Source organism: Nelumbo lutea, chromosome 5, assembly GCF_056320005.1.
Source record: "Nelumbo lutea isolate HS-2025 chromosome 5, American lotus-T2T, whole genome shotgun sequence".
NCBI lineage: Eukaryota > Viridiplantae > Streptophyta > Magnoliopsida > Proteales > Nelumbonaceae > Nelumbo > Nelumbo lutea.
This window is the reverse complement of record NC_142688.1, coordinates 72,041,433-72,113,521: the sequence shown is the minus strand read 5'-3', so window position 1 is coordinate 72,113,521 and position 72,089 is coordinate 72,041,433. Positions and strand designations below refer to the sequence as shown.

Below are 72,089 nucleotides of genomic sequence, written 5' to 3'. Positions count from 1 at the left end.
TCTTTGCCCTCCTCTTCTTGCCTGATTTGCTAGATTCAACAAGCATGGCTATCGGCTCATCCTTCCTAATCAGTTCTTCGGCTCATTGCAACATATTGCTGAGCTCTTGAATGCTGACATTCAGCTTGTTCATATTATAGTTCATAATGAACGGATTGAAGGACAGAGGCAAGGAGTTAAGAATGGTGTCTATCTGTCTGACCAGATCTAGCCCAGAGACAAGGGCCTCCAGCTCGTTTATGTACCCCATCATCCGGAGACAATGGTCATGAACTTGCTGCCCCTTGGTCATCTATGCGGTCATGAACTGCTTCAGGACCTTTTGGCGAGTAGAATGGTTCTGCTCTTCGTACATAGTTTTTAGACTATCCAATATGTCTGTGGCGAGTTCAATCTGATCGAACTGCCTCTGTATCGGATTATCTAAAGAGGCTATGATATAGCAGCGGGCTAGGGAGTTTTTCTCCTCCCACTCCTGGTAGTCCCTCCTACGGGTTTTTGAAGCCCAGTCTCCCGGACATTCCGGTGCAAGATTCTTTGCCACTATCTAACTTTTCTGAAATCAGGACCAGCATAAGGTTTCTGTACCAGTCAGCATAGTTTGGGCCCTTAAGCTTATTATCGTCGACAAGCTTTGCAAATTGACCGTTTGCCATTTTTTGGTAAAACAGCAAAACGTTAGTCCACAACCTTAGTTTGATTCATGTTACCTATATAGATATGGCTTTTAATCTATGTTCCATTTCCATTTGTTCATCTCTGAGATTTCCCTCCCACCTCAGTGACGGAGATGGAAAAATGTCTCTGGAAATGTGGGAAATCACATAGGGTGCATGGAGCCAACTGTTTCAGTTGCATAACCCCACCACCTTTTTGTGAAGGATCACATCCACTCATCGTATAAGTTTTCCCTTTGGCCTCTGTCAGACAAGGTTCATAACCATTTTAGGGTAAACCTTTCTGTCCAGTGAGTGCTCACCCATCATATTCAGGTTACGCCAAGGTACTGTGAGAGAGTTCCCATTTTTTGGGGAAGCCCCTCCAACATCGGTCTATGACACCCCTATCATCTTATGAAACGCTCTAACAAATCCAACAGCAAATGGATAGCCCAATTGTATGGTGTGTTTCCTCATTACTGAAGGACCCATCATCGTGCTAATGACGGAAGGCCTTTAGAGAGTTCATCACATGAATCCCCCTATCACATGCACTCATATTAGCTGGAGGGAACAAAATTATGCCCTATTTATTTTAGGTCAAACCAAAGTGGCTCTCACTGACTTTCATAAAGTCAGATTTATGGTGGCCCAAATTGGCTAGGGTTTCCGCACGCGACCCTTTTCAGGGTTGTGGGGCCCACCATGAAGGGAGGGGTCATCCAATGACCGCAAGGGACACCATGGCAATGATGTGCATTCAGCCATGGTGTGCACAAGAGCCACTATCCTATCAACATGGGCCAAGTGCTTATGGCCCATGGTCGCAGCACATCAAACATCTATACATCACATGAAATGGAAGAATTGATCCAATCAATCAATCGCTGTAAAGCCCATTAACAAGCCCACTAAAAGTCCATAATATTAACAATTAACATTATCTAGGTATATGGGCTGAATAGCAGTTAGAAGTTTGGCCCATATAGCTTCCACACAAAATTGGGCTTTTGCAGTTTTAACTCTTTAAAACTGGGCTTCACAGGTTGGGCCGAATTAATTCCTGCAATTAAACATTAGTTTTAGACTTGAAAGTGGGAGAAATCAGGACTGAAAACAGTCTCCTTCGAACCCCAGATTCGGTCCAAACAGTTTTGGTCCAATCTGGTCCGAAATGGTCTAAAACTAATTTTCAATTCAAGAATCAATTCAAGAATGATCTGAAATTAATAATTCTGATTATAGGCAATCACAAATCAGACATGGGGCTGTTCATACCAAATCCACCTGCAAAACAGAGGTTAGAACGTAGGGTTGCAGTTTCATAAACTACAAAATGCATATTGCGATAGCGATATCTGCAAACCTCCAGCACCGCCACCAACTTCAATCAAGAAATAAAAAAAAAATAGAAAACCTAATTTCTACTAAATAATTACAACTTGATTGAATCCTATACATTAAGTCTAGAAAAATAAAAAAAAAATATTTACAGACCGAATGAATAGAAATTGCTAAAAGAATGCACAGACATTCTGCGTTGAATCTGCATCTCGATCTCCAGGTACGAACAACCCAATAAATCAAGAAATAAATAAAGAACAATTCTAAATCAATTTCAGATTAATTGCCCCACATCTAGAAACAATTTTCTAGAAATAAAAACAATCTATGCAAATCCGGGTAGAACACCTTCTGCCCATTTGCGCAGGTTCAGATCTGATTTTATTTGATTCAAGATTCGAACCTATGGCTCTGATACCACTGAAAGGAATGGTAAGATCCATCATATGGATGCCAAAAAGGTTGTGGAATGGGTGGGTAAATTTCAAAAATTCCTTACCTTTCTTCCAACTGGGAATCATATTCCCTAAATTTAGAATACAGTATTCATTGATCTGACTTGAACCAAAACCGAACCAGATCTGAACCAAAAGAGAAGGGAAGGGATATACCTGATCCGGAGAAGCAGTATCTCCCAACGTCGGTGTTCACACCCAAAGAAAATCCCAAGAACTACTCCCACTGAAGACGACACAGTGATGATGGAACAAAACCAGCAGTGTTCGTCCCACGAACCAGGTTCTTCTGGATAACTCGATGGAAGTAGTGAACACCACACACAATCAAGAACTTTTCTTGATCTTCCCTCACAGAGAACTTGAACTGGCAATAGATGGCAGTGGCTGCTAGAGAAGAAGGCTAGAGAAGAAGATGGCAAACTGTTTTTTTTCTTCTCTAGGGTTTCTAAGATCCCATCTCAAGATTGCAGTGTAATCTGCGAAATCCTTAGGGTTCGAATTCTCTTAATTCGAATTAGGGTTTCTCCTCTTTCTTTGTGACTAAGAAACCTCCTAATCTCATTAGGAGTTATCGTAATCCAAATCTGTATTTGGATAAGGAGACTTCTTAATCCTATCTGCAGATTAGATCAGCCCACTCCTGATCTTATTAGGAGGTTACCAAATTCAAATCCTAATTTGAATTTGGTCTCCATGAGTGGATAGGGTTAAGACCCAATCCTTTTGGCTTAACCTAATCTCAGATCAGCCCCTTTAAGTGACTGATCAAATCAGCCCAGTTCGAAATGGACTTTAGGCCCAATATGCATTAAGTGCTCAATAGGCTTCCAAAACTATTGCCCAGTTGGGCTTCTTTGTATGACGTGGGACCCAAGCATTGATCTACACATCAGCCACATGGGTTTGACCCAGCCTTTGTTACAAGGCCTAGCCGAATTCACTAGAAGGCCCAGTGAATCCCTTGAGCCCATCACATGGACTCTATGGGCCCAACACTTACACTAAGTGGTCCCTGGGTCAAGCCATCTTATAAAAACCCAGGGACTGTGGGCAGATGCAAGATTAGGCCATCAGGTATAACCCTAAATGGCCTTACACTTAACCTCTCAGCCCATAATGATCAAACACTGCCCGACAAGAGAGGACCTCTCCCTCGGCTGCAAGGAACAGTGCTGCACTCTCCACTCACATGAATCCCGAGAATTAAAACCATTTGCAAACATTTTGAAACCGTATATATCTATATATCTTATATATAAATTTTGCAAAACAAAATTCCAATAATTGAAATCAACTGTCAGCAGTTTGGTTTCCATCAGAGAGAGTACATCCCCGATCATTACCTTTGTCCGACAAAGGGGCTGATCCTGTCATTGATCACCCACTTAGATGAATTCTCAGACTGTCCCAACATACCCATGTTTTGACCCCTCCTAAGGATCTCATTAATTGACATATCAAAGACAACCCAATCTGACACCTAGTGCAGTATTGATGAACTTAGTGAAATTTGATTATTAACCTTGACAATTAAGGAGCTGATTTATATATGAATTAGGAGTGAAGGCTAGACTATGATGAAATTCATATTCTCCTTTCCTCGGATCTGATACATATCTTAAATGGTAATTTACAAGAATAAGAGTTGAGCACTTACAAAAGTTCCCCGACTACTCAATGCATTTCTATCTTAAAAAGTTCACCAGGTAAATGGTGAGAACAGAAGGGGGGAATGTTAAGTTTATGGCTGATGTCTTTGCTTGAGGACAAGCAAAAGCTTAAGTGTGGGGGTATTTGATGAACTTACAATTTATCTATAATTTTTGAGGACTTTAGCATGGATTTTTATGCCGGTTTTATTAATTTTTGCCTTAATTTAGCTTAATGCTAAGAATAAGTTCAGGGATAATCAATCCAAGAAAAGGAAGGAAAAAGGCAAGAAAAGAAGGTTCAAAAAGACCAATTTCAGTCCAGCCCGGTCGTGGAAGCAAGAGAGAGCACTTCGGCCCAAAAAGAGCAAGTGAATTCCTTGAGAAAACCCAAGAAAATAAAGCCTAGCTATGAGGAGAATTCAGCCCAGCAAGGAAGGCCCATTTTTAGCCCAAATAACAGCCTAGAGTGTAGCCCACATGAGCTCAAAAGCAAGCTAAGTTGTAGCCCAAATAGCAGCCATTCGGCCAACTAACCTTCAAAACTCAGATCTGAATTCTCAGATCTGAGATTGCAAGATCTGAATTGCTTGAAAGAGAATTCAGATCTGCAAATTTCAGATTGGGCGAATTAATCTACAGCTTGGAATTCCTAGAGTGCTTGAGAGAGACTCTAGGAATTCAGATCTGCTATTCAAGAACTGAATTGAGTGCAAGGTTAGAGATAACTTGCACAATTCAGTTGGTGATCAATTCAGATTTGAATTGATGCCTTAGAAGTGTTTGAAGAAATGCATGCATGGGGATTAGATTCTTGCTAGAGATAGAAGAACCGTCACTCATGCATAGGATGAACATGCGCTTGAGAGAGGCTGTTCATGACCTTGGGGTTTCACCAAACCAAGGCTCAATCATGATTCATTCGAATGATCCAAATTGATAGATTGCTGAATTCTGAGATTGACATTTACTGCTTACTCTTCTAACCTGAATTGAAGGCAATTGGACCAATGATTTAGATAGATTTTAATTTAGGATTTCTTAGCTTTCATTAGAGTTTTGATTTATTTGTTGATCAGATAAGAAATGTTCAATTTAGTATTGGTAATTGTTTCCTAAATCCTCGTGGGAACGATACTTCACTCACTACTTTATTACTTGAACGGCTAGTGCACTTGCTAGTGTCACAATGAGCAACACATCAAGTTTTTGGCGCCGTTGCCGGGGACTTAGAGAAACAATATTAGGAAACATTGAGCATTCTTAATCTGATCTCATTCAGCATTGCATTCATAGTTGGGTTAATTTGCTAACTTTTTCATTTCAGCTTGGACTACAACTGCTGTACTACTGTAGTTATGTTTCTTCTTTCTTAAGTAGATTACTTTCTTTTTTCTGGTTTCAGTTTCATTTTAATAAAGGCATATTTGATTTCTATTCAATCTTGATGTTGTTCCCTTCAAAAAGAAAAAAAAAAAAAAAAAAATTTTTACATAAACATGAGTGTTGCAGATCTGAGTTGCATTCGGCACTCAGATCAGCAGATTTCAGATCTGCAGCACTCAACCGAAAAGAGTTGCTTGTGTTTCAGATTTTATTATTCTTTTCTTTCATTACAAAAAGAAAAAAAAAAACAAATGAAAAAAAAAAGGGGGAGATATTTTGAACAACCAGAGGAGCAATTGAGAATTCGGATCAGAACTCAGATCTGAGTTCAGATCTGAATTCTGCTATTGCAGATCTGCAACAGTTCAGATCTAAGTTCCTCTGAACTCAGACCTGAACTGATGCAATTTTGAGGGGAATTGGGTGTCATCACCACCCCAATTCACCCTAGGGCACTTCTGCTATTCCCCCAAAACAATTTGGTAGCAATAACTGAAGGTAAGGCAATTGAGAATTCAGATCCAAACTCAGACTTGAGTTCAGATCTGAATTCTGCTATTACAGATCTGCTCAGTTCAGGTCTGAATTCCTCTGAACCGATGCAAGTTTGAGGTGAATTGGGTGCCATCACTACCCCAATCCACCCTATGATACATCCAACCTGCCTCAAGGGTGAATGGATAGCAAAGAATGAGAGAAATTCAAATCTGAAATGCAGTTGATATGATGTGAGGACTGAACTGATACAGAGCATACTATGAATTCTGGGTGGACTGAATTCTTGGCTTTACCCACTTGTACCCAATCTAAATTTGCTGAGGGTGTGTGTTTGGATTGAATAATTGTGATGCCTCACATATTCAATAAAAGCAGCAGTGCATTCCACTAGCATTCAGAGCTGTAGCAGGGCTGCTACAGTATAGCAATTAGCATAAAACTCCACTGCTGATCTAGTTAGCTCTCTTTCCCATTGTTGACCTACTTCATATTTGATTGTTGATTTAGTGTAGCTAGTAGATGTAGTTCTTCAGCATTGCATTCATAGTTGGTTTAATTTGCTTAATTTTTCATTTTTGCTTTGAATGCAACTGTTGTATTACTGTAGTTATTCTTCTCTTTAGTAGATTACTTTATTTTCCTTGTTTCAGTTTGATTTTAATAAAAGGAGACCTGTTTTGCTTTCTATCTTGAAGTTATTACCCTCTAAAAGAAAAAATCACAAAATCATGAGTGTTGCAGATCTGAGTTGCATTTGGCACTCAGATCTGCTATAGCAGAACTTCAGCACTCAACCGAAAAAAAAAAAAAAATTTTAAATGAGTTCAGATCTGAATTGCATTCATCAATCAGACCTGCACTCATCCAAAAAGATTTTGGTTGCATTGCTGTATTTTGTTTTAGATTTATAAAAAAAAAAAAAGAAAAAAATAGATAAAGAAAATAAAAAGAAAACAATGAAAAAAATAGCATGTGAAATCTGAAACTCAGATTTGAAGTTCAGATCTGAGTTCAGCCGGTTGCAGGACTGCATTCTGCTAGGTTCAGATTTGAGTTCATCTGAACTAAGACCTGAACCCACTCTATTTTGATGTGAATTCGGGTAGTGACAGCACCCAATTCACAATTTGATGCATCAGATTTGCCTCATTGATGAAAATTTAAGCCATGAATGGTAAAATCGGATCTGAAGTGCATGAGAATTTGAGGCAGTATAAGTACATGATCTGAAATTTTTGTGAACTTGATGTTTTGTCATCTTTTAAATCACTTGCACCCGATCTGAATTGGCTGTGGATTGATGTTTGGATTGGATTAGGACTGATGTTTGTGAGGCCTGAAAAGTCCAAAAAGAGCTTCATATTTTTGATGTAATGGTATTCAGATCTAAATCAAGGTTGCTTTCATTATAAAATTGCAGATCTGATTTCAGGTCTCTGCAATCAATTGAGGCATACAAGACATTTAAGTTGGGACTTGAAAGAGAAGTCTTAAGCTCTTGGGATCAAACTTATTCAGACCTAACTGCAACAGATTTTAGACCTACTTATTGATATTAGGTTTGGAGTTTTTTGTAAGTGACTGTTCTCAAAAGTCAAGTTCTAACCAAAAAAAAAAAAAAAAAATCAAATAATTTTGGTAGTGTGCTGATTTCAAGAATTCTTAGACTTCTAGGCTATTTTCAATCTTGTAAATCACTTGTTTATCACTTGCATATCAGATTCCAAGAGATATTTATATTGGCTTTTGATCTTGTTTTTTAAATTTATTTATTTATTTATTTTTTTGTTAGATAGAATTCAAACTTCTTGGCCTTGTAAGTTTCTGTTGTGTATTACAGACTGGTTAAATTATTTACATTGTTTGGAATTGTGTATAGTAGTCTTTTTAATATTTGGTTTAAATTATTTTTAGTTAGAACAAAGCTACTGATCTCCTCTTCTAGTTTGCAAGTGATTTCTAGCAGAAGAAGTTTTCCACCGGCAACATATTGCAGAATTTAAGAATGATCTTCAGGGAAGTCCTCTAAATACCTCCTATTACTTGATGATGCTCTTGCTAGTTTTATTGTTACTGCCTAACACTACGAACATTGAGGACAATGTTCATCTTAAGTGTGGGGGAGTGAGCCCAAGGCTAAGGTATGAGGGCTGAAACCATGCACCCCAACACACATATGCAGGCAATGACATAACCAAAAAAAGACTGGAACCCCTCAAATTCATTACTATTTATTTGATGATTTTTTTTTTAAGAAGGAATTCAATGAGTTGAGGGAGACTGATGTACTTGTTAAGTTTTTATTCTTGTGAATGACCCAATTTGATATATGTATGAGAAAAGGGGAGCTGAATATGCCTTTCAGTATGACTAGCCCTAACTTCCTTCATGTGTATGGAAGCCCTTGATTTCATTGTTAATGGTCAAGAAAGCTAAGTGCACATCTGAAGTGTTGATTCTTGAGGTTCAATAATTGCAAAGAAGGACAAAAGCCCAAATTGACTCTGCTATTTTGAGCTGAATAGTAAAACTAGCAGCTCAGAACATGAGTCCTATTTACCTACCTCAAGTAAGTGACCAGTGTGAGATGGAGCATAAGATGCACTCACACCAAAAAAAAAAAAAAAAAGAAAAGTAAAAGAGAGAGAAAAGTGTGTGAGATGGAGCATAAAATGCACTCACACCGAAAAAAAAAAAAAGAAAAAAAGGGTGAAATGGAGCATAAGATGCACTCACCCTTAGAAATAAGTAATTGTGGTGACAACCGAGGTTCAAAGGGGCACTCTAAAGTTGAACTCTCATTGAGATTTAGTTACAGATGTGAAACTTAGTGAAATTTGATTATTAACCTTGACAATTAAGGAGCTGATTTATATATGAATTAGGAGTGAAGGCTAGACTATGATGAAATTCATATTCTCCTTTCCTCGGATCTGATACATATCTTAAATGGTAATTTACAAGAATAAGAGTTGAGCACTTACAAAAGTTCCCCGACTACTCAATGCATTTCTATCTTAAAAAGTTTACCAGGTAAATGGTGAGAACAGAAGGGGGGAATGTTAAGTTTATGGCTGATGTCTTTGCTTGAGGACAAGCAAAAGCTTAAGTGTGGGGGTATTTGATGAACTTACAATTTATCTATAATTTTTGAGGACTTTAGCATGGATTTTTATGCCGGTTTTATTAATTTTTGCCTTAATTTAGCTTAATGCTAAGAATAAGTTCAGGGATAATCAATCCAAGAAAAGGAAGGAAAAAGGCAAGAAAAGAAGGTTCAAAAAGACCAATTTCAGTCCAGCCCGATCGTAGAAGCAAGAGAGAGCACTTCGGCCCAAAAAGAGCAAGTGAATTCCTTGAGAAAACCCAAGAAAATAAAGCCTAGCTATGAGGAGAATTCGGCCCAGCAAGGAAGGCCCATTTTTAGCCCAAATAACAGCCTAGAGTGTAGCCCACATGAGCTCAAAAGCAAGCTAAGTTGTAGCCCAAATAGCAGCCCAAAGGGAGCTAGGGGCGACAACTTCTAGGAGTTTCTTGAAGAGAAGGAGGGAGCACTCTAGAAGGTTCATGAGGGGTGTAATACACCCCATTCTAGAGGCTTCAAGAAGGGGCAAGAGCCCCTTTGAAAAACTATATAAGGAGGCCTCTAGGAGAGGAGAGAGTTGTTCAATTGTTTGAGAGGAAGGCTCTCCCACTCTTAGAGGTTCGGCCACCTTGAGAGAAGAGAAGAGAAGAAGGCTAGGCGCAAGGAAGAAGAAGAAAAAGGGCTGAAGGAAGTTCAAGACAAGCAAGCTAGAAGAAGAAGGTGAGTTCGAATTGAGGGATTGTGATTCAAAGATCTTCTGTAATAAATCATTTGTAATTTCATTCTCTTTTGATTTGAATTCAGTTTCTTAGTTATATGTTCATTCTTCTTTCTCCTTGTTTCCATTCTTCCTTGATGTATTTCAGCTTGTAAAATTTCAGTTCAGCAATCTAATTCTTTTTTGGTTCATTCAAATGGTCATGCATTGTACTTGAAGTTTCTTGAATAAGGGTGTGATTGCAGATCAATTCGGCCAACTAACCTTCAAAACTCAGATCTGAATTCTCAGATCTGAGATTGCAAGATCTGAATTGCTTGAAAGAGAATTCAGATCTGCAAATTTCAGATTGGGCGAATTAATCTACAGCTTGGAATTCCTAGAGTGCTTGAGAGAGACTCTAGGAATTCAGATCTGCTATTCAAGAACTGAATTGAGTGCAAGGTTAGAGATAATTTGCACAATTCAGATGGTGATCAATTCAGATTTGAATTGATGCCTTAGAAGTGTTTGAAGAAATGCATGCATGGGGATTAGATTCTTGCTAGAGATAGAAGAACCGTCACTCATGCATAGGATGAACATGCGCTTGAGAGAGGCTGTTCATGACCTTGGGGTTTCACCAAACCAAGGCTCAATCATGATTTATTCGAATGATCCAAATTGATAGATTGCTGAATTCTGAGATTGACATTTACTGCTTACTCTTCTAACCTGAATTGAAGGCAATTGGGCCAATGATTTAGATAGATTTTAATTTAGGATTTTTTAGCTTTCATTAGAGTTTTGATTTATTTGTTGATCAGATAAGAAGTGTTCAATTTAGTATTGGTAATTGTTTCCTAAATCCTCGTGGGAACGATACTTCACTCACTACTTTATTACTTGAACGGCTAGTGCACTTGCTAGTGTCACAATGAGCCACACATCAAGTATCATAATCGAGTCTAGGGGTCAGGTGTAACTTTCCAGTTTTACCCATCAATCTCCAAGGTCCAGGGCAATACTGGAAATCTGGTCCATTTCAAAAATTCAAGTAATCCAACACTGCATGTGCCTTGGGTCTCACCCTAGCGGCTGAGACAGGCCACCGCAACATTTGGCAGCACACCACTGTCAGTCTTGGCAAGATAAATCTCCCCAGACTTATCCAATGGCTGTGAACGTTCTAAACTAACACGAGTCTCATTAAGTGCACAGTTTAAGGGTCTTACACAGAAACATACCACACAACATGAATCAAACATGCACTTTATTCATTTACGCTAAATGTCAAAAGTAAATCAAAACTGATTGGAGATAAGGGCATACAAAACTGTCTAATAGTCAGATCAAGCAAGAGAGGAGACTTAGAGCTTGAGTTCCAATGTGTGTGTACCTCAATGTGGGAGTCCCTTTTTATAGTCAGAGTCAAGGTTCAAAGTATCAACACAAGCAGAGGTGTATCGGACTGTATCAGTACTTTTTTATGTTTTATTTATTTATTTTTAAAAAATGGTTCAAAGGGGTCGGTTTAAGCCTTGACTACCCTCTGAACCGTGGTTTGACCCGATACAACCCTTGTAGGGGCGTATCGTGATGCTACCGGCATGATATGTTTCGGCCAATACGTATCAATACTTTGAACCTTGATCGGAGTTACCTGAGAGGAGTAGTTGGGAGTAGGTGGCGGTAGTTGGCAGTGTTTGGTGATGGATGGTCAGGGTGTGTCTGGCCAGCGTCATGTGTTAGGATTTGTGGGATGGCTGGGATGGATCCAGTCGACGTCACATGTCAAGATCTGCAAGTCGGCCAAATACCCTTACATCAAGTAATCAATTCAAACTAATTGCTCCACAAGAGATTTCAGAATTTAATTGTAATCTAAATATTTTGTATAATACCATGGGCATGATCCTTCGGTGTTTTGTTTAATTTAATTTTCCGTTACATTCCCTAGTTGCACTGCTATAATCTTTCAATGAATTCTTCATTGGAACAACATCCTTCAATAAAAAATAGTTTCTTATAGTAGTGCCTGAGGGTGAATTTCTCATCTATAACTATATACTTAAAGCATTGGGAAGATGTATGATTGATATCTGGAAGTCTTCGCATGCTCTTGGCTTGACATACATATTGTAAATTTCCAACATGTGTATTTTCCGCTTCTCCCTCCTCCTCTCTCTCATTTCTCTCTTTTGATTCTCTCCATTCTCTCTTTACCCTCTCTCCCGTTAATCTCTCTCTCTCTTCTCCCACCTTCTCTCTTTACCCACCCCCTTTCACGTCAAATCACTCTTTTCCAATGTCAATTCTCTCTCTCAATTCTCTCCCACCTACGATTCTCTTTATTTCTCTTTACTCTCTTTTTAGTTTTTACATTTACCTTGTTTTTCTTAAAATGAGAGATTAATGAAAGGACCATTTTCTTAGAGACCCCTTGTAATTTCTGAAACACCCTATAACACACATTAATAAAACACCCCGATACTTTGCAAATTGCAATCAGTTTACTTAATCCAATTTTCATTAGAAACCATTGGTATTTCAGGATCTGTAACCTCATGAAAAATGAAAAACCCAAAAGTGCTCCAATGAAAAATCCAAACTATGAGGGGTGTTACACAAATGATAGGGGTTGCTTTAATAATTATATGAAATTAGAGGGGTGTCTAATGGTCCAAGTAAATGACGCTTAATAAAATATATCCAAAAAAACAAGATAAAGAGGAAAATATAAAAGAAAATAATTAATGACTAAATAATTATATTATTTTTCAATTAAGATGTTGATCCTAGGATTGTTCATGCCCACAAAGCATTAGACATGAGACACCTTGACATAAACTTTTATTTATTCATTTATTTATTTTATTCAATTTAATAAAAGATTATTTAAACATTTATTTATTTAATAAAATTAAATATATTATTTATTATTTTATTTTTTAAATTATTTATTTAGTTAGGAATAATTTACTAACAAACTATTATTACTAGGAAAAAGGTAACTAGATTAGGGATATCGATGGGTTGGATCTACCTAATGGAACCAAATCGACCAAACCAATTATAACAGTTCCGGTTCTATGATTTTTTCTTGATTAATGATTGGATTGGTTTCGGTTCTTGCCTATCCAAAACCAATTCAAACCCAAAAATAATAATTTTATGATATATATATATATATATATATATATATATATATATATCTATATAATTTTTATCATATGTTTATGTTTGAAATAGTATTTTTATAGATAATAAATAAGATAATTAATATTAGTTAAAAATGTTTGACTTATTAACATATAAATAATTTAGTATTTTTCTATTATTTTTATTAAGATTATATATTAAAGTTTAAATTTTAAGTTATTATTTGAATAAAAAAACTATTGTTTTCAATATAATCAGGTCTATAATAATTTTGTCTTGATTAACTAATCGGTTCGAGATTAGTAATCCTACCTAGGCCCAACCCATTGACAACCGTAAACCAGCCTAGGACTTCTCCACTATAGTTATTTATTATTCTTAAGTAATATAGTTATAGTTATTTTATTTAACAAGATAATAATAATCTGATTTATTAGAGTAAATTATGGATAGGTACCCTATACTTTGGGGTAGTGATGGATATGTATCCTAAACTTTCAATTGCAACACTTGAGTACACTAAACTCTCAAAACTAGACACTTAGGTCCATCCATTAGTATTTTTTCAGTTAAACATTACACTTGAGTACCCTACTTGTGTAATTTTGAGATCATTATGTAGAGTAAATTCATAACTAAAGAATGCCATTGTCGGAAAAATTGAATCTATTATTTGGTATCCATGTGAGAATGTCATTGTGGAGAGATGATTACCCGAGAATGATCTCAAAAATACATGAGAAATGTATTTTTGGTATTATGTAATGTTTAAATGATGGAATACTAACGAATGGACCTAAGTATCTTGTTTTGAGAGTTCAAAGTACTCAAGTGTTGCAATTGAAAGTTCAGAATACCTATCTGTCACTAGCCAAAGTACAAGGTACCTATATGTAATTTACCCAATTTATTATTGTATCTTACAATGGTATTTTTCTATTTTGCCCCTACTAGTCACAATTAAAGAACAACCCCTTTCTCTCTTCTGTCAAACAAATCTCTGAATAGCTAATACAAAAGTTGAGCCTCACCATCCAGATGTATGCAACCATAGTAACCTTCCCTTCAATCCTGGTCCATTGGAAATTAGAAGGACATTTTGACTGTGCAAATCTAATTGGTCTGGCTGGGTAACTATTTTCAGAGAACCAGGGAAAATCCAACTTCACCAGCTTGGGCATGATGGATCTAATGTTCAACCTCTAATGGGTATTCATGAACCTTGGTTAGGTAACCCTGTGGGGAGGTGTCCAGAGCTTTCACCCAGTTCTTGACCTAAACTAGTCAGTACCTGGCCTAAATGAGCACTCAAGCTAGTGAACATAGCCACCATTCTCTGCCACATTTACTCATTGTCCTGAAGCCAGCTCTACCTGTCCAATGGTCATCCCTTAATGTTCTGGTTCAATTTGCTCCATGCATGTTTCCGACCCCAAATATATCTCTAATATCATTTTTCCATGGGTTTGGGTTTGGGTTTGGGTCATTTCGGGTTCAGATTTGCTTGTGTTATGACCATCTTTGGGCTTTGGTCCCATGATAACAGTGGATTGATTGAAATAAACAGAACGGAAGGAGAATAAAGAGAGAAGACAGATATAGAGCTTTCTCAGTTAAAACTTAAATCCAGATTCTCATTCTACATAAGTATTAACCAAGGAATTAAATAAGAAAATAACAAGTGGGAAGACTCCATAACCGACTGAAAGACTCCTTGACCAGGCTTAACATGGCCCGCTCCTATTTGATGGATCCTAACCTATCAAGAATTGACTTCTACTAACATTCCCCATTCCGGCCCATATATGTGACACTATTGGACTCCATGACTCTTAATTGACTTTAATATGCTTGAACATGTGGCCCCCACGGTCCCATGTTGTAATAGCTAGTAATAGATTCAAGTTGAGAACCAAATAGAGGGCAAAACAAATCAACTAAAAGATGTGGAGCTAGTAATTTAACTCAAACAAGCATCACATATGGACAACACCTCTACAAGAACTTGTCATCTCTTGTATAAGCCCAAATGATCTTATCAGGGACTGACTACCAAGTTAGAGAAATTTTACAAATAACACTTACTTCATCAAGTGCAAACAAATCATGCAGATCCCATTCTCTAGATGAGCTTAATTGGTAAACTTTCACCCTCCTATGAGAAATTAAGCAGCATAGAATAAAGTACTATTGTTATGCATGGCATGATAACATTTATCTACCAAATATTGAAACCAATGGCTTCCATGACATGCTAAAGAAAATGCCTAGGACTTCTGAACCCAGTAAATTTCTTCTTGCTTTCAACCCTTTTCCAAATTCTACTTAAAATCTCATATCTCCTCTCTAAAACGCTTGAAGTTAGGATGAGTATAGATAATCTATAACTTGCACTTGAGGCCTCTACTTCTCCACTTTAGGCTAATTTCCAAAGCTGAACTTGTTTCAATAATGTTAAGTTGGTCCTTACATTTAACACCCAAGCATTAAAATCACTTGCTCACACATTTCATCCTCCATCCACGTTGCCTCAAAGAGAAAATGCCAAGGGCTTCTCACTTCTAATCTGAGAATTGCAATCAAAGGGAGGGAAACCTATACAAGGTTTGTAAAGGTTTCCCTACCTTTTCCTTCCTTCCCCTACTTTTTCTTTCAAACCAAACATAGCCTAAGAGAAAATTGGTTGATAGAGCCTTGAAAATATTGACAAGAGAAGGAGCTTAATGAGTACCTCCCAATTTCTTAGAGCGAGAAAAGATTTCTTTGAAATTTCCACATAAGGCCCATGGGCCCCTGACTGAACCACCAACATGACTGAGTCGAGCCAAAAACTCATTTTAGTTTGATGTTGAAGCTTCTCTATACACAAGCATGGCATGCCAAGACTAAGCAATTCATGGCTCCTAATAGGCCCCTTCCTTGAAAGGTCCTATGGATCACTCTGAATTAGAGTGGGCAGTCATTATTTGAAAAGAAGAAAGTTAGTAGAGTACCATTTTTGGGATCAATGAGAGACTTGGAACTGGATAGGTTCACCTAAAGGGAAACAGTAGAGTTCATTTCTAGTATAAGGTGATGGTAAGAACGGTCTTAGTTCCAAGGTTGAGAAGAAGAAAAAGAAGCAAGATGGGAAAGTGATGCAGCCCAAGGTTCTCAGCTTAGCATTGCGGATCCCCAGCACAATGACGATGAAAACTCACAGCGGCAAAGGGATTTGCGACGCGATGAACTCCCAGGGCAGAAGCAATTTGAAGTCAAATGTCAAGACCCACAGCTTTAGGCACTTGCCTATGTGTTGAGGGAATAAATCCTTCCCTGAATCACAGTTTTAGAGATTGGTGACTGAGATACATCATGTAGTAAATGTCTTATTAGGCCTAAAACCTTGATGGACATATATTGGATTGAACCACTGGACTTGAACTCATAAGGTGGTTGAGGCCCAACTATATAGTAGCATATAGTAACAAGTCGAAATGTTTAGGCCCAAAAACTAGAGATCAAATCAGCCCCCCACGTATTGGAAACATCTCTAGATGATGGTACCAGAAATGATGATGTCATCATCTGGAGATGTTCCCAATATACACGGGGATGTGCTGTGGGACGTTGTGGGGGGCTGATTTGAACTCCAAAAACTAATGGGTGATTCACTACGATTAAGTAAGTGGGCTCTATAATGGTTCGATCTAAATGACATGTGGGTCCCATGCCATACAAGAATGCCCTTCCCTCTTATCCCTTGAGAAATTAGAAACCCATTGGAAGTGGTTCAAATAAGATTGCAAGTCCTCTACCTTGACTAGTCAAACTAGGACTGAATTAAGTACCCATTAGAGGTTGGGACTTTTCAGTCTTAAGACTGAATTAAGCAACTTGTCTTGGGACTTTTTTAAGATTTATTTGAGACTTATTAAAACCTTTTAAATGCCCATTAGAGGTTGGAACAAAGGGTTATACATTCAACTATTGTAGATAGCAAAATTCAGTCTAAAAACCCTAATTGCATACCTGGGATCGAACTTGCATACATGTCCTCAATTCTACATCACCTTGAACCACATTCAAGAGAGGAATTTTTTTTTTTTGTTTTGTTTTCTTATATATTAAAAATCCACCATTAATAGAGGTGATTTGGGTGACCAAGCGTTGCTGTATCCCCGAGGGATCAAGCTATTCAATAACCAAGACTGCGCCATCTTGAATTGCTAGAGAGGGAAGCTTGATTTATTAGGTGTGAATTCCACAAACAATTCTTGCACTTATGAGGACCATTCGATCTAGTAAAGTTCTAACATTTCTTGTAATTTTGGATATTAATATGACCTGGTTCAAATCCCAAAATTGATCTTGATGAGAAAAGCAAATTTTCTCCCATTTATGCTTTTCTTGTTGGATCAATTGAAGGTGTAATTCGATTACACCCTAGAGCAATGTGATATGAAATTAGGATTTAATTATTATGATGATTATCATATATTTCTTCTGTGGATTGGTTTCTTGATTTGAATCGGTTTCCCAAGTTTTTATTTTGTTGTTTAGAATAAATGTTTATTAAGTTTTCCAATTGTAAGCATTAGAAAAGTAGCTTCTTTTTTATTTGGATAAAATATAAAAACCTCCCCTGAAGTTTCTAACAATCATAAAAACCTCCCTATGATTTTGCTTTAGCAAAATCCTCACTTCTATTTTCAAAAAATCGACAAAAACCTCCCTTCCGTCAATTATCAAGACGAAAACGAATAAAATTGCATTTTTACTCTTAGACATCATCTTAGCTATTTGCAAAATACCATTTTTTCCCTTACTCAAGCAACCCATTATACTCCCTGTACTTTTGAGAAAACACTCGAATCCTAACCCAAACTATTGCAAGCGGCCATAGTACTCAGAACATACCACTTCCTGGAATATTCCATACATCTTCTGGCGACGATTCTTCACCGGACGATGATCGTGCTTCATCCTGTTGGTCGATTTCTTCAGTGGAGTTGATTTTTTTCACTAGATGACATCTATGTCTTTATCCCTTTCATTTAGTTTGTAGTGGTTTGTAATTATCTAATTAAAGATCATATTGTTTAAGAGATTGCCATATCTTTTTCCCTAATAAGTAACAGAAATGGATTTCAACCATTCCTTTCAAGCATCTTATTTATTTACATGGATTACTAGCCCAAAGGACATTGACCACAAGCTATGGATTTTGGGCTTCTTTAGTCTCATAGTCATATGGAAGCAAATAAAAGAAAAGAAATCCAAACTTGAAAACACTGAAGAACATGCAATAGCCAAAGGTCAAGATGCACCAGTCACTACTCCCTAGGCAACTTTGGTGGCATATAGTCAAACACCATGGAACAGAGAAGATTCTGCATAACAGGCTCTCACTACAGCAACAAACAATGTGCTCCTGAAGTATCGAGTGTTTCCATCATAAGGCTCACCGTAGTGAGTTAAAGATCTAATGTCAGCCATTGGAGGAGAAGCTGATACATAGCATAAGAATACATTGTTGGTTATCACTGAATTTCTATTTTTGACATTTGTGATAATAAAATTTACAATTTATGGGTATTTAGATCAACATTTAACTTGGCAATATCATTTGATGAGCTTCAAAATAAACCACAAATGTTCGATTACATAACCACTGGACTATTCACTATTTTGAACTGCTTAGAAGCCAAGTCGGAATAAACGACCAGACTTTCCTGTCAGAATTAAAGTTTTGAAATATTGGGCTATTCTAGGTTCGTTGTTCCTCTCTAGTGGGACCGGAATCGTTCTTGGATTCGTCGTTCCTTTGTTCGTTCCTCTCTAGTGGGATCAAAATCGTACTAATGGGTTCATTGTTCCTCTCTAGTTTCCCCTCTTCCTAGTTCTTTCCTCTTCAGTTTCTACTCTTCAGCTGGCAAAAGCGGGCAAAGGTTTCGATTCTTCCTGGCGTCATTCTTCCTCGTTCGTTCCTCACCCATGCTCCTCTTCAGACTGCGCAAAAGATGAAACTAGGATAATAAGTGAGGACAAAGGGTATTTTAGTAAAAATAGGTGCACAATAATTTATAAATGGATAAAATAGGTAGTTTGAAAAAAATCATCATTGGTTTAATGTTTTCCATCTTGGTCATTGACAAATGGGAGTTTTTTGTCCATTTTTTTTTTAAATAGAAGGGAGGTTTTTGTTAAAGTGAAACTATTTATTATTGTCAGAAATTTGAGGGGAGGTTTTTGTATTTTACCCTTTTTTATTTTTGGAGGACTTGAAGTTGAAATAAAGAGAATGATAATGGTGATCAAGGATCAATTTACAAGATGAAGATCTTTGTTCAAATTGTAATATGGGTTCTTTATCGAATTGCTAGAAGAGGATGAACAAGATTTTGACCCCACCATTGCAGTTGTCTTTTGTGTGTTTGATTATGTTTTCTTGCATAATTCAATCACTTTTAGCTCAAATCACATTATTTTAATTTGTTTGGGGTTGCAACACATCAAACCCAAATGCCTATAATTGTCCATCTTGATGAGCGATTTTTAGCTAAGTTTGAAGTTCTAGAATCTTAACTAAATTGACCCATGTTAAAAGGTCACATGATTAGCCAGATGACTTTTGAATTAGGTGGGCTTATAGTTTTTTAATGTTAAATGTGTTGGGCCTTGTTTGTTGCTTTAGTTGTTATTACTATTAGACTATGTTTTGTTTGAAGGAAAAAGTAGGGAAAGGAAGGGAAAGGAAAAGAAACCTTTACAAATCTTGTATAGGTTTCCCTGCATTTCCCTTCCTTTCGCTACTCTTTCCTTCAAAACAAACATACCTTAGATGATTTGTGTGATTGTGATTACATACCACTATGTTGAATCGCACATGGCCATAAGAGCTTGGCCATGTTACCCCTTCGGTGATTCTAGCTTGTTTCATCGGGTCCAATCTACTTAGCCCCATCCCAAGGATTATTGAATAATCTCCTTCCCAAACTAAGTTCATTTCGGGTTCCTCCTAAGAGGACTCTCCAAATTGTTTAATCCACGTGGACATAGAATTAATTCTAGTCTTATGAGACTAGTGGGAGTCGCCATGGTTAACCTAAACCTAGACCCATTGGGATTACAAATTTGAATATTCCCTCATTAGATATATAAATTCTAGAGATAGGGATGAACTTTGGAAGTCAACTCTAAAAGCCTTTCATCATTGGTGAGAAAGTGAGCTGAAATGGCAAGTGGAGATGAACCCTAAACTGGAACTATCAACTTGACTGTTGATACTCCGAGATCACTTAATGAGATGATAGGGCGTCAGAAACTAGTTGGAGAGACTTATCCTAAAACAGAGGAATCGTCAAAGCACCTTTGATGTTTTTATATGATGGGTTCACACTTAGCTATTGGAAAAATTTAACCTAAAGGGCAATAAATCCTAGTATGATAGAAACTAAAAGGAAATTCATTAGATTAATGGATAAAGCACCATTCACAAAAGTGATAGGGTTATGCAACTAAAATAGTTAGCCTTGTGCACCTATGTGACTCCTTACACTCTAAGATGTGTGAAAATGCCAACTCCTCTAGACATGAGGCAATTATCAAAGATTAATAAATGAGAGTGAAACCTAGACAAAATCTTTATCTTAGGTATGACACATGAATTTAGGTTGTTAACTGAGTAAACGTTATTTCTCTTAGAAATGACATTCAATCCCTAATTAAATTACTTGATGACTATAAGGTCAAAGGGCCTAACTATGTAAACTAGAAGCACAACCTACATGACTTAGACAAAGATTGAAGCAATCCTTACTTGTCTTCCCCACTCCTTTAATTAATACATATTAAACCATAATATGAAAAAGATGAAAGTTACCATGAAAGAACTTAGCGACATGCTATAGAGCGTTAAGGGTCTAATCAAAATGGACAAGCCCATAGCCATGTTTTTAGAATTAGGCAAGAAGGATGGTGAGAAAAAGATGAGAGGGAAAAATAAAGCTCAAAAGAAGAAAGGGCACCCCAACAAAAAGTAGAAGAAAGACAAATTGTCTGACAAGTGTCACTTCTGCAAGCACTAGAAGAGAAACTTCCTGCAATACTTGGAATCCATTAAGAAGAAGCCTACTGAAGGTAAGACCAAAATCCATATCATATAGGCCAATTTATTAGTCACTTTCGCTTTTTCCTAGTAGGTGCGACCACATGTGTGTAACATAATGCAAGGATTCAAGGAAACCAAAGGTTGAGTAATAGTGATGTAGTGCTTTACATGGGGGCATTAGAAACTATTGCTCCTACATTTATAGTTGTGTAGACTTAGCCTTTTGGAATGGAATTTTAAATTTGAAAATTGTCTTTATATTCTATATTTAAGAAGAAATTTGATTTCTATTTGAAAATATAGTATTGATGAATATTCTTGTTTTTTTTGTAATAAGATTACTATCAAATTGAATAACAAAAGCATTACTACATGAGAAATAAAGAATGTTCTCCATATACTACATCCTTTCCTAGAATCTAATGTGACTGAACAAGACAAAAACTGCCATTCTCATGAAAAGAATTCATAAAACTATTAACCCTACCTACCTATAACATTTCAAACTTGACCACATAAATAAAGAAATGATCATAACACTGGTTAAGAATGGTCATTTGGATTTTTAAAACTTAAAAAAAAATCTACCAAAATGTGAACCATTTACTGAAAAAGAAAAAAGATCCACAATTACATTAGATTTCATATACACCAATGTATGTGGTCCCACGAACATAAGGGCTCAAGGTAGATATATTTGCTTCATTAACTTTACCAATGATTTTTCTCGGTATGGGTACATATACTTGATGTAACGCAAATCAGAGTCCTTTAAAAAGTTCAATGAATTCAGACAAGAGGTTGAGAAACAATTCGGTAGGGATATTAAAGCCCTTTGATCAAATCAAAGATGTGAGTATCTCTCGGATGAGTTTAGGGACTACATCAAGGAGAACAAAATAATTTCATAGTTAACCCCTATAGCTACACCATAGCCAAATGTTGTATTTGAAAGAAGGAATAAAAAACTATTAGATATGGTTCGATCCTTACTTGTTTACTTAAAGTTACTCATATCCTTCTACAGTTATGCACTAGAAACTATAGACCAATAACAAAAAAACTGTCCTACACATGAAAACTTAAGATTGTCTATCACATGTCAAAAGAATATGTGCTGAAAAGCTGGAATCCGAAACAACCAAAAGCCTACCCCAAAGATTCTATTAGGTATCTATTCTATAATCTAACTAAGAAAAAAGTTACTGTTGGCAAGAATGCACACTTCATGGAATATGAATACATTCTCAGTGATCATCCTCCTCAGGTAATAGTTCTTAAAGAGGATACCACTATTGTAATGGGAAAGTTCCAACCACCTACAAGTATTGTTAATCCCGCACCTTAATTAAGAAGGTCTACCCGAATATCTAGGCCTTTTGTTAGATATGGCTATGATCAATAATTGTTCTTGATGAAAGTCAATGATAATGAGAAGGATCATCAAACTTATTCAAAAGCTATGTTAGACATAATCTCCTAGAAGGATAGATTCCATGAGAGCTAAGATGGACTCAATGAAAACCAACTGAGTTTGGACTCTTCTAGGTTTACCCAAAGGAGTAATAGCAATTAATTGTAAATGGATCTTCAAAAGGATGAAAGGCTCTAACAGAAAGGTTGACTCAAAAGGAAGAAATTGACTATAAGGAAACCTTTCACCTATGGCCATGTTGAAATCTATCAATATCCTATTAGCCATTATATTGTTTCACACTATGACTATGAGATATGGTAGATGGACGTTAAAACTATGTTCCTAATGGAGGATCTTATAGAAGAAATCTACATGCAACAAAAAAAAAGCCTTTATTGCTAAAAAACAAGAATACATTTGGGCCTCAAAGTGCAATTTTTAACATTTTTTTGCAAATACAAAATTTGAAACTTATTTAAAAATATAAATGAAACATAACATAATACGTATATTACATCTAAAAAATAATTATACATTTTTTAATGATAAAATACTTGTTTATATATACCTACACATGTGTGTGTACAAATTTGATGATATGGCAGTCTAACCCATTTGACCTAGATGGTTGAATCAGTGACCTGTGACACAGACAAAAACAGCTTAGCCTTTGGGTCGGTTTTTAAAACTTTGATCATTAATATGGATCCCACCAAGGTCCAAAATATATCTAAAAGCATGGGCATGTGGCACAAGTGGAACGACATGAAGTGTTAATAATCACTTCTAAAGTTTCCTAACTCAATAAAATGCTATTTAACATTCTTCCTAACTTTGGCAATTTTAATAGGTTGTTTGGATAGTTTGGACTACCAATGTATATTCAATTAGATTGGCAGTCCAAACTTGTTAGATCTATGAATTTTCTTCAACCATTAGAAAAATTCCAAAAATTATAAAAATAATTTTTATATGTTTTAAATGACTTTCATTGCAATAAAGAACTATCAAATTCCTTGATCTAACAACAATTTAATGTGTTTTGTGATGAAACTTTAGTAGATTGCAACCTCAAACGCTGAAAGAAAAATGGTTAAAGTCAATGGTTTTTGGTTGGCGGTTCATTATGGACAATAGGATAGAGGTACGTAAAGTGGTAGCTTTTTCTTAACTGCCAACTAATATGCAAAATAAGATACATGTGATGTTTTTTCATTAGTTCGTTGGTTATTATGTTGAACCGGCCTTGAACCAATTTAATTTTATTCATTCAAAGTAAGAAAGAATGAACACTACTTTGAATGAAACCAACATGGGTTGTGACTTGTGAGTAAAACAGAACAATGGAATGATCAAACTAGATTTTCATGAAAAGGGAAGAACAAGTGGATAAAATGAGGGTTTTGACAAAAAGAGAAGAAGGACAAGGAAGGACTGTTAGCTCACCATCGGTCATTCCCTCTCTTCTCCTTATTTCCAACTACTTTTCTTCATTCCTCTTTCCTTATGTTTTCTCTTTTCCTTTTTCCTTTATTTTCCCATTTTCCCTTTATTTCTTATTCATTTTTTTTTTTTGCAATTGAAACAAGGAAGAGAGACGGCTCACCAACATCACCCTCCCTCTTCTTTTCTCCAAATCTCTCCTCTTCCTCCTTTACCCTTTCTTAGGCTACAAAATGTGCATACTCTCTCTCTCTCTCTCTCTCTCTCTCTCTCCAATTGTTGATAGGATTTAACTACCCTCAGTGTGGGATTCAATGCTCTTGATATGTATTTCTACCAAAATTTGCAACAAAGGTGAAATTCGAAATTTGCTGAAGGCCTCAGTTCGATGGCTAAAATGTCATCTTTCTGAGAGGGTGTCACCTTGTCTATGGACCTCGACTACTAGAGGGTTATCTGTAATCATAGAGGTATGTTAGAGGCCCTAGGGTGATATCCCCAGGGCATGGACTTCAATGGTCAAATTAGTAATGTCAAAAATAGAGAAAATGAGTTGATAAGCTCAATGAAACATGATATGAGGTGAGGTGTGCTAAGGTGTTTGGTGTATGTCTTGCATGTAGCATCTGGTGTAGTGTGTTGGAACAAATGAGGGGTTAACCTATTTATAAGAGAGAAACTTCATTCAAGAATAGGGACATCATTCACGCATAGTTGGAGCTTGGACTACTTTCACACCTTGGGTTGGTATGTTATATGCACAAGATAGGTATTGAGCTTGCTTTGAATGCGGTGGCATTGATGCTCTAGTGGATATACACGTGTTGCTCCCTTGATTGGCTATGGGTGTGTGTGTATGTTATGAGTTGGTATCAAGTTGGCTAGATCAGGCCAGGTTTGGCTTGGCCAAGCTAGTCTCTCTTAGGTTGGATCGGCCAGTTGGCTCAACCTTATAAGGTGATGTAAGGTCAATTAACCAATATGCCCCAGCCTACTGGCACTTTGTCACGGGGCTACTCGTTGAGACTCCGTGCGGCACTCGAATGTGACGAGTAAGCTTAAGCGATAAGCAACAACACAAGAAAAGGCAACAAAGATGGCACACGAATTAGATAAAAGGCAAATTGTATTGCATTAATGGATGGCAAGCATAAGCACACAGTTCAGTGTCGAGGGGATCTCATGCTTAACCTTTACATGCTCATGACTCACTCGACTACCTACCTCCCCTCAAAGAGTACGTTAAACTTTTGGGGGAGTGACAATAGGAAACATCAAAAGGATGAAAAATCATATTATGTAATTACAATAATGTCATTGGTGGTCCACCCATGACACACATGTTGACACCATGAAGGCACACGGTTGGCACTTTGATGGCACAAGGTAGGTGCTTGATGGTGCGGCGAAGGAGTCACTTGTGACATTCTCCCCCACTCAATTCGATCTACGTCCTCAGAGGTCGGCTTCGGTTGGTCCCTTAGAGTCACTATTGCAGAAGGAAGGTTCTTCTGCTACTCCCCGAACCGGCTATCGTCCAAGGCCGAGGTGTATATTTTGGTGGCATGGTAGGGTTGGCTCATTCTGTTGGGGTTTCCTATGGCTAATTCCTTTCCTGGCAGCCTTAAGGTATGTTAGTGACTGGTTCAATTTGGCTAAGGGGAAGGTTTGGGCCAGGTAAGGATCAAAATGGTGTTTTGGATTGTTAAGGTGTGAGTTCCCATGCATTTTTCCCCAAGGGTGACTCACAGGGCTACTATGGGAATTAGCCTGAGGGATGATGTGAATGTGGTCCCTAGATGGCTTGGGTGGCACTCGCTCTCCCCGGTGGTTGTGGTAGTAGATGTGGGCAAGGTTTGACATGGCCTTGAGTCTTCTGTTGGGCCCATCAATTGCAGGCAATTGCGGCTTCTACTGCGAAGTCGACTTCCGCTGATGTGGTTGGTGTTGAAGCTGATGTTGATGTTGGTGCTGACTTGGGCGCTAGCATTGGCGTTGGCGCTGGAAATGGAACTGTCTTGGGGGAGACTTCTTCCTAGTGATGACTTCCCAACCAGTTCCAGTGTCGATGTGAGATACTTGATAGGGGTTCTTCCTTGTTGACGCGGCGCTGTCTTCATTGTTGCTGGTTTCTTAGTACAAATGCAAGGCTGAAAGCTACTTCCCAAGTATCTACAAGGCTGATGAGACAAGAACCATGCAAGGGGTCCTTGTTGATGCGCCATGTACTCCTGACGCTTGATCTCACGCTTGAATCCAACCTAGGTGTCGATGATGCGGGTTCCACGTTCAATGTCTTGGCAACACCTACGCCACCATAACATTGCGATATCAGTCAAATACATAGCAGATGTGCATACCTGAGTTTGGTTGTCAATGATGCAAGTGGCAGAGAGATATTGCTCCAATTGCCACAAGAAGTTGTCAAGCTCCCTAGCATCCCGAGCACCCGAGTAAGGTGTTGGCTCACGAATTTTGATGTTCATGGAATCTAGGGTGGAGGGAGTGCTAGGTGCGTTGGCCACCGCCCTCTTTAGGAGAGTCATCTCATCTCTCATCTCGTCCAATTGCACTTGAAATCTATCTAGCAAGCCCTGTAGGCTACTTTGGGAAGGCCCAACTCCCAAATTTTGTATGGTGGTGTGCATCTCTCTGAAGGCGCCATTGAAACGTCCTTCTAGTTCCACTACTGCATTCTCAATAGTCTCTAGGTTGAGGTGAAGTTCATCGACCCGATCTCGGGTTTCTCCCACTGTCGCCTCGCAACATAGGAGGTGCATGTCCATGCTAGCTAGTTGGTCGACTAATTTGTCATGCTTGCTAGCTTTAGTTGTGTGGCCCTTTGGGGCTTGTGTCTTGGTAGGTTCGTCAAGTGGAGCTTCATCAGTGTCGTGGGCTTGGAGCCACCCATGTGGTGTGTCATCAGCAAGGCCATGGTTGCACTTCATTGTGTTGACATAGGGACGAAGACAGGGTTCAGAGTGTGTGATGGAGCTCCTGCTCTGATACCAATTGTCACGGGGCTAGTCGTTGGGACCCTGTGTGGCACTTGAATGCAACGAGTAAGCCTAAGCAACAAGCAACAATACAAGAAAAGGCAACAAAGATGGCACATGAATTAGATAAAAGGAAAATTGTATTGCATTAATGGATGGCAAGCATAAGCACACTGTTCAGTGTCAAGGGGATCTCATGCTTAACCTTTACATGCTCATGACTCACTCAACTACCTACTTCCCCTCAAAGAGTACGTTAAGCTTTTGGGGGAGTGACAATAGGAAACATCAAAATGATGAAAAATCATACTATGTAATTACAATAATGCCATTGGCAGTCCCCCCTTAAAAAATACATGCATAACCCGCCCATGACACACATGTTGACACCATGAAGGCACGCGGTTGGCACTCTGATGGCACACAGTAGGTGCTTGATGGCGCGGCGAAGGAGTCACTTGTGACAACTTGGCAACTTTCTAATTGGTAGTTAGTTTTGTCCATATCAATCACTTGTGTTTCTTTCTTAGTCAATAAAAGACTAGTTTATGTGTAATTGTCTAATTTATTTTTAATACAAAAAATGAACATTTTATCAAATAGAGGAAAATCGATATAAGTAGTGAAGAATGGATCTCAATTATGTCTTAAGCCTTTTAGGTTCTTTGTTTGCATTTATTTCCTCAGTAGTTTTTAATTTGTTTATTTTTACTATAGGCAAAATAATATGTGTTTAGGTTGAATGATTTTCCTTAGATCATGGGCTACCTATCTCTACTTTTCTTTATTGATGTGTATAATTTATATTTATTTTTGCCTTCTCTTTTGCATCGAAAATGAAGTTAGACTTTGTAGGATTGAACATAATTTCTAAATAAGATTGTTTCTCTATACTAGTAATTTTTTATTAAAAAAGAGAAAGAAATAAAGACAAATTCAATAATGTATCTTGAAAGTAAGAAGAGTAGAAGATTGCCGAATGAGGAATAAATTGAACAATGTATGTTAGTGTCTGTTCATTAACATAAACAATTTTCTATTGAATGTAGGTGGGAATTACCCAATGAGGAACATTAAATTTTACTCTCCACGGCAAATGAACTAAGGCATGATAGGTATGCCCATCATGTTAACCTTAAGAAGTTGAAGACTACAGCTAAAGGGTTCTCACAATGTATGTTAGTGTCTGTTCATTAACATAAACAATTTTCTATTGAATGTAGGTGGGAATTACCCAATGAGGAACATTAAATTTTACTCTCCACGGCAAATGAACTAAGGCATGATAGGTATGCCCATCATGTTAACCTTAAGAAGTTGAAGACTACAGCTAAAGGGTTCTCACAATGTATGTTAGTGTCTGTTCATTAACATAAACAATTTTCTATTGAATGTAGGTGGGAATTACCCAATGAGGAACATTAAATTTTACTCTCCACGGCAAATGAACTAAGGCATGATAGGTATGCCCATCATGTTAACCTTAAGAAGTTGAAGACTACAGCTAAAGGGTTCTCACAATGTAGGTCACTTTTTTCTCTTCAAATTATCACCAGTATTTCTTTGATCATGCAATGAGAGCTCTATTAATTTGTACTCCAACTTAATAAAACAATCTATACTATATTATATAGTGACTCAGTCCACATGGCATCTTTCTCTTCTTCAAAATTTGCTCTAAAATTCTCTTTGCTAATTTTCTAAATTTTTTAATTTTTTGAATCCAAGTAATTGGTTTCATTTTGTAGGTATATGTTGATTGCCACAACCACAATAGCATAAAGGGTGCTAAACCAATGCCACGAAGACACTAACAATGAGTTCACAACTTGGCACACATCTGTGATGAGCTAAGAACTCGCATAGACTTGCAATGAGCTTAAAGCCCGAAATGAGCTGCAATGAGTTCAGAAACTGCATAGTTTATGTGTAATTGTCTAATTTATTTTTAATACAAAAAATGAACATTTTATCAAATAGAGGAAAATCGATATAAGTAGTGAAGAATGGATTTCAATTATCTCTTAAGCCTTTTAGGTTCTTTGTTTGCATTTATTTCCTCAGTAGTTTTTAATTTGTTTATTTTTACTATGGGCAAAATAATAAGTGTTTAGGTTGATTGACTTTCCTTATATCATGGGCTACCTATCTCTACTTTTCTTTATTGATGTGTATAATTTATATTTATTTTTGCCTTCTCTTTTGCATCGAAAATGAAGTTAGACTTTGTATGATTGAATATAATTTCTAAATAAGATTGTTTCTCTATACTAATAAATTTTTATTAAAAAAGAGAAAGAAATAAAGACAAATTCAATAATGTATCTTGAAAGTAAGAAGAGTAGAAGATTGCCGAATGAGGAATAAATTGAACAATGTATATTAGTGTCTGTTCATTAACATAAACAATCTTCTATTGAATGTAGGTGGGAATTACCCAATGAGAAACATTAAATTTTACTCTCCACGGCAAATGAACTAAGGCATGATAGGTATGCCCATCATGTTAACCTTAAGAAGTTCAAGGCTACAGCTAAAGGGTTCTCACAATGTAGGTCACTTTTTTCTCTTCAAATTATCACCAGTATTTCTTTGATCATGCAATGAGAGCTCTATTAATTTGTACTCCAACTTAATAAAACAATCTATACTATATTATATAGTGACTCAGTCCACATGGAATCTTTCTCTTCTTCAAAATTTGCACTAAAATTCTCTTTGCTAATTTTCTAAATTTTTTAATTTTTAAATCCAAGTAATTGGTTTCATTTTGTAGGTATATGTTGATTGCCACAACCACAATAGCATAAAGGGTGCTAACCCAATGCCACAAAGACACTAACAATGAGTTCACAACTTGGCACACATCTGTGATGAGCTAAGAACTCACATAGACTTGCAATGAACTTAAAGCCCGAAATGAGTTGTAATGAGTTCAGAAACTACATAGAATTGCGATGAGCTGAAAGCCATCACACACCTGCGGTGAACTTAAGTTCATTGTAGGTCAAGAACGAATAAAGAAACACGTGTTTCACTAATAACATGTGTGACATTGCGTCCAGTAGGATTAAAAAGGACACACGAGATAAGTATTGACATCATTCGCACCACGTCAGTCTAAGATGCTCGCTAAAGGAAGTAGCACATGTGTATTATGAGAATCCTCAGACAAAAGGAAACCTTGTCCTTGAGATATCTCATAAGACACATGGAAAAATCCTAGCGGTGTTCCCTAGCAACTAACATCGAATCCAAGATTCCCTTCCCTAATGGAAATCAAACACTTTTAGCTCTTTTCTTTTGGGACCTCAAGATCCCTTTTTATAAGTAGGGGTCCAACTTATAACGAGATCACCATCCTATCACTTCATTCGCCCTACCCTTTAGCCTACCTCCTACTTTCAGCTTTCCTTTGTCCTTCAAGGAGACCCCCGTATGTAGCCTAACCACCACACTCACATTAGAATCTCAAGTTCTTCCTTGATCACAAAAGGTGGCCTCCTATAGAATTAACCTCTCCCCATCCCTTTGGAGCAAATCAACAAGCAAGAAAACATCAACCTGGAAACTAGAGATTAGGTTAGCCCAGAATCGGCTGAGCAAGTCGACATTGAGATTCTCTCCAACAAAGTATATGATTTTGAGTCATGTTTCGACCATATAGAGCAAATATAAAATGAGATAAGGAGCACCTTGCAGCTACTCCTACAACGGTCATCCAGGGCCGAATGATCCCTTTTCATTTCATCCAACTTCTCCACATCCATCACCACCAATCACCAGTCTGTTAACCCGAACCCCTCCAACCCCTCCAACCTCCTAAGACCAACCCCGTGCCCACACAAGATTTGGCACTGAGAACCCACTTCCTCACCAAAATAGAGCCCTAGCCTCACTTGTCCTCTAGAAACCTTACTCCGACCGAATCCTATACAAATCTTGTCCTATCGGATATGTCCTGCCTCAACAGTGGCCACAGTATGATGGGTAAAAGGGAAGCCCACAAGAACCTATAAACAAGTTTGAGGATGTCCTTGGGTCATTTGCTTTAGACAAAGATTTGAAGGTTAGAGAGTTCTCTAAGTCACTAACCGGATTGACTTTACACATGGTTCATCGATCTGATCACGGGAAGCATAGACTCATGGGCAAAGTTGGCAAAGAGGTTTTTGTCCAAATCGTTCACATTGGAACGAAGATTGATAATGATGGATTTGTGCAACACAAAGCAACGCATAGGTGAGGACCTCTTGGCCTATGTCATGAGGTCCAAAAGTTAAACCATTCAGTCTTCAACGAGTACGTCATTGAGAAAAGTTTTGTTGAGCAGTGCGTGCAAGGCATGCAGCCCACCTATCGGATAAGCATTGAGAATATAGAGGTTGAAATCTTAAGTAAACTACGGAAGTGGGTAGAGAGGAAAGTGTGCATCGTCAAGAGCACTACATCCTAGCCCACCACAGGCTCAGCACAGTATGGGAAGAATGAGGCTTACATCGTCGACAAAAAGCTTCAGAATACCAAGGGGCCTAGCCAGGTGCCCTACTACCACGGTGGCAACCAGAACAGGAGGAACAACACATTGCCACCACCCCCTCCTCCCTTTGCTTGCACCAAAGAAGAGGTAAAAATGATAATGAATAAATTGTTAGAGGACTGTGTCATCAATCTACCGCCACCACTAGTAGGAGTTGATCCGGAGAAGAAGAGGCAAGGAGGGAGGTGGTGCAACTTTCACCAGTCACTAAACCACGATGTGATGGATTGCTTCACGCATTGTGACTATTTGTACAAAAGGTAAAACTCAACAATTTCATTAAGAGAAAACCGGCTCAGGTAGAAACAAACCCCTTCCCACACACACCCAAGGAGGGAGTATCAACATGGTCGGAGTGCCAGGCCAAGACCACCCAGATATGCTAATTCGTGACTATTTCCGGGAGAACAGCGTACCACACTCTGTTAGGGCACCCATTGATACACAGATTGGCCTTAGTTCCACCGACATACCATTAGTGCATTAAGGTGAAATACAAAGGTCATGTGTTAAGGATCCCGGTGAATTGTGTCCCTTTTGACAAGACGGAGACCCATTTGTAGGACACGATTTACTATATTGAGCTGACCGATGAGGGCGACGAACCACCACACCGAAAAAGAAGAAAAGGACAAGGTGCGTACAAGTTACCGACGACGACAAAAAAAGTTACTACACCATCATAAGGGAGTACAAGGACGATGGCACACTAGCCACTAAGAAGGACATCCTTGAGATATGACTTTACAATTACTATTTGTTACATACCATTAAATGATTACTATAGGCTATACTGCCATCACTGAAGTTGAGATGACCACTATACATGCATTTGCTACTATACTGAAATTGAATAACTACTATACATACGTTTACTACAAAAACCAAATGATCATTGTGCATGTAACCAAATGATCTCTATAAACTATATGTCTTCGTAACTAAGGAGGTGTGTACACACATTCTAAATGTTGCCTCAATCAGAACTATTTTGTTGTACCACCATGACATATGGGCATCGTAATGATCTTATCGCAAAAAGACTATGAACAAACAAAATAGAGCCCATCAAAATCAAAGGTACAACATGATAAGTTGATACATACAATTAGCAACATGAAAAAGTACTAAATATCACCCTAAATAACAGGGGCAAAACAAAGAGGTTGTAAACTATTATGATGAGGTCCATGCACCACCCAAGCACATGCAGGATTCCATCGACACGGTAGAAGAACCTTTAGAAGAAATAAACATGGCTGCAGAAGGAACAGAGAAAAGGCCATTGTATATCTCAACCAAGCTAGAATCTTAGGAAAATCAAAAATTAATAAACCTTTTGAAAGGTACAAAAGCCTTTCTTTTCACCATCTTAAATACTAGGACTTTCATTAAAACAAAACAGAACTTTGTTTTCTTTCACAAAGTTCAAAGATGTCTTTTCTTGGTCGTACGACCAGATGCTAGGACTGAACTTGGCCCTTGTCAAACATCCATTGTGCATAGATCCCAAATTCAAACATGTGAAACAACCATAGAGGATCTTCAAACTAGAAATAGCTCTTGAAATGAAAGAGGAGATCAAATGAGTTCTGAAAGTAGGCTTCATCAAGCCCATCACATTGTTAGACAGTGTATGCCCTTAGCTCCAATCAGAATGATGTACCTTATGGCATTTAAATGAATAAAGTACATATTTGATTCATGTTATAATGGTGTGTTTCTGTGTAATACCTTTAAACTGGACACATATGAGACTCGAGTTAGTTTAGAATCTTCCAGTCGTTGGATCGATTTGGGGAGATTTATCCTGCCAAGGCTGACACTAATGTGCCGCTAAGTTGGTTGGGGTGGCTTGTCTCAGCTGCCAGGGTGAGACCTGAGGTAGATGCAGTGAGGATTTTCTTGAAATGCTGAACCGGACCAGAATTCCAATATTGCCCTGGACCTTGAGTTTGATGGGCAAAATTGGAATGTTACACCTGACCCCTAGACTCGATTATGATACTGCACTAGGTGTCGGATTGGGCTATCTTTGATATGCCAATCAGTGAGATCCTTAAAGGGGGTCAAAACCTGGGTATGTTGGGACAGTCCAAGAATTTATCTGAGTGGGTGATCATAGTGACAGAATCAGCCCCTTTGTCGGGCAAAGTGAATGATCGAGGATGCACTCTCTCTGATGGAAATCAAAGCTACCAGTAGCCGATTTCAATCGTTGAAATTTGTTTTTGCAAAATATATTTATATAGAGATATACATATATATTATGGTTTCAAAATATTTGCAAAATGTTTTAATTCCCAGGATCCATGTGAGTAGAGAGTGCAACATTGTTCCTTGCAGCCGAGGGATAGGTCCTCTCTTGTCGAGTAGAGTTTGATCATTATGGGCTGAGAGGTTAAGTGTAAGACCATTGAGGGTAATACCTGATGGGCTAATCTTGCATCTGCCCACAGTCCTTGGGTTTTTATAAGGTGGCTTGACCCAGGGACCATTTAGTGTAAATGTTTGGCCCATTAAGAGCCCATGGTGATGGACTCATGGGTTCACTATTTCCTACAGTGAATTCGGCCAGGCCTTGTAACAAAGGCTGGGCTGAACCCATGTGTCTGATGTGTAGATCAAAGTTTGGGTCCCACACCATACAAGGATATCCAACTGGGCAGCAGTTTGGAGGATAAGTGAGCACATGAACTTAATGGCCCTAAAGCCCAAATCGAACTGGTTTAATATGATTAATTAAAGAGGGGTGGTTCTAGGATTTAGATCAGAATATGGGATAAGGGATTATCCCTATCCACTTAGAGAGTCCAAATCCAAATAGAGATTTGGATCAGGAAACTCCTAATTAGATTAGGAGGGTTGATCTTTATCTGCAGATAAGATAAGGGTTTATCCTTATCTCTTAAAGAGAGTCTAGATCCAAATACAAGATTTGGATTAGGAAACTCGCAATGGGATTAGGAGAATCTCTCTTTAAGGCTATAAATATAGGAGGAGGGCGAAACCTACTTGACACCCCAATCAGATTACTGATTCAAGAGAGAAGATAGCTCCAATTAGACTGACGCCATCTTCTGCTCTTGCCTCCTATTGCTGCCGCCATTGCCAATTTGATCTCCACCTGTAGGAGCGATCAAGAAACGTTCTTGATATTAGTTTTTGGTGAAAAACTGATCTGAAGTCGTGGTCACTCACCCTCCATTGAATTCTTGATGAAGAGTTTAGTTCTTGCTGAAGAACCACCTGCTAATTCTGCTCCACCCTACGTTGTGTCATCTTCAGTGGGAGCAGTCTTTGGCATTTTCCTTGGGCGTGAACACCTTTGTTGGGAGTTACTGTTACTCCGTATCAGTTATATCCCTCTCCTACCTTTTGGTTTCAGATCTGGTCCGGTTTAGGTTCAAGATTGATCCTTGAAAATGCAGTTTTCTAAAACAATGAATGTGATTCCCATATGGGAGAGAGAGAAATTTTTGAAATTTTGCCCTACCTACCTGTAGGGTTCGGCTATCCATATGATGGATCTATCATCCCTTTAGTGGTATCAGAGCCAGGTTCAAATCTTGAACCGAAATTGATCAGATCTAAAACTGCGCAAATGGGCAGAAGGCGTTTTACCCGATTTGCGCAGATAATATATTTTTTGGGAAATCGGTTCCCAGATTAAGGGCGATTGATCTAAAATTAAATATTTTTAAATCTGATATATATTTATAATTGTTCTTTATATTTATCTTGATTTATGGGTTGTTCGTACGGTGGAGATCGCAATCTTGATTGATGTAGGAAAACTACAATTAGCAGTTCTTTTACATTCTGGTCTATAATTAATTTTTTTTTATTTTTAGACTGAATGTATAGGAATTCGATTTGATGTAATATTAATAGAAAATTAGGGTTTTTCTATTTCATTTCAGTCAAGTTCGAAGCTGATCGCACAAAAGGAGGAGATTTCATAGATTAGGGTTTCGCCATCTGTGATTCATAATTTGAGAAACTGCAAACTGTAATCTAACATTTGTTTTGTAGGTAGCAGATCTGCGAACAGCCCTAGTACTGATTCTTGATTGTCTTTAATCGGTAATTTAATTTCAGATCAAATCGTGAATTAAAAATCAAACCCTAGACCCATTTGAACCATATTGGACCGAATCTGTGGTTCGATGGGGGTTTTTCTTAGCCCTAATTTTTCATTCTTGGGTCCAGGGTTTGAATTAAAAATTTCTAGGGTTTGAATTAAAAATCAAACCCTAGACCCATTCGAACCAGATTGGACCAAACTAGTTTGACCGAATATGGCATGCTATATTCTTTAAACCCTAAATGCTAAAATTTCTCAAGTACTTCCTCAATATAATGTGATTGGCTTAATGCATAACCCCTACTACGCTTTTTAACTTTTATTCCCAAGATGGTATCTACTTCTCCTAAATCTTTCATGTTGTAGACAGAGGATAAGTAGTTTTTAGTTTCATTTATGCCAACCATATTTGTACCCACAATAAGTATATCATCAACATAGAGACATACAATTACTCCATAATTTTCAGTGAATTTTGAGTATAAGCATCTATCAGCACTATTATGTTTAAAACCAAAAGCTATAATGCAAGAATCAAATTTCTCATGCCACTATTTAGGTGCTTGTTTTAATCCATATAGTGATTTAACCAGTTTACAGACTTTCTTCTCATTTCCAATAATACAAATCTTTCTGGTTGTTCCATATAAACCTCTTCATTTAAATCACCATCTAAGAAAGAAATTTTAACATTCATTTGATTAACAGATAAGTGATAAATGGATGCTAATGCTATGAGTGTTCTAATAGAAGTTGTTCTAGCCACTGGTGCATAGGTGTCAAAGTAATCAATCCCTTCCTTTTGACTAAATCCTTTGGCTACTAATCTAGCCTTAAAAGTTTGCACAGTTCCATCAGTGTTGTATTTTCTTCTAAACACCCATTTACATTTGATTGGTTTTGATCCTAGAGGCAGGTCTACTAGTACCTATGTGTTATTTGACATTATTGAATCAATTTCATCATTTATAACTTCCTTCCAAAAGGCAACATCTCTAGAGGTCATGGTCTCACTATAGGTTTTTGGATCATTTTCAATGTTCAGGTAAATGGGTATCTTATTTAAAATCTTCTCTCTATCAGCCTCAACCAAAAATACTATTGACTGAGTAGAGATAAAATCTGAACCTAAGTGTATCTCTATTCTTTGTCATTGACTTCTTCTAGGTTCTATTGTAGGTGTTATATTTATGTCATTTCTTCTTTCAGTCTCATTATTATCAATAGGTATTGAGATCTAAGTTTCTCTTTCAGGTTATCTGTCATTTTCTTGGATTCATTTTCTGTAGATTCAGAACAAAGTTTATTCTCAAAGAATTCAACATCTCTAGTTTCAATTATTATGTTGGACTCTAAGTCTAGAAGCCTATAGGCCTTGCTATGTTCTGCATATCCAACAAATATACTTCTCTTAACTCTAAGTCCTAACTTGGTTCTTTTAGGATCTGGAACTCTATAATATGCTAAGCAACCCCATACTTTTAGATATGCTAAATTAGGCTTTCTTCCTGGAACTCTATAATATGCCATTTACATACTTTTAGGATCTGGAACTCTATAATTTGCTCCAATATGGGTTTATGGTCGTTCATAGTGAAGTCAAAGTATTTTGCAATAAGATACTTGTCTGTACCTGCTTCTTGCACCTTGTATTTGAATTCCAGGGCCTTCCAGATTTCTTTTGGAGATGTAAGTTCCTTATAGAAGTTGTAGAGTCGGTCTGATAAGGCATTCAGTATGTGTCCTCGACACAGAAGTGAGTCCTCTTCTCATTTTGCACTTTCCTTCTTTAGTTTTTCTGAGTCTTCGTCAGTGGGTTCAGGAAGTGATTGCAGATTTTGGTCTAACATATAGTATAATTTTAGTATGGTAAAGAAGAAGATCATCTTGTCTTGCCATCTGCTAAAATTTGCTCCATCGAACTGGTCTAGTCGAACAAGATCTTGGTTCATCATCTTGATCGAAGTCATGCTTGCTTCCGCCTCCATTACAGAATAACATTCTAAAATTGTTAGGAAATGGGGTCACTGAAACTTTGGAGGAGAAGCTTTGAGGTGCATCTAAAGACATTGTCTTTAGAATGTTATTTACCTCCACTCAGTTTCACTGAGTTTGTTGTTGGGTTACAGGCAAATTCGTTCCCATAAAACATTAGAGCCATGGGCAAAAATCTACAAACAGAAAAGTTGAAGAATCTCCGAAGAAACCTTCTATGAGACTGTAGCAGACCAGATTGAGAGAGAGAGAGAGAGAAAGTGGATTTTGAAAAATGTGTGTTTTTGAAGTCTGATTCATGCTCCTTAAATAGTTTATGAAGAAAAGGTAGGTGCTGGTTTAGAGAAGGCACCTTGAACGGTCACAATTTCAAACATTGTGACTATTTAAAAGGTAGTTAACAGTTAATGACTATTAACTTTGAATTGTGCCTCTTGATCACACCCGATCGAATCGTGTCAGCATTGCACCAAAACCAAAGCCGCCCTTCTTGATCCACGCGGGTGCGCGCGAAGTAAGAGCAAAGTGTGCCTCTAAAGCACCTCATTGTGCCGCACACAAGCGTGCATGCACATTGCGTGTTATCATACCTTCATACTCTCCTCTACTATTTCTAAGGAGTGTAAATCAGCACCTATTAAAATACTGAAAGCAAAGCTTATAATTTTCCAATGTGGGACAAGTTCAAAACTGAGTTTTGTAAGATAAAAGTTAATTTTCCAAACAAGTGTGCAGGTGCAATTTTTCATGTAATTGACCAATCAAACCCATTGAGTTTAATCTCTTACGAGATTAAAATCCAACACCTTCAATTGCTGCTCTCCATTTTCAGGAGTGATTAAAGCAAGGTTCGTGAAAGACGTGATGGCAACGAATGAAGATACAAACATTCAAGCGATGTATAGAAGGATCAATCGCTAGAGTTCTCATTTCTCCAATGACGAACAGAGATTTTAGGCAAAGTGGAATTTCATTTAGCGTGGGTTTTGAAAGCTTAATGGCGTTAAACATTTCAAACAACCTCCCCGCATGCTTCAAATGTTTACACGATTAGAGGACACATGTTTGAAACGTTTTCAATCAACCAATCACGCGAACGGTGCCCTAACTGAAGCAACCTGGACCGAAGTCGGGCTCCACCCTCTAGCTCCAACCGAGGCTCCTCAGTAGCTGAGATCCCTGCCTGAGGCGGGAGGTTAAGGTGTTGAGGGAGAGGACTGCCCCTAGAAGTGTCGAGTGCAGTCGGCGGAGTGGAGACTCTCCCTTTGAGAGTGCTGCATTCGCGATGCCAAGGGAGGCCGAGGGATCCTCCCTAGTGGTAGAAGGGGAGGAGGTCCCCAAGCCTAGCCTGAGGACGGTGGCCAAGTATGCTGCCCGAGGGGTGAACATAAAGCATCTGCCACACTTAGAGCATCCTAGATTATGACCAAGTGAAGTCCTTCGATAGGAGGTACCACATCCCCTAGTCCTATAGACTTAGGGTCCCTGACACTAGTGATCGGCCATAGACGCTGAAGGAGGGGGAGATCTGCGTCTACCAGCACTTCTTGGAGTTCGGCCTTAGATTTCCCTTCCACCCTCTGATCTCCAAGCTGTTGAAGTGGTATGGGATCACGCATAGCCAACTAGCCCCCAACACCCTTAGAATCATCATCACCATGCTAGTGGTGGCTCGGCTTTAGGACATGGACTTGACGTCGAAGGTATTCCATGCCATGTTCATGCTGAGGTCACATCCTACAGAAGGTGGGGTGTACTACTTCCAGCCTCAGAGAGGTTGACCTGTAGATAACCCCTCATCTGCCCATAATTGGAAGAATAAAATTTTCTTTGTTTATTGCCCCAAGGCATGGTCATTTAAGTCGGGTTGGGGGGAGATGTACCTATTTGCCGAGAAGGCCACGCATCTTCTTCGAGACGATGAAGTCATAATGATGACCCACATATTGGTGTTGGGGACAATCCAGGCCAAGACCCTGGTGATGGAGGAATTCACCTTGGTTTTCGCTAGACTCAATCCTACTGTCGGCTTCTTAACACGTCGGATTTTCACTTCTTGGAGGTACAAAATCCTTGTTCTTTTTTCAAAGATGCCACTGAACACAAAGAGGATACTGTTGGAGAGCACGTTGGAGAAGAAGGCCCCGAGCGTGGGCACGTTCAAGGGACAAACACCGAAGAAGCCTATAGAGAGGGTGTCTGCACCAACCGATAGGATGCCAGTACCTACCAAGAGGACACCTAGGCCTCAGGCCCTACTAGCGAAGGGGGTGACCGATGAAAGAGACCAGTTGAGAGAGGCCAACAGCAAGAGACTGGATAGAAGAGGCCGCATGAGGCTCCTCACTCTCCTCCGATGAAGAAACTGGCACACAAGGACCATCCGACCGAGGGTGGCAAGCAAAGGAAGGAAGTTCCTATTGCTCCGAGGGGGCCTCCAACAAAGGGGCCCACAATTTAGCCTTCGTCCGCCCCTTCTTCTTCATCAGAGCCAGTAGGGGAGGGGGAATGCCTTACGCGTGTGTTCTACCCCAAGTGGAACATTTGTGAGGGAGACTCTATCGACGCCAAGAGTGTTGGTAGAGCTTTGATCAAGGGAATGATCCCTTAGGGGGATCGCCTCGGGATGATGAACACGGACCCCCTCATCATTCGGGATCAAGGGCTGGACTTTTTGGCCGAGGTGGGCTTTGGCTAACCTCAAGTTCACTGTTTGTTTCCTTTTGCTTACCTTGTTAACGGGAGTGCACTTCTTGCAGGTCTATCGGCACTACATCGGCCTAGGAGATCGGGTCGATCTCCTCCTTGATCATGTGCATTGTCTCAAGATCAAGAATGATGAGCTCGTAGTGCGGGTCGCTTCGGCTAAGAGTTGCTAGGATGAGGCCCTCTTGACCTTGGGGGAGGAGAAGCAACTCCAGAAGACATTGGAGGATGACTTGATGACAGACTAGGCTTGGGTCGCCAGGCTTCAAGACAAGCTGAAGAAGTCTGAATTGGAGCTTGCTCGCCTGGATGGGGTTACGTTGGAGGCCCAAAGGTGTGCTGCAGAGGTCAAGGCTCGGGCAACGGAGGCTGAAATGCGGGCAATGGAGGCCAAGGCAAAATCCCGGGATGTCATCCCTATCTAGAGGGAGACAGCGGAGACAGTGGTGCGTAGGAAACTTTTTCTTTTGTTCCTTGTACATCTTTTTGTGAAGGGGCTCGGCCTCCCCCATCCGAGAACAAAACTTTTGTAAGTACTAAACAATCAATACTCAATGGAATACCTTTTTTGTGTACCTTGTGACTTTATTGCCTCTTCTTTCTCCTCTTCTCTCTTTTTTTTTTTTTTAGTGAGGGGTCTATGCCCCCTGTTCGAGAGGTCACAAGTAGGCAAAAGAACTTACCTGAAGTGGCTTGTTACTTAGTCACTCGCTATAGGAAGTTAAAGGGTACCGGTTGAGGCTGAGCTGCACCATCGAGGTGCTCAGAGTCCCTTTCCTCTCCTATCTTGCTTTAAGCACTTAAGGGTTGATTAGGCGAGGCCGAGGTGAACCACCGAGGGTGATCCACCGAGGAGGTTGGGGTTGCATCCCTCTTGACTTGGTTGTGCTAAGCATTACAAAGCTGAGCTGGCCGACTACCGTCAAGGGTTGGGGTGAAAGGTGTAATGTCTCAGCTGACCTAGCTTGTCTTTTCCGGGTGTGGTACTTAGGTTTAATTTGTGTTTGTTCATTATATGCCCGAGGGTGCTGGCCGATGCTTGCAACCAAGGACCCTGTTCATCCTTGCCTCAATTACAGAGGCTAGGCGGGCGTTTGGTTTGTGAAGAAACGTGTGTCCCGACCACATTCCAGTCCGAGTGTGAGGGCCTCATGGGAGTATATGCATCGGCCGGTCGTGCAGCCGAGGGTTCCTGGCTACTTAGAATAAGAACTTGTACACCAAAATATTGAGCCAAGGAGAATCTTTGCACTAGTAATTGATAGTACATCCGGCGTTTTTCTAAGATCGATATCTGAGGGACTGGTCTTCCATCTAAGTTCCCGAGGCAAAATATGTTGGGGCCGACAAGTTGCTTGACTTTGTAGGGACCTTCCCGGTTGAGGCCGAGCTTGCCTACACTAGGATCAGATACCATGACTTTTCTGAGGACAAGGTCTCCTTCTCGGTAATGTCTTTCTTTCACCCTTGAATTGTAGTAGCGAGCTATTAGACAGTTTTGTATGCCCTTAACTTCAATCAAATTGATGTACTTTATGAGTTTATTGTAAATGAATAAAAGTGCATATTTGATTCATGTTCCCTTGGTATGTTTCTGTGTAATACCCTTAAACTGGACACTTAATGAGAGTCGTGTTAGTTTAGAATGTTCACAACCAGTGGGTCGGTCTGGGGAGACCTATCCTGACAAGGCTAACACGGTGGTGCCACCAAGTCGGTTGGGGTGGCTTGTCTCAACTACCGGGGTGAGACCCTAGGCACATACAATGTGGGATTAATTGAATCTTTGAACTAGACCAGATTTCCAGTATTGCCCTAGACCTTGGAGATTGATGGGCAAAACTGGAAAGTTACACCCGACCCCTAGACTCGATTATGATACTGCACTAGGAGTCGGATTGGGCTGTCTTTGATATACCAATCAGTGAGATCCTTAGCGGGGGTCAAAACCTAGGTATGTTGGGACAGTTTGAGAATTCATCTGAGTGGGTGATCATAGTGACAGGATCAGCCCCTTTGTCGGACAAAGGTAATGATCGGGGATGCACTCTCACTGATGGAAACCAAGACTGTCGGCAGCCAATTTCAATCATTGAGATTTGTTTTGCAAAATATATTTTATATGAGATATAAAAGTATATATATATATTATGGTTTCGAAATGTTTGCAAAAGGTTTTAATTCCCGGGATCCATACTTGATAGAGTGCAACACTGTTCCTTGCAGCCAAGGGAGAGGTCATCTCTTGTCGGGCAGTATATGATCATTATGGGCTGAGAGGTTGAGTGTAAGGCCATTGAGGATAATACCTGATGGGCTAATCTTGCATCTGCCCACAGTCCCTGGGTGTTACAAGGTGGCTTGGCCCAGGGACCACTTAGGGTAAGTGTTGGGCCCATAGATCCCATCTGATGGGTTTTCAGGGGGTGCACTGTCCATAACAGTGTATTCGGCCAGGCCTTGTAAGAAAGGCTGGGCTGAACCCATGTGGCTGATGTGTAGATCAATGTTTGGGTCCCACGCCATACAAGGAAGCCCAACTGGGCAGCAGTTTGGAAGGCTTAATGAATACATAACCCTTAATGGGCCTTAAGCCCATTTCGAACTGGGCTAATTTGATTAGTCTTTAAGGGGCGAATTCTGAGATAAGATCAGCTGATAGGATTGGGCCCACACCCTATCCACTCAGAGAGTCCAAGATCTAAATGAGATTTAGATTTGGAAACTTCCTAATTAGATTAGGAGCTGGCTGATCTAATCTGCAGATAAGATAAGGATTATCCCTTATCTTAAAGGGACTTCTAATCCATATATGATTTGGGTTAGCAACTCCTAATGGGATTAGGAGTTGATCCCTTTAAGTCTATAAAAGGAAGAGGGGGCGGCAGCCTTTAGATATCCAAGAGACTCACCAACAACAGTCTTGTATTTAGAGCTGATATCACAGAAGAGAGAATTCTGCACCCTGCAAATACTCTCCAGTCGCCTCCTTCCTGCAGTCGCCACCTATTGCAGTTTGATCTCCATTCCTTGGGGTAAATCAAGATTGGATCTTGATTCCAATCTTTTGGAGAAAAGATTGGTAGGAGTTGTATTCACAAGCCGTCCAGGTGATTCTTGGGAAGAATCAAGTTCTTAGGAAGGACACTGCTGATTCTGCTCCACCTTGCACTGCGCCATCTTCAGTGGGAGCAGATTTTGGTTTCTACCTTGGGCGTGAACACCTCCATTGAGAGATATTGTTTCTCTGTATCAGGTATTATCTCTCTCTCCTCCTTTTGGTTCAGATCTGGTTTAGTTTATGGTTCAAGAATGATCATTGAAAATATGATTTTCTAAATAGGGAATTCGATTCCCAGTTGAAGGGAAAGAAAAATTTTTGAAATTCACCTTCCTTTATTCCGCAATGTTGGGCATCCATATGATGGATTTCCTATCCCTTCAGTGGTATCATAGCCAAATTCAAATCTTGAACCATTCTGTTTCAGATCTGAACCTGTGCAAATAGGGAGAAGGCGTTCTACCCAATTTGCGCAGATATGGGTTTTGGAAAATTTGTTCCCAAAATAGATGGGCAAATAATCTGAAATTATTTCCAAATAAATATGATTATTATTTAGAATAGTTCTTTATAATTTTCTTGATTTATGGGCTGTTCGTACAAGAGGAGATCGAAATCTTGTTTTGCGTAGGGAGAACTACAAGATTTGCAGTTTTTGAATTGAATTTATTACATTTGGTCTGTAAATAATTTTTTTTTTATTTTTAGACTCAATGTATAGGCATTCGATCTGATGTAATAATTAATAGAAATAGGATTTCTATTTATTTTTAATTTTGGATCGAAGATCGCGGCGCAGAGAAGGAGATTTCGCATATGGGAGATTTGCTATCTGCGATTTACAGTTTGAGAAACTGCAATCTAACCTCTGTTTTGCAGGATGGAGTGTGCGAACAACCCTGATTAACTGTTTTTTGTTTTTCTTTTATCAGTTATTTAATTTCAGATTATTTTCTTGAATTAAGGATTTAATTAAAAATCAAACCCTAGACCCATTCAAACCAAGATTGGTTCAAACTGTTTGGACCAATTCTAGGGTTTAATCAAGGCTGAAAGTCAGCCCTAATGGGCCTAAGGATTGATATTTAATTAAATGGTTAATTCGGCCCAGCCTATAAAAGCCCAGTTTTAAATAGTTAAAACTACAAAAGCCCATTTTAAAGGATAAAGCTATATGGGCCGAACTGGGTAACCCTAATTCAGCCCATATACCTAGATAATATTAATAGTTAATATTATAGAATTTTAACGGGCTTTCAATGGGCCTTACAAATGATTAATTGATTGAATCAATTTATCCCTGCATGAGATGTATGGAAGTGTGATGTGCTGCGTACATGGGCCATAAGTACTTGGCCCATGCTCATTCGACAGTGGCTCTTGCGCACACCATGGCTGAATGCACATCATTGCCGCGGTGTCCCTTTTGGTCATTGGATGACTTCCCTCAGTGGTGGGCCCCACACCTCATCAAGAGGTCACGTGCGGAACCCTAGCCGATTTAAGGCCCATCGAAATCTGGCTTTATGAAAGTCAGTGGGAGCCACTTTGGTTTGACCTAAATCAAACTAGGGCGTAATTTTGTTCCCTCCAACTAATATGAGTGCATGTGATAGGGAGATTCATATGATGAACTCTCTAAAGGCCTTCCATCATTAGCATGAGGATGGGTCCTTCAGTAATGAGGAAACGCACTAGAAAATGGGCTATCCATTTGGTGTTGGGCTTGTCTGAATGTTTCATAAGATGATAGGGGCGTCATAGACCGATGTGGGAGGGGTTTCACTAGAAAATGGGAACTCTCTCACGGTATCTTGGTGTTCATGAATATGATGGGTAAGCACTCACTGGATAGAAAGGTTTACCTAAAAATGGTTCTGAACCTTGTCTAACAGAGGCCAAAGGGAAAACTCATATGATGAGTGGATATGATCCTTCAAAGAAAGGTGGTGGGGTTTTGTAGCTGAAACAGTTGGCTCCATGCACCCTATGTGATTTCCCACATTTCCAGAGACAACCCATAGTCTCCGTCACTGAGAAAGGAGGGAAATCTTAGAGATGAATAAATGGAAATGGATCGTAGATTAAAATCCATATCTATGAAATGAACATGAATCAAATTAGGTTGTGGACTGATGTTTGTTCTTTTATCATAAAATGGCAAATGGATCTTTTGCAAAGCTTCTTGATGACAACAAGCTTAAGGGCCTAAACTACGCCGACTGGTATAGGAACCTTATGCTGGTCCTAGCTTCTGAAAAGTTGGACAAAGTGGCAAAGAATCCTGCCCCGGAGCATCCGGGTGACAGGGCTTCCGAGGCCTGAAGGAGAGGCTATCAGGAATGGGAGGAAAAAAACTCCCTAGCCCAGTGTTACATCATCGCCTCCTTGGACAACCCAATACAGAGGCAGTTCGATCAGATCGAACTTTCCAATGACCTATTGGACAGCCTGAGGACGATGTATGAAGAGCAGAATTGTTGTACTCGGCAAAAGGTCTTGAAGCATTTCATGACCACTCAAATGTCCAAGGGCCAACAAGTTCACGACAATTGTCTTCGGATGATGGGTTACATCAACGAACTGGAGGCTCTTGGATCCGGGCTAGACCTCGCAACCCAGATAGACGCTATCCTTAATTCTTTGCCTCCTTCCTTTAATCCGTTCATCATGAACTATAACATGAACAAGTTGAATGTCAGCTTGCAAGAGCTCAACAATATGTTGCAAAGAGTTGAAGAACTGATTAAAAAGGATGAGCCTGTAGCTATGCTTGTTGAAGCTAGCAAAACGGGCAAGAGAAAGAGGAAGGCAAAGAAGCCTCAGAAGAAAGCCACCAAGGGCAAAAGGCAGAAGAAAGACAAAGCATTAGATGCGTGTCACTTCTGCAAGAAGACTGGCCACTGGAAACGGAATTGTCTTGCCTACTTGGAATCCAAGAAAGGTCATTTTGAAACTTGTGTTATAGAAACCAATTTATTGGTAGCTTTTGCATCCTGATGTATTGACTCTGGGGCTTCAACTCATGCGTGTAACTCACCGTAGGGGTTCAAGGTAAGCAGAAGGCTGAGTGAAGGAGAAGTCACTCTCTACTTGGGGACTACTGCAACTGTTGCAGTCGCGGCAATAGGAACCGTGGAGTTAAATTTTAGAGAAGGAAAAATTGTACTCAAAGATTGTCTTTATATACAAAACTTAAGAAGAAATTTGATTTCTGTTTCAAAACTGTGTGCAGATGGTTATTCTGTCTTCTTTAGTAATACGATTACTATTAAAAGAAATAACAGATTCATCGCATACGGGGAACTGGAGAACGGTCTCTATGTTTTACATCCTTCTCTAGAAACTAACATAACCGAAACTATGTCGGCTGAAATCCCCAAGAAGAGAGCCCGTGATACAGTTAACCCCACGTGTCTGTGGCACTACCAACTTGGCCACATTGGTGTTGACCGAATCACAAGGTTGGTAAAGGATGGTCCTTTGGATTTTCTAACTGTAGAAGATCTTCCCACCTGTGAACCTTGCCTACAAGGCAAGATGACAAAACGGCCATTTAACGGTAAGCCTGAAAGATGTACAGGCACACTTGACCTAATACTTACTGATGTATGTGGTCCTCTAAGTGTTAGGACATGGAATCAACACGTGTATTTCATCACCTTCACAGATGATTTCTCACGATATGGTTACGTGTACCTAATGAGACACAAGTCTGAATCCTTTGAAAAGTTCAAAGAGTTTAGACAAGAGGTCGAGAAACAGTTGGGGAGAGAAATTAAAGCCCTTCGATCTGATCGAGGTGGCGAGTATCTCTCTGACGAGTTAAGGGACTACTTAAAGGACAATGGGATAGTATCACAATTAGCTCCTCCTGCTACACCACAACTTAACGGTGTTTCAGAGAGGAGGAATAGGACCTTATTGGATATGGTCCGGTCACTTCTCATACACTCAGAGTTACCCACATCCTTTTGGGATTACGCATTAGAGACTGCGATCTACGTGCTGAATCGGGTTCCAACCAAATCGGTTCCGAACACTCCATATGAACTTTGGACTGGAAAGAAACCAAGTGTCAGACACTTGAAGATTTGGGGTTGTCCAGCACACGTTAAAAGAACGAGTGCGGACAAGTTGGAATCCAAGACCAGTCGTTGCCTATTTGTAGGCTACCCAAAAGGCTCTGTAGGTTACCTTTTCTACGACCCAAGTGAGCAGAAAATGTTCTGCAGTCGAAATGCCTAGTTCTTGGAGACCGATTATATCCTGGAGACCCATCGTCAGGAAATTGTTCTTGATGAGGAGAGCTCAGGAGCAGTGGGAGATGTCCCACAAGTTCCAGGTAGTGACCAACCTAGAAGATCCACTCGGGTATCCAGGGCACCAGTCCGTTATGGTTATGACCAGGATAGTTACCTGGTGGAAACCTTGACTGGTGAGGAGGATCCCGTGACTTACGCGGAAGCTATGTTGGACATAGATTCCCAGAAGTGGGTGGAGGCCATGAGAGCAGAGATGGACTCAATGGAGACCAATGGAGTCTGGACTCTAGTAGATCTGCCCTCTTCAGTTCGATCTCCATTCCTTGGGGTAAATCAAGATTGAATATTGATTCCAATCTTTTGAAGAAAAGATTGGTAGGAGTTGTATTCACAAGCCGTCCAGGTGATTCTTGGGAAGAATCAAGTTCTTAGGAAGGACACTGCTGATTCTGCTCCACATTGCACTGCGCCATCTTCTGTGGGAGCAGATTTTGGTTTTTACCTTGGGCGTGAACACCTCCATTGAGAGATATTGTTTCTCTGTATCAGGTATTATCTCTCTCTCCTCCTTTTGGTTCAGATCTGGTTTAGTTTATGGTTCAAGAATGATCATTGAAAATATGATTTTCTAAATAGGGAATTTGACTCCCAGTTGAAGGGAAAGAAAAATTTTCGAAATTCGCCCTCCTTTATTCCGCAATCTTAGGCGTCCATATGATGGATTTCCTATCCCTTCAGACTCACATTGGTTGAACCACTAGTTTAGGAAACCCTAGGTTAGCCCATAGGTTGTGTGTGTGAATTGCTTGCATTTTTTTAAATATAAAAATTTGAATTTGAATTTAAATTTCAGGAATTTACATTTCAAAATCTGAATTTGAATTTAAATTTCAAAAAAAAAAAGAGAAAATCAAATATATATATATATATATGTTTTTTTTTTCAAATTTGAGTTTAATTTTCAGAATTTAAATTTCAAAATCCAAACTTGAAATTAAAATTCAAATTTCAACAAGAAGAAAAAGGGACTTCTGAGTTGTATGTTGGGAAGGAGATCTCTAAGGAGAGAAACTATAGAACCCATACCCGAAATAGAGAGATACCTCCATCACCAACAACGCAACCAAATGGTCGGAATCAATGATGCCCAACCCAGAAAGTTGAAGGAATACTTCACTCCAACCCAATATAACCCTTCATCCTACATATAGTTGCCAGATACTCAAGCCTTACAGTGTGAGATTAAGTTAAGCACAACCCAGATTCTCCCCTCTTTCTATGGGAACCCGAGTGAGGGCCCATACAAACACATAGACGAGTTTCAAGAAATTTGTTCCACTGTAAAGATCCAGAACTTCAATGATTGTGCCCTTAGATTGACTCTTTTTCCCTTCTCCTTGAAAAATAAGGCCAAACACTAGTTGGGAACTATAGGGAAACCTATTAGAACTTTGGCAAAAATGCAACAAGAATTCCTTTGAAAGTTCTACCCTATAGGACGAACCAATACCATGAGAAGAGCCATCACTGAATTCACCCAAACACCGGGTGAACAAATTCATGAGGCTTGGGAGAGAATGAAGGAGTTAATGAGAAAATGCCCACACCATGGCCTGTCCAAGTGGCAAATTGTCCAAGCCTTCTATGAAGGTTTGATGGATCAATACAAGCAAATGGTAGATGCATCTTGTGGGGGGGGCATTTATGAGCAAAAGTGACGATGAAGCGTATGCGCTTTTCGAGACCTTGAGTGAAAATGCCATCAATAATGCATCATTATATTCCTATGAAAGGTCGGTGGGACCCACAAAGAGGGTAAGGCTCTATGAATTCAGGAATAATACAGAGCCTGAGGCAAGAATGGACTTGAATGCCATCTCAAGAAAATTGGATAGGGTAGATCTTCTATCCCAGAAGCTTGATCAGTTTTTCACCTTTAACTAGCAAGCGGGCCTATCTACACCCTTTCCTGAAGTTTGCTCCATTTGTGCCAGCCCGACCCACCGGGTTGATGATTGTTCCATGGCAGCCCAGTTTCCACCATTTATCCAAAAACAGGTTTAGGCAACCTAGAGTTTCTTAAGGCCCAACAATGATCCATTCTCAAATACTTACAACCCTAGGTGGAGAAATCACCCTAACTTTTCTTGGATGAAACATCAACCCAATTCAGAGTCCCAAGACTATCATCATCCATCTAACTCCCTGACCCAGCTATTTTAGAGGCCATAAGTACAGAACCAATTCCAGTAGATGTACCCTAAGAGTCAACTGGCCCAATCGTATCAGGCTTACCCTCAAACTCCTCAGACCTGTACAGTAGATGACCAATTCATGCAGCTTCAACAACTAATCCTAAATCGACAACAGTCCATTGCCAGATTAGAAAGACAAATAGGACAGCTAGTCGGAGCTAATGCAAGGAGAGAAGTAGGGCAATTACCGAGTCAACTGGTTGCAAACCCTAGGAATCAACTACCGGGTCTTCCTCCACAACAAATTCAACCACTCCTAAGAACCCTCAGTTCGAAAATGCCAAAGCTGTTACAACCTTAAGGAGTGGGAGAATTTTTTAAGACATGTATAAGGAAAAGAAAATTGAAGAAGATGAAAAGGAGCAGGAAGACCCTAAGTTGGGGGGGGGGGGGGGGGGGGGGAGAAGAATGAAAGGAAAGTCTAGAAAAAGAGCCTATAGTGAACCAATCGATAACTTTGCAACTTGCCAATCGGTCAGTCAAGACTCCTCGAGGTGTTATCAAGGACGTCATTGTTAGGAAAGAAGATTGTTATTTTCTAGTAGATTATGTTGTCCTAGACATGACCCCAACCAAGGAACTGAACCATAACCGATAATCTTAGGACGGTTGTTTCTAACAATGGCCAATGCAAACATTAATTGTAAATCGGCATAAATGGACATTTATTGGCGAGTAGAAGGTCCAATTAAATGTTTTTAGTGCCTCTAAGTATCCAAACCTAGGGGAAGATGAGTGCAATGTGGAGATAGTGGACGATCTTTTGGATGACTTGTCTACCCCTTGATTAGACTAGTCTGAGCCCTGTTTGTATGAAGAAAAAAGCGAGTCTAAGAGTTTGGATGGAAGAAGTGAATGAATGCGTCTGGATGAAGACGTTAAATTTAACCCTGGTTTGGAGGCAACCCAACATAGTTTTTAGTTGCTTTTTCTTTTAGGTTTAGAGTTTTTGTTTCGTGATTCGAGACCAGGTGGCAGACCTTGAACCCCTCAAGAAAACCCTATTGATTGTTCCCTTTCGCCCAAGTCCTTTTTGCATTAGTCTAGTCATGCCATTGGGGACAATGGCACTTAAGTTGAGGGGTGAGGAAAGAGAGAGAAAAAAAATGAAATTTTGAAAAAAAAATTGAGAAAGTAAGCCTTTAAATATGTAGAATTAAAATTTCACTAGAAAATTTAAAATTTCTTTCCATTAAAAGAGATTCCCAAACAGAAAAAGTTGAGGAAACTGATTAAAGAATATTGAATTTTGTAGAAATTGGTAGCAAGTGATAGGAGTAAAAATTGGTCTTATTTGAATATTGTCAAAACCATTTATAAATTGGAAAATACTCCCAAGTTTGCCCCTACCAAGATAAGAAGAGAAAGATGGAGAAATTAGACGAAAATTCTTCAAATTGTTAGAAATAGTGGACTGTCCTGAACAATGTTGCAAAAAAAAAGAATAAAAGGACAATGGACACCCTAGACTTAGTAACCGGGTCTCTTCACCTAAGTCAAGTATCAAGATTCGTGTCAAACGGAAAAGGGAATGCCAAAGACACTTACCTAACATTTAGTAATTGGGTCACTTCACCTAAGGCAAGTGTTGAGATTCGCGTAAAATGGTGAAAGGTAACAATAAAAATAAGTGTGCATATCATGTTTAGGAGTAGAAATCTACTATAAAAAATGATAAGAAGAATACCCACCTGATTTCAAAAATCAATCTCAGCTTATCAAGACAGACTGCAAATGGAATGGTATATAAGATTTTTAAGCCAAGTTTCTATAATATTCAAAGTATGACAGTTTTACCCCTTAAGCTAATACCGATCTATACAAAGTTTGAGAATTCTGAAATCAGGATACTTGGCTAATTTTGTCAGGGATGATCTTGCAATGAGAATGATCTCTATACTTAGTGTAATTTTAAGGTTGCATTGCTAAGGGACTAGCAATGGTTAAGTTGGGGGTGTGATAACTTTGTATTTTGATGCCTTAAGGGCATCATTTCAGGGGTATTTTCAGCCTTATAATAGTCAAAGTGTGCTCTTTTCCTAGTTAAATTCAATGTTGTGACCTCTGTGGGTCTCTATGCAACTTATGTGGAAAACTGAGGAAGTTACATGGCTGAAATACAATTTTTGGGAAGCTGGTGTGAAGTCCAGCTGAGAGAGGGGTATTTTTATAAAAAAACTGAGAACAAGAGGGCACCTCCTATCTGCTAAACCCAGAATGGCGCCCCTCCTACTATATTAGCATGCTTCCCTCTCATTAGCAAACCCTAGGGTGCCTTCTAGATCATTCTTTTCATCCTTAGCAAACCCTAGCTGCCCCTAATTGCTCAATCTCTACCTTTCATCTCTTCTAATCTTCACCATTCATTTTAGGGCACTCTCTTTTTAGCTTTTTAACCCTAGGGCACCACCTCACTTCTGATCCTCACCATTCAGCCCCGAGTCATTAGATCACAGCCCTCCATTCCATTTTCTATCTCAGCCATCCACTCTAGGGCGCCACCCACTCCTTTTAATCTCCACATTTCAACCCTAGGCACCTTAATCTCCACCCTCCATTTTTGGGCACCCAAATCTCAACCCTACATAATATTGGGCACCCTCCCCTTCTCTTCTCAGCCTTAGGATCAACTCAGAACCATCCTAACCCTTCATTAGAAACCCTAGGGCGCCTATATCTTTGCCAAAACCTAGCCACCGTCCCCCTCTTTCTCTCTAATCCCAAATGTATCCATCCCTCTCTATAAAAAGGACCCAAGGGCTCCTGAGAAGGGGTTGGATTCTGCCCCGAGGTAAGATGGAAGGTTAATTTTGAGAAGTTCAAGGGTAGAGGAAGAGGAGGACGCCCAGGCAAGAGGAGGGGTTCCTGCTTGTAGTTCATCTAAGCCACTACTGCCACATCTAGATTTGGATCCCAACCATTAGTCTTAGATTTAATTTATGTTCTTCTTTTTCCAGTTCCATTTTTTCCTTTCTACAATTTACTTTCATTCAATTTGATTTTTGTTTTCTTTTCTATAGGTCTGGAATTTGGCCAGGTAAGACGGAAGGCCTAGCTTGAGAAGTTCGAGGGTCAAAGGAGAGATCCGGAGACTGGTACCTCTGATCGGATTACAGACTTTTTATTTTGTTCCATTTATTTATTTATTTATTTTTCTGCACTTTTCACTTCCAGCACTATTCGAATTTTATTTTAATGAATTTTAGTTTAATTAATTAAATTCTATGTTTATGTAATTCTCAATTGTGTTCTCTTTCCCGGATTTAAGTAAATAACAATTTTTCCTTCACTTCCCTATGGATACGACTCATTCTCACCATTTACTACATTTGTAATTGTTTGAGAATCGGAAAAAAATTTATAAATATTAAAACTAGTGTTCCAAAGTGGTTAACGACACACTTCTGGCTACACCACTTGGAAATAGGGCCTTAACTTTCGGGCGGTTAGCACCAATGCAAAGGCGAGCTTCTCTATGTTGGGGTACCTTGTCTCAGCAGCATCGAGAACCTTGCTTACATAGTAACCGGTCATTGTACTTTATCTACTTCTCTTATAAGGACTGAGCTAACTACCTCGTCACTCGCGAAGAGGTAAAGTTTGAGCTCGTCCCCAATCTCTAGTCTGGTCAGTAGGGGTGCCGAGCTGAGGTACTACTTTAGGTCGTTAAAGGCTAGTTGACATTCCTTAGTCCACTCAAAGGCTTGGTTTTCCTTTATAGCTTTAAAGAAGGAAGGCACTTTCTAGCCAACTTTGACATAGATCGGTTAAAAGCTGCTACCCGTCCGGTTAGTCTTTGGGTTTCCTTAACCGGGATAGGTGGTCTCATGTCTAGTATGGCTTAAATCTTCTTGGGATTGACCTCTATGCCACACTAGCTAACAATGTAAACCAGGAACTTACCTAAGGTCACACCAAAGGCGAACTTGTTCAGGTTAAATTTTAAATTATGTTTTCTCAAAACATTGAACACAAGATTTAAATCATAAATCAAATTCTTTGAAAAAAGTGTCTTTACAACCATACCATCCATGTAACACTCTACTTTATCACCAATTAAATCGAAAAAAATAAAATTGACTAGACGTTGGAAGGTCGCCCTAGCATTTTTTTAAATCAAAAGGCATGACCTTGTAGCAGTACAGACCTGTTTTAGTGATAAAAGTAGACTTCTCTTGGTCTTTTGGATCCATTGGGATCTAGTTGTAGCCTGAGTAGGCATCCATGAAACTTAGAAGCTCGAATCTCGAGGTCGCATCTACCAGGCGATCTATGTAGGTAAGGGGAAGTTGTCCTTTGGGCAAGCTCAGTTCAGGTCTATAAAGTCTATGCACATCCACCACTTGTCGTTCTCCTTCATTACCAGAATTAGGTTTGCTATCCAACTTGGGTATTGAACTTCTTTTATGAAGTTCGCTGCTAGCAGCTTCCCTACTTCCTCGTTCACTATGTGCCACCTTTTTGAGGTGAGGTTTCTCTTCATCTATCGAACAGGTCTAACTGTAGGGTCAACATTAAGTTTATGAGTTATCAAACTAGGTTCTATACTAGGCATTTCAGCCGCTAACCACGCAAAAATATCTAAGTTATTTAACAAGAATCTTACCAGTTCTGATCGCAAGGGTTCTGTTAGGCGAGCTCTGATCTAGAGCGTTTTTTTGAGCTCGGTCATGGAGATCGGTACCACAATGGTTTCCTCAGTCGGACAAGCTCTTTCTTCCATGTTATCTAGCGGTGGCTCCAAGTTGATATCTGCAGCAATCTTGCCCTTCACTTTCAAGGATGCTACATAACATTTCTGGATTCTAGTTGGTCTCCACATAGCACCCCTATACCCGTATCTATTGGAAACTTTAGTGCGAGGTGATATGTTGATACTACTGATTGCAACGCATGTAGAATAGGTCGCCCCAGGATCGCATTGTAAGGCGATGAGAAGGCAACCACTAGGAAATTGTGTTCAAATAGCACCGTGTGGGGCGGCAAGCCTGCCTTAATTGGCACTCTTACCCTGCCAATCAGGCAAACTACCTCACCACTAAATCCCACCAGTGGTATGTCAGCGGGCTGTAGATCAGCTTTGCTAAGTTCCATCCTCTTGAAGGCATCTGCAAAAAAAAGTCCACCGAGCCCCTAACCTTGTTGACATCCCAACAACCATCCTTCTCAAGAAAGAAGAACCTCTACTTCTAGCCCCTAGCCTTGTTGGAAAACTTAAAAATCTTCCTTCCACTACGGAAAGGAAGGAAGAAATAGAACAGATCAAAAATCCTTTTCATTTGTACCAGAGCCAAGAAGGCCTCGAGGCTTAAAGGAAAGCCCCAGTGGTGGTACAAGCTGATTAGCTCGACCAACGTCCTCACCCCGTTAGGGGCGAGCTGACCCAATGACACCCTGTAAAACCTCAATACAGCAGTAATGAACGGATGGAGAGAGAAGTGGAGGCCAGCCGCCAGAGATTCCTCATATACACACAACCCCTCCATGCCGTGATCCCAAGGGTATTGACTAGCGATGGGCTCTATCTAGCAATACTCGTCAAGGATCTCATATCTCTGGCATAGCTCGACTATCTCCTCCCCAGACAGTTGGGTGAGCTCGAATGAGTCTAACATGGCCTCTACTTCCTCCCTCTTGCTCACTAGGGCCCCACCACAGAAAGACTTGAATGAACCCTTGCCAGAAGAGCTAGATTCCTCATTCGACCTATCGCCGGATATCCTATCTTCAGCTAGACTATGAGACATGACGAAAAGACAAGGAAGTACTCACCAGAAAAGCAAAAGATCAGAGAACGACAGCAGCGGGACTTGAGAAGAGAAGAAAGAACAGCTCGCTGCTGAAGAATCAAGTTCGCCTCAACAAACCAGCACGGGAAACCGGCTTGTAGAACACTTTCCTTCAAAAAAGTCCAAAAACATTGAATATGTGGGGACCTCATTAGAGGCCCCCATATTTCTAGCTCGCGAGAAGCAGAATCGATGACTTAGAAGGGAACTGCAGCTAGCAGAGGTGTGCAACTAAGGATCCAACGTCACAGGTGCGAGACAGCCTGGTAGCAATTTAAAAACAAACGCGCCAATTTGGAAATTTGAAAACAAATCGTGTACACTTAGATTGAATTTAGGCGCATGTTGAAATTCAAATCACCTACCATGGAAATCGCGTGCGTGAAGCCACCTGCTCCAGAAGAATCCAGAGGAAGCGGCTCGGACCAAGCCCAGACCGAGCTAGCTGAACCACCAACAAGGGTGAACTGGACTGCCTATAAAAGCTAGCAGACCCAAAACGCCCCCGAAGTTCCTACTCTCTTTGCCCATTGAGCAGCGGCTCGAGAGTGGGGGGCAATTGATGAGGGGCATTTTGGTCACCCCACATAGCTACTGAGATGTGGACGCTTGAGGCAACATAGCATTCAACTCAGCAAGATAGCTCGACAAGCCAACACGTGGCAACCAACATTAGGTCTGCGGCCGAGCTAGGGCGATCTCGGCCCGCCGACAATACAAGCTCGTCCAAAACTGTTCCGCGCGTCGTGCCCTCATAAGCACCGTTACCTCGTCCAAAACCGTACACCACAAGACCCGCGGGCGAATCTAGTAACTGACAGTCCAGCACGCCTCAAACTACGAAAATAGCTCCGTAAAAGCCTTAGAGACGTTGCCTGATGGCACCTGAACCCTAGATAGATATAAAAAGACCTCAAAACCACTCTAAAAGGTATGTGCACTAAAGCTATTAGACTCTCTCACATATTCTCTTAGAAACCCCTATTCTAACTTAAGCATCAAATTATTCTCTTAGGTAAAACCTACCTGAGCACTCTAATATTTCTTTATTCATAGCTCTTTTCAGCTCAGACTTATACTTTCCAGCTCGGTAGCATAGCTCGACAATGCCAGATCAGATCTTAGTTAAAGCTCATTCACCCAACACGAAGAAGCGGGCAGATTGTGCATCACCATATAGCATTGGTGAGATCTCAGTTATCGAAGTATGGTCCATTTCAGATTGAAAAGTACACTTAACAGTAAGAAAGCAACAAAATCTCTTTCAAAGTTATAGACTGATGTGATTTTGAGCAAACTGAGCATTTCGGGTTGACGTTATTCTCTATTCATTTCAAATTTTCAATTAAATCCTCCTCCTCATTTTCGACAGAACTTTTTACGGCATTTGGGACTTGGCATGGGACTGGCATCTGGGACAACTCAAATCACGTTGGCATTTGGCATTTGGCATTTGTTTCTATTCAACCAACGTTCCTCTCAAATCGCTCACATGAGACGAACTTTAATTTTTCTCGATTTGGCATTTGGCGTTTGTTTCACATTAAAAATTTAGCGGTTGGTAGACCTAACCAAGTACTTTGAACATTGGACCTACCTACCAGTAGCGACTAGAGGTGCTGTACGTACTCAACATTGGCCAGTTATTGGACTAGACTGTGAAGGTATGGGTACTAATGTTGGCTTGAGAGAACACTGTAATCAATCTTCGATCTGAACCCGTTCAGAATTACTCATTTGTATTAATTTAATAATTGAATTATTAATTATCAGAAAGCTATTAACTATTGATTATCAGTAAATTATCTCCATATTCATTGTAAAATGTTTGGTAAAATTATTTCAAATTATTGACTATCATTGTAAAATATTAATTAAAATATAGAAAAACAATAGATAATTATTTTGAAAATACAATTGTCGTAATTTGAGTAAACTATTGATTTTTTGTTAAAATTTACAGTAAAAGATCACAAGGTTTACTCCTAATTTGCAATAATTAGCAGTAAATTATCAGAAAATCATTAATTATTAAAAATTAGAATTTGACATTAATTTAAATTATTTTTGGTAATCTTGTTTTACTAATAATAAAATATTAATTTCAGTAATTTATTTACTGAAATTTCTTGATTTTAATTTATTGTATTTTGGAAATTTGGGAACCAATCACTTAACTGATTCTGTTTCACCCTAAAAACACTTTTTGGCCAAAAACTGTTGATTTGATCAGCAAACTGCTAATTTGGGTGGTTGAATCGTCAAACTATCAACCTAAGCAATGGTTTTTTAGCCATTTTTTCTTTTTTCATTTTTTTTTGTCAGAGCGAACCATCTATTCGGACCGATGAAACCATTCAACCCAGAAATCGATTCTCTGTCCAGTCCAATTTTATAAACCTTAATATATATAATATTTTGAACATTTTGAGATTAACTTATTATTAATTGCGTTAATCCAAAAACAATTCAGAGACAATAGAAACCCAATTCAGTTTAAATTCAAATATAAATAAATCAAATTTAGATCCAGCTTATATCGAGATTCAATCAAATCCGTTTGGCGACCCTAAAATCAAATGGAAAAATCTAAGGTGGCGTAAACATTAAACTAAAATGAAAATGAAATGTAATAATGACAAAATAAAAAATAATTAATTTATATATGTAGCGTGAGAAAATGTTAGCATTATCTAATAATTGGATTAACATTCCTTACACTACAAGCGAGTTGTAGCCGATTCGATTGAACGTGGATGGGCCATAGTTAATTAAGTGAAAGGCACATCAATCTGCTGCTGTTATTCACGTGAATGTAATGCCATCATTAAGGACTTCTCCGTTGTCGATGAAGACTGACAGATGAAGACCAGTCGTACCACTTGGAGGGTGTGAATACTGCTTTTGATTAAAAGAAAAAATCCACTGTATGCCGGAATGATAGGATACAAGAAAAATATAAAATCAGTCGATTAACATCATAAAAGTATATGTTGCTATTAATTATAATTTATGATGAGATCGGTCATGATATTACTTTATTTAGGGTCTGTTTGGAGGTGTGAAATCCAAATCAGAATATGTCATTTTAATTCCAACTAATTAGATAGAATTAGAATCCCATTGTTATTCTTGTTGTAATAGCATTTTCTCATATTTGACCAAATGATCAAATATAATAGAAAGAGATTTCGGTTCCTATGAACCAAATGAACCCTTAAACTTTATATTAGATTATATGTATACATATAACATCAGATTGGCATATATTATCCATATTCAATCTATAAATCAAATTCCTTTATAAGAAATGATGAAGAAATAATCATGCCTTCATAAAATCCATAATATAACAATAGGAAAAATATGGGCTTAGATTATGTATTTGGGAATCTTTCAGAAGTAAGACTGCATCATACTTTGATTTTATGCACAATAGGAAGGGAGTCAATGTTCAAAATATCTTACGTCTGATGCGCTGGTAGGGATGTTTCGAGCGAATTGATATATATTTTTATTGCATTTCCTTTTATTTTTTCTCGCAATCGGTTTAGGTCTTCTCTACCCCCTGAACCAGTTAGACCTCCGATACACTCACTATAAGAGCTATCAAAGGGGTCCCGAAACGATACGTATCGATCGATATAGACCAATAAATGTCGATACTTTTAACCTTAAAGTGAGTGAAAAAAAGTGGAGAGTACTTTTAGATAATAAACCTTAATATAACAACTAAAATCCTTCAATTAAATAAAATAATCCTTTAACTTCTGTTTTATCATAAAAAATCTGCTTTGACAAAAAACTTGTACATCAAATCAAAGTTATCAAAAGAGAAAGCAATAGGAGGTTAAAAATTTTATAAATAAGAGAGATTTCTTGCCATTTACTTTTATATGGAGCTCCATTAATTCTAAGTCGTCACAATACTGTGGGCAAGCCGTTTTTTATGTTTTGTTAATTCGGCTTTTGAAAAGATTAGAATTAGATCTCTTAAAACCTTAACTTCAACCTTGTTATTGCATAATATAATAATGCCTGAAGTGTTTTAAGTACTCTAATAACGTTGAAAGCATTCTGCACAATAAAGCTTCTAATTACTCAAGTAGACATAAAAATTAGGATTCGACTAAGATATGGAAAAAACTTCTGGTAAGTTAACTGAAATCATAAACATGATAATTAATCAAATGTTATTTATCAAAATTCATGAATTGGTTTTGATTGGTCAAAATTCTTTTCGTATTATGTCTTTCCTGCACCATAGATTAAACCTGATTTGGCTATCACGTCAATGATTCCAGTTGATTGGCCATAAGTTTTTCCATATTTTCCCCATATTAGATGGTGAAGTAATGAAGTTGAATGTACTATATTTTATCTCTATAATAGGCGACAGTATCAAGGCATTAGGCATAAACCATAATAAAAGAGAGTTTCACTCTCCCATTTCGTCAATGATCAAACATTTGAATTCTAGTAGTGAGTTCGGCTTCAGTCAGGACAAAGCTCATTTGAGCAGTCTTTACTGTCTTGCATTGAGAAAATCACCTACTTAAGTGTTTTATTTTATGAGGAGATATTACCACTACAAGGTTGAGAAAGGCTGTTAGAACGGTGTAAGCACAAATTTGCTTTGATGGAAGCCGATCTCTCTAGTAATAATACCTTTAACTTTTTATTTTCTAACTCTGCCCTTGATTGCTCGATCTAAAGAGAGATTTGACTTTGTTTTGTAATTAAGTCAAAACACAAAAGCATTAACTGGAAATATTTACTATCCTAATATGTTCATTTTTTAATTTAAATGCGTATATACCAAATTATGCCCCCATAAAGAATAAAAATATTGATACAATACACATGGACACACATACATCAATAATTTCTTTTTCAAATATTTAAAACTTTGGAGGTCTTTTTTTTTTTCCAACCCCTAATTTTTATAAACAAAAAAAAAAAGAATATCATACAACTCTGGGTATAATGTGTATCAATATATTAATCCTCGCTCTTGATCTTTGACTTTCTTGATGATTTGATCAAATTTTTAAAATGTAATAATATTCTTATTGTTTGCTTTTTCGTATCTCTTCTGAGAGAAACACACATGCACGGATGGATCTTTTGGGTAGGTTTTGTGATCCCAATGTTTTCTTTATTTGTTTTCTTCATTTCATGTGTTTTGCCTTTAATGCCGTAAGTTTTATAAACCCCCTCCTACAGTCCCACTAAAATCATTCTAAGCAATTAATATCATAATTTAGGGTTGGGGTTAGGTGTGGGTTGAGTACCAAATTCACCCATATTGACCCATTAATCCATTTTCCACCCATGTTAGTGGGTGGCCCACTTTGACCCTGACCCACACTAAGCTATTCACTTGAGTACTCAGTAGAAAAATGCATAAAAACACAAGAAATGGTAATATATATATATATATATATAGTTTAAAACATCAGAAATTACAGAAAAATTATGAAATAATAAAAAGTTAAAGAAAAGTATAAAAGAGAGATTTCAGAAACATAGAGAATTAAAGAAAAATACAAAAAAAAATGCAGGAAAATGCAAAAAAAAAATAAAAGTTTTGTTGGAAAATGCCAAAAAATAGAAAAAAATGCACAAATTGTAGAAATTTCTGAAAACATATAAATGATAAAAATTTTCAAAAAAATATAATTTTTAGCCAAAAATTAGAAATTGAAGAATAATAAAAATTAAAAAAATATATATATATTTATGCTACAAAAGAAAAAACGCAAAAAATAATCACAAAATATGATAAAGAAATAATCATCTGCTCACTAGTCACCATTAAGTGTTCCAACTAAAGATGATTTATCAAAAAACAAATAAACAATGACCACATGACATATACGGAAATGATAAATAATCTAAAAAAATGGCCGTGGTTGTGCCTCCTAGATCAGATGGTCCCGTCTCACTGGCTGGGATCATCCATTCCTGATTGCTCACTCCTGTTTCTTCTCCTTGCTCCTTTCAATCAGTAGCATCCCATGCTTTGTTCTACTCTGTTGTCTATTGAATCGCCAACATGTTCTGCTCTGTTCAATCACCAACATCAATCTGTGGTTGCTTCAATAGGAAGCTTTGAAAGAAAGTTCAAGACCTCCATCTATCATTGGTGTAAGACCATGGTGCAACGATTCAAATCTTGAAGCTTGGAGGGGAGGAACGTTGATTAGGGTGTTGTTGCTGGTGGTGGTGAGAATGGAGTTGAAATCAGTCCCCCACAAGATAGTTTCTCACAACGTCCCACATCACATTCCCACCATGTATTGGGAACATCTCCCGATGATGTTTCACCATTTCTGGTACTTATTATCGGGAGATGTTCTCAATACACGGCAAGGATGTGTTGTGTGACGTTGCGGGAAACCATCTTGTGGGGACTGATTTGAACTCATGAGAATGGTGTCAATGGCTTGAGTGAGAAACAAGTTAAGTGAACCCTAAATAGTGAGAATGGTCACGGCTAGAATGGTTGTTGGTGGTTTTGAAGCTTACTTAAGCGATTTGAGCAGGCCCTATACAGAGGAGAAGAAGAAAACCCTAATTGGTACAAAGGAGAAGAAGAACTATGCAGGCAAGGAATAAAAACTTTGAAATAAATCTAAAGTCAAGGGTCAATGGACAATCCTCGCCCCAACCCCACCTTGACCCTCTTCACTGAACCCTAATGGGTCATTCACCCATGTTGACCCACAATTATAATGGGTAGATTGGATGGATCAAATGGATCGGGGTTATAATTGTCAACTCTACTGACAAACTTTGGTAGGGCTATTCATAACAAGACTCAAACTGACCAAATCAATCAACCCAGTCAGATCCAATCCGAGTTGGTCGGTTTTTCTTCAGTACCGGTCGGTTTCGGGTTACAAAAAAACATAAACCGATGGTTCGGTTCAGTTTCGGTTTTCACACATGAAAACCGACCGAAACGACCCAAACCGATTTAGATATATATTATATATATAATATATTTCAGATATTATACATATATCTGATATATTCCAGTTTTACTATATATATATTTCAGATATATATTTGTGGAAATATATATATACATATTATATATAAAATTTCTGATATATAAAATATCAGTTTTAATCCATCAAATCATTTTTAATTTTCAGGCATCCAACATTTGCTTTCTTAGACTTGAATCCTTTACCATTTACATCGAGAGAATTATTCACAAAACTGACCCAACCCGATTCAAACCGACCAGGTCGATTTTACTTAGTAATGGGTCGGTTTCGGTTTCATTTCTAGGTAAACCAACCAGGTCGGGTTGGTTGGAAAAACGCCAATAAAATGACCCAACCCAACCCATGAACAGCCCTAAATTTTGGTTTGATTGCCTGCCTCCCATCATAACACAATAAGAATAATCATTTCTTTGTTTCAGTAGTATTATCATTATCATCATCATCATCATTATTATTATTATTATTATTATTATTATTATTATTATTATTATTATTATTTTGAAAAATAACCTTAGGCTCATTCCAGTAAAAATAGACAATTAGTATTGAGTTTATAAATCAATCAAGCCACAACTGCATGAGGATTAATTCGTGTAGCTACATGTAGGAAATTAGTGAAATGTGTATTAATTTTCTTAATTAATAATCTTGCTTCCGTATAATAGAATTCCTTTTGTTTTCCCTCATCAATTAAACGAAAATCTTTTCCTTTGTCGTCTCTCTCTCTCTCTGTCAGGTGCAAATGCATGCATGTGCCACTTATGATTCAAATAGTATATATAATGCCCTTACTTGTCTTATTCAAACATCCAGACTGTCATTCAGACCGTCATCTATTCAGTTATGAATCTCTTTTTCACATGTGCTCAGAGAAGGTAAGTAATTAAAAGTGGAGAGTAATAATAGTGGTGTTTGGTATGAATTTCTTTTATTTGATAAATGGTGCTATCTCATCATCAAATCAGTATTTATCCTATCATGTCGGATTTAAACGCATAGGTATTGGTAAAAGTTGGTCTTGATTTATATGCGGGACCAACTGTTAGGGGAATTTTTATTTTAATGCTTCTCTTAATAGATAAGCATTTATTTACAATTTTATTGATGTGGTACATAATGGAGTCTAGTTGTTAATAAATGGTTTATTAAGTACTTTTTTCGATTTTGAAGTTAAATTAAATATAAATATTTATTTAATAAATGAAAACTATATCAAACACATATGATATATTTAGTTAAAATCTTTCAAGGAAAATCACTCATTGGAAAATAACATATGCATTGTGTGGAATTAAAAAAATGACCTCAATTATGAATAAATCTCGTTTTCCACATTTGTTTTGAAAAGGGAGGTAGAAGTGGAAAGTGATAATAAATATTTAGTGAAAATCCTTCTTAGAAAAATCACTTAGGCTGTGTTTGGTTTGAAGGAAAAAGCAGGGAAAGGAAGGGAAAGACAAGAAAACCTATAAAAAGTTTGTAAAGGTTTTCCTACCTTTCCCTTTCTTTTCCTACTTTTTCCTTCAAACCAAACATAGCCTTATTGTAAAATAGGTTATGCATGCCTCGTGTGGAATTAAAACAATGGCCTCAATTATGAATATCTCTCCTTCACATTTGCTCAAAGAAGGAAACCATTGTGCAAATTTTTTAGCCAATAGAGAAATTAATTTAAAGAGTTTCGCTGCTTACAGTTCTTTGCAAAGTATTCCACGTGAGCTCATGAATCTCGTAAGAGGACCACCAGAGGCTTATTGTATTACGTATAGGTTAAATTTCTTTGTTTTTAAACCAATCGAAAGCTGGCTCGTTGGTGTATTAACTAGTTTGTCCCAGCGTTGACCCGAAATCTAATTCTGCAACCAGAAACTTGAAAAAAAGGGGTAATAGGAAGTTATTAATGATGCATGGCACCAAATACCAAAAAAAAACTTTGTTTTTAGATGTATTAATACATGTTTTATTTATTGTTTTGGGACTAGGCTGACTTCGTGAGATTGTGTAATTTATATTTCAGTTCGGGGGTAAGACGGGCCATGTCCTCCCTTGCATTAAGATTCCTCCCATTTGACAATGGTTAATAATATATAAGGTATAAGGTGGCTGCCCTTCTATCTAGAGTGAACCTAGGATTCTTAAAAAATGTATTTTATAAAAAAAATACATGCCAAAATATATTAAATAACTTTTATTTTTCTTTGAAATCTTAATATTACGTGTAAAACAAACAAGATTGGACCAATACTAGATTTAGGAGGTGATGAGGGGTGATTTGACTAGCTAACTAACATTGACTCGGCACTTCCTGCCACCTCAGCAGACTAGGTCACTCGGGTACCTTGGGCACCTCGGCCAAGACCAAGGTCTATAAGGCTTGTGATGGCCGAAGTGACACGTAGCCTACTTCTAGAAGCTATCTAGCTGTCTCCGAGCTCTTCGGGATCACGTTGCACGTCTATAGGTCTTATCCATATCCCGCCCAGATCAGACGAACTCGATAAGCCTTATCGGCTATCACGAAGTCCACTTCCTGGTGCAGAACAGACTCCTAACATCATGGGCCGAGGATCTTGGAGGTGTTTCATGAGGCTTATGGTAGCTCACCTATACAAGGGCATCTACCCCAGAAACGCAAGGTACGCGCGATTATTTGCTTACTAGCATACAAGTTTCCAGTTCGCACTACAAAATACTAACTTAAGCCACATTAGGTCCTCTAAGCATCCTTTCTCTTGTAGTTCAACCAGCCAACAGAGCAGACTGACGTCCGAGCTGCCCTCTAGCTAGGAGCTTCCAAATCGTGCACCATCAATTGGTGTCGTATGTGGGAAATGCAAAAACAAAAAAAAAAAAAAAAAAAACTAACTTCTCACTTTTAAGTTTTAATTACCTACCTTTTTTGCGAAATTTCACTAATGGCATCATCAAGCATTGGTAAGAGTATTGAAATGACGGTCGCAAGGGGGTAGGACCAACTAGCATTTAACCTACAAATCCCCTCTGTGACCATCAGTTAGTTCACCATCCCCCTCATCATTCCAGGGGTATCGACAATCCAAGCCAAACATTCATCACTTAGACAGTCAACTGCCCCATGCCTCATGTGAGCACCGCTCTCCCAGCCGTAGAGCCCTTTGTGGTTCCTACTGGGATAGAAGCTCGGTAGTTCCATGAGCTTGTGCAGAGCGTCCGACTCACATAGCTATAGATGCAACAATTCCATCAGTACCAGTACCAACAGTTCCAATACTAGCAGTAGTTTCCCCCTCTCCACCAAAACCAGAATAAAAAACCAGCACCATGGATGCCGGTCACCCCCACGAGGTCTGGTGTCGTCTCGGCTCCCAACTCTTCCCCAGAATCAAACTCCACCTTGAGACCCAGCACTAGGTTGGCATCCATCACCATGCGGTAGGTAGTTGATAAGAGAAACTAGCTGCTACACAGCCACTAAAGCGATCAGTAGCAACGATCACGAAGCGAGCATCGCGAGGATCAAATCAGCAATTAGTAGCCTGGGGTAAGAGGTGAGGACCCAACTCGAGACCCCTATATCCCCTGTGGAAGCCAAGACCCAGCCCGCAATCATGAGAGCGCCAGCAACAAAGACCAGCCCCCACCCCGTGATAGTGTCCGAGGTCAGGAGAATACCAGGGTTGAGATTCTGACCAGTATCGAGGTGAACAACACCAACCATGAAGCAGCGAAGATGCGATGTCATTGTTGAGCATACCGCACCTCTGGTAAGAGCAGTGACCCTCCTATAACAGTAGAGGAAAGAAGGGAAGAAATGAGCTCAGTAGTAGTAGCAAATCTGGCTCCTATCTCACTGAGCCGGCCTTCCCCTCTAGCACCAGAGGTTCTCTCGGCCCCGAGCCGAAAGGTTTTAAGACCCTAGCCCCAGAGACTTACAATGGGAAGACAAATCCCAACGACCACACAAACAGTTTCCAGGACCTGATACTGCTCGCGGAAGCTGATGAAGCCAGCCTATGTATGGCCTTTTAAACAACTCTAGAGGAAGAAACAAGATTGTGGTATCGGACTCAACTTCCATGTTTGATCAGGAGCTAGAAGCAGTTTGTTGACTACTTCATGGCGCACTTTTCCACCAACAAGAAGTGCCCAAAGTCGGTAACGAGCCTCCTAAACATGATGCAGAAGGAGAATGAGTCACTAAGAGATTACATTAGGTAGTTCAACTCAAAAAGGCTACAGATACCCAACCTTGACCTAGTTGTTTAGATCATTACGGCCAAGAGAGAAGTATGCCATCCCAATCTTCGTTGGCGTCTCGAGTTCAACCCCCCGAACACCATGGAAGCATTGCTTGAGGAGGCCAACAAATTCATTAAGGCAAAAGAGGCTCTTGGGTCCCGGTTAGAGTTGCACTAGGCCAAGAAAAGAAAGAGGACATAAGAAGAGAGCAGTAGTAGCAAGCATCGGCTGTGAAAGAGCAAGTCACCAAAATGAAGCAAGTCGCCAAGGAAGAGCTGCTCACCACCTCGGGGTTCTAGGTTAGGTCGATGATCTAGAACCCCTCCTATCTAGAGATCCAGCTACATTGCCTTGAATGCCAAGCAGGGCAAAATCTTGATGGCCATTAAGGACATCGGCTATGTTAAGTGGCCACCCAGGATGATAGGAGATCCAACCAACATGAATCACAATTAGTATTGCCATTTCCATCGCGACATCAGATACAATAATGAAAGCTACTGCAACCTGAAGGATAAAATTGAAGAGCTGATCCACCGAGGTTATCTGAAGAAATTCATTAAGTATGAAGATAGAGAAGAGGAGTACCAACCTGCCGACCAGTGGAGAGATTCCCTAGAACCGAGCCAACAGAATGACTGTGATCAACAGCCACCTTGACAACCACCACCAGAAGACAAACCAACCCACGGGGTGATCAAAATGACCACTAGTGGGTCCATTGTAGCGGGTTGCAACATAACAACGGGGAAAGCATCATTTCGGGAGCTTGAACATGAAGAAGAGAACCCGTTGAAGTGCCCTCAAGTAGAGGAGGTGATCTACTTCACTAAGGATGATGCTCGTGGGATCCAGTATTCGCACGATGACACCCTCATTGTTAAGATGATAATCAACAACTTCGAGGTGAAGCGGATCCTGGTAGACTCAGGCAGCTCTACGGACATCATCTTCTTGGAAGCATTCGACAAGTTGAAGCTGGAGCGGAAGGATCTTCAGCTGGCAAACACACCCCTGGTTAGGTTTAGTGGAGACGTGGTGAAGCCCTTCGATAGAATCACAGTTCCAGTTATAGCAAGGACCAAGCCCAACACAATCAGGTTCGAGCACACGTTCCTGGTGGTCACCACCTTGTCCCCCTATAACATCATTTTAGGTCGACCCATCCAGCATGCACTTCATGTGGTGGTGTCAGCCTATTATTTGTAATGAAGTTCCCAATGAACTTCAAAGCAAGGATAGTACGAGGCGATCAACTAGAGTTGTGAAAGTGTTATGTGGCTGCACTAAAGGGAAAGGCCAAGATGGCGGACGACGTGGAGCTGGAACCACCCCCCAAGTACACCGAGGAGCGAGCTGCATTGATGGAGGAGATAGTCCAAGTCCTAGCCTCTGATGTTGAGCCCATAAAGACTCTCTAGATCGGTGCTCACCTAAACGAACCACTTTGGTCTCAACTAGTAGGTTTTGTATTAAGTAATTTAGATGTTCTTTCTTGGCCGGCAATAGAGATGCCCAACATAGACCCTAATGTTATAACTCACAAACTTAATGTGGACCCTTTAGTCAGGCCAGTTAGACAAAGGACAAGGAACCTCACCCTTGAGCGGTGGAGGGTAGTAGATGAGGAGGTCGGGAAGCTCCTCACAGTGGACTTTGTTAAGGAAGTCCAGTACCCGAGCTGGGTAGCTAATCCTGTGCTCGTGAAAAAATCCAATGGCAAGTGGCGCATGTGCGTCGACTACATCGACCTCAATAAAGCTTGCCCAAGGGGTAGCTTCCCCCTTCCCAAAACAGATCACCTAGTAGACGTGACCTCGGGACACGAGTTGCTGAGCTATATGGATGCCTATTCCATCTACAATCAGATTAGGATAGATTTAGCCAACAAGGAAAAGACAGCCTTTGTAACTGAACTAGGGCTATACTGTTATAAAGTAATGCCCTTCAAACTAAAAAACACTAGGGCAACCTTCTAATGCCTTGTAAATAAAGTTTTTGAGCCTTTGATAGGCAATAAAATTGAATGTTATGTCGACAACATGGTCGTAGAAACACAATTTTCACATTTTTTAATTAATGATTTGGGTTGTGTTTCTCAAATTTTAAGAAAATTTAACATGAAGCTCAACCCGAACAAACATGTCTTTGGGATCACGACGGGAAAATTCCTCGAGTATATAGTGAACCAACATGGCATCAAGGCCAACCTAGAAATAATAAAGGACATCTTAGATATAAGACCACCCTGGAATATAAAAGAAATACAAAGGGTAACTAGCCGAATAGCCGTTGGTTGGTGTTTACCCTTCTTTAAGGCTATCACAAAGAACGAGGACATTGAATGGTTCGAGGAGTGCTAGCTCGCGTTCGATGATCTCAAAATATCTAAGTACCCCTCCAGTTTTAACCCAACTTGAACTTGGAGACGAGCTTAGACTATACCTCTCCACGAGTGACAAGGTGGTCATCTTGGTACTAATCCAAGAAGTAGAATGGGTCCAAAGGCTCATCTACTATATATGTAAAGTTTTGTAGGTAGCAAAAACAAGATACCCCGACATCGAAAATTTGGACTACACCTTAGTCATCATAGCTCCAAAGCTATGCCCATACTTCCAAGCTCACACCATTGTCGTCCTCACCGACAAACCACTGAGGCACATTCTTTAGAAGCCTGAGGTCTCAGGCAGATTGAAGAAGTGGGCCATTGAGCTGAGTGAGTACAACATCCAGTTTGAGCCATGCCCAGCTATTAAAGCTCAAGTCCTGGTGGATTTCATCATGGAAAGCATGTGAGAAGAATGAACCTTCAGATACACGCATAGGAGGAGAGATTTGGAATATTCATGCCATAGCAGCAGCCTCAACAACACTAGTTGTAGGTATGTAACACTCACTCAAACCCTTAAAATGCCAAACATCAAGATTAACACTACAAAAGTGCATGTGAGCAGCTCACAACTAAACCCCACGCTGCGATGAACGTGCAACACACCAGCATCCTTGTGATGAACTCACAATACGCGTCACAATAATCACGATAAACCCATGGTTCACTGAGTCTAGTTAGCACCCAACCAAAAGAAACCACAACCGTACCCATTCGAGGGTCCTATGCCCACTTGAATGTGTGATGAAGCTACACCCGCTAAAGGGTCCTAAGCCCACAACAGTACCCATTCGAGCCCATGATGGGGCCCACGTATACCTAGAGGCACATGGAACCCACAACAGTGAAGGATATAGTAAGCCACCACATGGAGATGGTGGGGCAACACCCGCCGAATGGTGACATCATAGATGCCACATAGGATTATTTGTAGTGTGCATGAATGATGAGGGATCTTAAGGATAAGGAAATTCAATCCTTGAGGAGATCCTCATGAGACACGTCGCGAAACCCTAGTAGTGCACATAATAATTGACAATGAATCAAATATCCCCTTTCTTGATACGAAGCGGGTACCCTCATCTCCTACCTCTTTGGATCCTGTGATCTACTCCATAAATAGCGATTCTCCTTGTATCAGAGATCATCTGATACCAAGTATTTGTCACCCAGTACTCCTGAGTACACCCTAACTTTCCCATTGTACATCCCTAACCAACGGAACCTCACTTTTCCCTTCTCATGGGCCTTCCTCTGTCTTTCAAAGAAACCGCTCCCCAGCCATGCCTTACCCTACCTATAGTAGAACCTCTAGTTCTGTCTTTGATCATAGTGAATGGCCTCGACAAGGATTAACCTCACCACCATCCCCGAAGAATAGACCAACACTCAAGAGAATGCCAATCTCGAGGTGGAAAACCAGCCTGAGATGGAAACACCCATTTAGGTCAATATTGAGATACGGTTAAACAAAGTCTATGGGTTTGAGGCACTCTTTGAAGACCATTTCAAAAGGTTGGAATAGATGCAAGAAGAAATGAGAAGCGCTCTCCATATCTTGTTCAATCGTTTGGCCCAGGCTAAACAAACCCCCGCCGCCACTCTCCCCTGTGTCCCCAACTCAAACCCTAATCCCAGTTGCCACGCCTCTAGCCCAACCCCTGCCAACCTGACCCCTGCTATCCCCGGACAATCCAACAGAGCCAACCAAGCTTCAGCTCAAACAGGCTACCAACCAACCCAGCAGCCTCATACCTTCTCCTGCACTGACCCGGTGGCGCAAACCCCTCTCAGTCGAGATGAACCGAGAGAATATGTCCAAGGGTTGGTGGTCGAAAGTTGGAACCAAGCAAATGATTCGGCCGTTCTGCAAAAGCCATACCTCGACCGCATCCTATAAAAAGCCTATCCCATCACGTGGACAATGACAGGAGTTGAGGGAAGATGCTCTGGAATACTGCGATGAAGTCAGAGCGCCTCCCAGGTGCATGATGGATTTCATTGACATAATAGAAGAGCCACTAGAAGAGATCAACCTAGCAGTTGATGGAATAAACAAAAGACCTTTATACATATCCGCTAAGCTAGCAGCCGAAGACAAAGAAAAACTCATTGCACTCCTAAAAGGTAAGGATGTGTCCTTATCGCAGAAACTTTAGAACCCAAAACCGGTCTAACCCACGTTTCTCTCGCAGAATTTCAGGATGTATTTGCCTGGTCATACAACCAGATGCCAGGGTTATATTTAGAGCTTGTCCACCACTCTCAGTGCGTAGACCCAAAATTCTGGCCAGTGAAGTAGCCATAGAGGATTTTTAATCCAAAGATACCCTAAAGATCAAAGAAGCAATTGAGCGGCTTTTGAAAGTGGGCTTCATCAAACCTATAGCACATCCTTAGTGACTAGCCAATGTAGTCTCAGTACAGAAGAAGAACAGACAACTGAGGTTAGTACCGTCGCACCCAACTCCTTAGAAATAGCTCAACACCCAAACACTAATTCCACCTTAGCACAGATGTTGCGTCGACTTTAGGGACCTAAACAAGGCCTGCCCAAAAGACGAGTTCCCTCTACCCAACATGGAGGTGTTGCTAGATTCAACTACAAAATACAAACTTTTCTCCTTCCTAGATTCTTACAGCAGATACAATCAGATCTTCATGGATCCCGTAGACGTACCCCACACAGCCTTCAAGACACCTATAGGGAACTTTTATTACAAGATGATGCCCTTCGGATTGAAGAACGTAGGTGCTACATACCAAAGGGTGATGACTAGTGTCTTCCATGACATGATCCACAAGTAAATCGAGTGTTATGTAGATGACATAGTAGTCAAAGCAATGAGAAAAGAGGATCATTCGGATGTTTTGAG

At 39.4% G+C, this 72,089-nt stretch overlaps 1 protein-coding gene and 1 non-coding gene across 2 annotated transcripts; one reads left to right on the top strand and one right to left on the bottom strand.

Moving 5' to 3' along the window:
* Nucleotides 1-49,048: 49,048 nt before the first annotated feature.
* On the bottom strand, nt 49,049-49,155 carry LOC148852872 (small nucleolar RNA R71). The gene has a single exon (XR_016100060.1). It is a non-coding gene; the product is annotated as a small nucleolar RNA R71 (small nucleolar RNA).
* Nucleotides 49,156-67,523: 18,368 nt separating this feature from the next.
* LOC148852871 (uncharacterized) lies at nt 67,524-68,030 on the top strand. Its single transcript, XM_088945866.1, has one exon. The coding sequence runs from the start codon at nt 67,524-67,526 to the stop codon at nt 68,028-68,030; it is 507 nt and encodes a 168-aa protein (XP_088801992.1).
* Nucleotides 68,031-72,089: the final 4,059 nt, after the last annotated feature.

Excerpts from the sequence above, each read along its gene's own strand:
- LOC148852871 (XM_088945866.1), top strand. The coding sequence starts at position 67,524 with ATGACCACTAGTGGGTCCATTGTAGCGGGTTGCAACATAACAACGGGG.